Raw genomic sequence first — 72,089 nt, 5'->3', positions numbered from 1 at the left:
TTTTTACAAATCTACTCAAATTTGAGGCTGTGCGGATGACATCATAAGTATAGCCAGAAACATTCATGCGCCTAGCATCATCTGCTATGATGGCAGCACGAAGAAAAAACCAAATAAATGGCAGGTGCCGCACGCAACGCTACACATAACTTATAAATCAGCCGGTATAGCTTTGAAATCGTCAATGAATAGAACAGTGCAAAAGATCTTCGAAACAAATCCAGAAGGCGATAAAAGAGGTAGTCGGCCGGGAAAAAAATGGAGAGATGACAAAGAAGAAGAAATACGAACTATGGGCATATCTGATGTCAAGGGAAAAGCTGAAGACCGAGTGACCCGGAAACAAATTTTAAAACAAGCAATGGTTCACCACGAACTGTGATGTTATGGTGATGATGACTGCTCACCAGTAGCCGGATTTGAAATCCTCCTAAATAATAGAAAATTATTTTTTGTAATAACAAAGAGATATCTCCGAGTGTATTTTCCCATGCTGGTCTCTCCATTTGTCGAGACTCATCAAGGCACACGTCACAATTTGGAGGAGGCGCCAAGCAAAGGGTGTAAGCGCCAATTATGAATATTTGTATGATATAAAGGGACGTTATTTCAGGGAGTTATTTTCTTGTACATCGATATGTAGTTGGAATTTTACTGCAGAAATATTTAAAAAATATAATTGATGACTAAACTTGGCTGAGATTTGTGAAGATCATTGAATGATTTCATTGCGCTGATTGAGATGGCGCACCCTGTATAATTTATGTTGTTAATTAGTGGTGCGAGTAAGTTTTCGGATTACAAGAGTCTATTTAAGGAGTATCGGTGATCTACAATAGAATTTTCAAAAAATCTATTTTTGTTGTTTTGATATTTCGAAATTATAGACTTTTAGGAATATACTGCCAGATTTTTGGAAGGATATTCCCAGTATTTTTGATTCCACAGCCATTTTAGCAGGTAGAGTCAAATTCGTCACGTGGCGGCAACAATGGTCGCATTTAAATGGTCAAAACTTTAAACTCAATTATCTCAAGGCTAATTTTTTCGGCCTGGTGTTAAAAAAAACAACTATTCAACCGAATCTTCTGAAATTTTAATTTGTTGTTCACAACATCAGTGGCTCTCTCCGGTACTAGAATCATATTATTTAAAAAAAAAAAATGTATTATCTGAAAAAACCTCCGATTTTTAGAGTGTCAAATTCAAAACCTCGCCGCTTTGTAAATTTTTTTTTATTCTATAGTCATGCTGATTAATAATTTTTCTGGTTTTAGTGTTTCAAATAAATAGAAGAGTCAAAATGGACAACGCCGTTCAGGTCCAATTTTTCGAGGGGGTCAACCATTTTTAAAATTATTAAAATTAAAAAATCTTTTTTTTTCATATTATATTAAATTTTTTGTTTGTACGTAAAAAAAGATACATAAAAATCCTGAAAAATTTAAATATCATTTTTAATTTTTTATTGTAAAAAAATTCCTCTAGGCCACCGGGACCTCTTAATTGAAGATGCTTTTGAGGAATAAACTTTTAAATTCTGATTTTTCTGAATAAATTCCGGGAACCTTTTGATCAGCATATTTGGTATTGAATGTAATTTAATTTACGTGCAAAAAAGTATATCTACTGCACATGACGGCTAAATTTCTACTCTCCGCCCATGTTGCCAGTCGCCACAGTTGTTCAGTATCGCCTCCTATTTACTGCATTACATAACACGTAAATATTTTACTGCACTGAATGGTTGGATGAGCTTATTTTGCTTGCTGATGAAGCAGCTTGGACCCCCACCTATGTAAATAACAAAATTGTTCTGTTTTTTTTTTTTTAAGTTTATATAAAATTTTAGATTAGGTTTTGATTGGATTAAAAGAAAAATTAGTGTTATTTTCCATTAAAAATTAGTTTCGAGCTCTCTAAAAACATTGCAATTACTTAGAACCAATAGCGAATACTTTGTTCTTGTTTTTGTTCATCAATTTTTTTGTAAATTTATAAATTAATTTCATCGGAATTTTTTATGCTATTAAAGAACTGAAAAAAATGCAACCAGCTGAGTATCAAATCGCTTGTCTTTAATTTTGTTTAATTCAACTTAATTGTGTTTTTAAATTATTAGCGAATTTATTTCGTGATTGTCAATTTACTCGCAAAAAGTCAGTCAAAATTTGCAAAACTCAAAGTTCACTTGGCGTTCATCAACTGGGGCTGCAACGGCAATGTATTGAAGTCAGACAAAAGCCATGTGGATATGTATGTATGTATGTGTTCATGTGTGTAATCCAGTAAACAACAATGTATTCAATTCAAGCAGAAGAAAAAATAAAGAAAGCAGCACAAATGTATTAATAAAGTCATGTGGCGGACAACAACAATGCCAACCACAGCGGCAGTACAAATCAATCAATCACTGAAAATTAAACGTATGACTAAAAGTTGACTCTGCCACTGACATCAGGGCAATCAAACGGGTAAATGAAATGGGGCATCAAAGGTTGTCCTGTATACATGCGAGTATGTATGTGTGCCCAGCCAGCAAATATTGACAAGGAATCTGTCAAAACGATGCTTATTTTTTCAGATGGTCATTTTTTTACTATTTTTAGAGCACTAAACGAATATTTGGTTTGGTGAGTCGCACTTGTTTTTGTGCAAACGCTGGTCAGTGGTCTTGCTTGGAATTTTTTTTAGATTTGTCAGCTCTGAGTGCCTTTATTATATGGACAGAAATAAATTCTAATGAAAATCAAAATAATTCACACAAGCATCGAATGTTTATGGAGGAGCTGGGAAACGAGCGGGTACATCCATGAATAGCAAATAGTAATCGCCTTTCACGCGCACCAACACCAGCTGTGTTTGTGTAAAGCATTAGAAAGCCTGAAGTGTCATCTCTGAATCTTCTTCACCGTTGCCTAAAGCAAGAAAGCTTTTGATCGCAAACGGTACAGTATCTGCTGAACAGGAAGCGATGCAAAACTTTGAGTTATTGCCTTATCTGGAAACTCCGGTTTGCACACAACATAGCCAAACTATAACGGAAAAAACTACTGGCAGTCAAAAGAATTTAAATAAAATTCTATAAAACCACATTTCGGTTTAAAGATTACACATTAATATCTCTTCTTGTTAACTTTTTATTGGGTAGTCGAAAAAGTCTTTTCGTATTTCTAATCAAACTTCAACTTATTTTTTTTATATTTATAATGAACTTTATTAAACCAAATATGTACCATTTTGGTCGACCACCTTTTGCCATTTTTCTTCTAGAGACATTATTCCATCAGTGTAAAACTTTTGTGGTTTCTCGGCGAAAAACTGCGACAAGTAATTTTCACAGGCTTCTCTTGAAGCCAACTTTACTCCATTAAGGGAGTTCTGCATTGACCCGAAAGAAATGGTAGTCCGACGGTGCAAGGTCAGGGCTATATGGTGGATGCATCAAAGCTTCCCAGCCAAGCTCTCTCAGTTTTTGCCGAGTAATCAAAGATGTGTGTGGCCTAGCGTTGTCCTGATGGAAGACGACGCCCTTTCTGCTGATCAGTTCTGGCCGTTTTTTTTTCGATTGCTTGCTTCAACCTCATCAGTTGTTGACAGTAAAGTGTACAATCAATCGTTCGAGCAGGCTGGAGCAGCTCTTAGTGGATTATTCCTTTCCAATCCCACCAAACACACATCATAACCTTTCGAGGCGTCAATCCTGGCTTTGCGACCATTTGTTGAGTTTCACCACCCTTGCACCATGATCTTTTTCGCACATTATTGTCGTATTTGATCCACTTTTCATCTCCTGTTACCATTCGTTTCAGAAATGGTTCGATTTCATTTCGTTTCAGCAAAGAATCGCAGATGTTAATTCGGTCCATTAAATTTTTCACAGACAATTCATGTGGTACCCAAACATCGAGCTTCTTTTTGTACCAGCCTTTTTTAAATGGTTCAAAACCGTTTGATGATGAATGTTTAGTGCCTTGGCGATGTCGTGGCAGCTTATGTGATGGTCCTGGTCAATCTTTTCCATAATTTCATCGACTTTTTCAAAGATAGGTCAACCGGAGCGAGGTGCATTTTTCACATCGAAATTTCCAGAACGGAAGCGAGCGAACCATTGTTGTGCTACACGAACTGGTACAGCATCATCTCCGTAAACTTCACAAATTTCATTGGTGGCTTGCGTGGCATTCTTCCCTTTTTATACAAAAATTTTTAAATATAGCGAATTTCTTCATTATTTTCACTCATTTTTGAGCAGCTATAACTTTTTTTCAACTTCCGAATTTAATTTTTTTTTGGTTAAATGAAGCTTAAAATGTCACCTTTCTAACACCATATAGAGCACTGGAGATAGATGACTCCAACGACATCTATTGACAAAATACGAAAAGACTTTTTCGACTACCAATATTTATTTAAAATTAAAAAAAAATGTGGAATTTGGAAAAAGGGTAAGGTGAGTACCAATGGGTAATTCTATGACTCGAAAGGTTTTTTGAAGCGTCTGTGTGTCAATTGTTATTGCAAGTGAATTCCCACAATAAAGGCCGTCTAGCGCATGTAAATACACTTGAGATAGCGTCAGAGTATATTCATATATGAAATACACGCATATGTGTGAGTGGTGCCGCAGGGAGAACGCTTCCGCATTGTATCATATTTTACCTCTTGAATTTTGTGTAATTAAAATGACAAATAAATCAGACACACAGACAAAGCCATGCATGAAAATTCAGCAAAGGATTTGAGAATGCAAGGCACACACACTCATTTATAAAATATATTGCCCACACTTACATACATACGTGAGCCCAAATTCGAGGGTTTCACCCACACCTCGTCATTTGCAGGCATACCACGTCGGATTTCCTTAATTACCACAATTAGGTAAGAAAGGTATGTGCAGAAGAGGAAGAGAAGAGATTACGTAGAAATACCACACACACACACACAAATGGTTGACATAAATTATGCAGACATATGTGGAATCTCCAAAGCCTTTTCTAATTGTCAAAAATGTGTGGTTAAGCCCCTCAAGAGTCAGGCGGGGAAAAGCGCCATCCACCGCCACTTTCCCCACTTTCCCCAACACACTTTATTATTGCAGACAAATATTTCCGTAACCAATTTATCAACGCAACGCATAGTAAGAGTGGAAAAGATACTTGCTTTGAGAGAATAGCCAAGAGAGAGAGAGAGTTGGCTATCACTACACGTCACGGTGCGGGTCTTCACAGGGTCAACACACATACAAATGCATGCATGTATTAATTGCTTTAGCGTAACGACGCATTGCCTGACTGTGGCAAAGTGGTCATTAAATGCAAAGCGATAAAAAAGTAGAAAAAACAGAAGAAAATATTTAAGTCTCTATGCAACTTTGTGGCACTTGCATTTGCACAACTTGCGGCATAATGTGGCAAGCAACAATTAAAGTCATCAGCGTAGTGAGGCGGGCGAATTTATAAGATGCCATGGAACTTTTTTGTAGAGACAGCAGGAATGCGTAGGAAGAAATTTACCAACACAGTAAATGCGGTGCGCTCTCAAGCGGAACTGACCGACAATTACAGACATTAAGTACGAGATGAGTAGATTGCATCTGTAAAACGTGGCCGGTGAGTAGGAATCCAGGAGTAGGGTAGATAAATTAATGTCAGCTCCGTCTTAAGGTTCAACAAGTGCGCAAGAACAATAGAAAAGTTAGGTTAGAAATGTGGTTGGACAACTGATGTTGCGGCACCTAATACTAGATGGCTTGGGCAAGGTGTGGGTGAGTAGGAAGTCGCTATAAAATATTAGAGAAATGAAGTGGGAGATAGAAATGAAAAATACATAGAAATGCGTGCCGCATGGTTGGCGCTAAGCCCTTTTATTGAATGCAATTTATTTGGTTTACAATTAAATTAAAATTTTAACTGCCATAAATTAATTACAGCGTACAATGGAAAATGCTTTTGAACACAGATATTTAGAAGTAATTGGCTTTGGAATAATTTATTTACTTTTAGAAAATGTGTATTATGCAATTTTTCGAAATTTAGCTTTCGCTTAGACTAAATTTTCAGGTATAAAGAACTCAAAGAAACATTTAAATGTGTAGTGCGTCGATTTCCTTTCTTGAGAAGTGTTCAATTTGATTTTATTTGAGGCCATCGCTTCATTTGATATGGTGTTTTTTGGGTGTTTCTTTAAAAACGCGTAAAACGGAAACGAAAAAATATTTTTTATTTTTGTTTTCAGCATTTTAGTTTTTAATCGATTGTTAAAAAATAAAAATTTTTTTTGGCCACACGAGGTTCGTTCAAAAAGTGGTCCGCCGTCAAATTATGTTCATAGTTTAGTTGAATAAGATATAAAATTATATAAATTTTCCATTCCATTCCTTTTAAATGTTCTGCTGTTTTTGTATTTTTACTTTTGCCTTTTATTTTTCTGACTGGCCACGAAGAGCGTACAAGAGAGCCCCGTTGCCCTTTACGCTGCCAGTTAGGGTTGTATTTAGAGTGGTGAGTAGTGAATACTTAATCAACATTTGTATCAATCAAGTTACGACTGATGTCCTCAACAAAAGTATTCGACTGTGAAAGGCAAACAGTTTTGAAAAGAAGGGCTTTAATGGGAGCGTCCACCAATTTTGAAAACCAATACAGTTGCGCATATACATATTAAAAAAAAATTATGACAATCGTCCATTTTTTCGGGCTCACAAGGTATATAACGCCTTAACTAACTTGGAGAAAATCGAGTTTGTTTGGAACGTGAGCAGAACATTCGAAGGAGAGTTCTTCCGTTTTGGTGAGTTCGTTGCAAAAAGTTCTGTAGGACAGAAAAGTAACTTAGCATTCGCTTAGCTGCCTGTTATTGAACAGCTACTACTACCTGCCCTAGCTTAAAAGCTTACTTCGGAGAATTATTTTGGTATTAAAAATCTTCGCCCTTCGCGAGTTCTAGAAGCAGGCAAAATCATAACTCTTTTATTTATTACTCGACTCCAAATTATTGATATATCCGTCACAAAATTACTAAATACCTTTCTCAGATCCTCTTACGCTAGAATACCTCCTTAATCTACTTAGTTCAAGTGACTAAATTCTTGAGCCTTGAAAAGTCTTGATATTTTTCCGCAAATAGGGGAACCTAAGCCTAAGCTATAAGCCGACTCCGAACGGCAAGTGGTTATTTATGAGGAGCTTTTTCATGGCAGAAATACATACACTCGGAGGTTTGCCATTGTCTGCCGAGAGTCGACCGTATTTCTTCCACTGAGAGTGTTGTTTTGTTTCAAAATCTCTGCTTCAGTCACATACCAAAGCGTTATATGTTACCACGCTTACTTCTTTCTATTTGCCGTTTTAGCTCAGACTTCACCCACTCAAATTACTTTACAATTCTCTTGTACGATCACAGCTAGAATATGTTGCTTCCAACTGGAGACCACTCTGCTAATGGCTTAAAAGGCTTGAGAGAGTTAAAAAAGTGTGTACGCTTTGTTCTCCCATTTAATTTTCCCTTACATTTGTAGATGTCTACTGATCAACTTAAAATCTTAGGAGGGCTTTTCTATCGCTTACATTCATGTTTAATATCATAAGTGAGCGCATTCATTTTAACATCGCTGTTAGAAGCCTTCGAAGCCAGATTTTTTTTTGTAGCACGAGTAAAACCAACTTCTGCTGTTAACTCTCCCTTATTAAGAGTTATATTAATTTAACTCTCTCTCCTATTCTTCACTTTCTGTTAACAAAATAGAATTTTACGTTGTAATTGAATGAAGTGTCAAAGGCGTAAATATTTTTACGGTCATTATGGACTATCACTACTAATTAACCCGTCCGATTCCAACATTTCCAAAATCTATAAATTTCTGATGAATTGCGATCTTCTACGACGTATATAAACCAGCAATTCTTTGCTGTGTTTCTTTTTGTTTATTTAACAATTTTATTGTTATCTAAGCTTTTAAGTAATAATATAAAGAGAATTATTTGTGTAGTCATCAATAATTACATCTAAGAGTCTGCGTTACTAGTTTATAAGCAAATAAATAGTCTCTACTTATACAAATTTTCACGCTGAATTCTACTTTATACAGCCATTTTCCTTAACTCCGTTTATTTAGTTTTCTCTTCGTTTTTTTTCGGATTTTGACGAAATACTACAGCATTTCTTCCAATTAAGTGAAGTACTCTGCCCACTTGTGTGTTAGCGCCTGCTTTTTGTGTGAATTGAACGCAACTGGAGAGCAACTACTCGCCAGGTCTGTATAAAAAAATATTCCTGTTGTTGTTGCATTTCATCGTCTCCTCGGCTAACAGTTATTTCTAAGCTTATGTAAGCTGTCGAAGTACTTTTTCTTGGTCGAAGAAAGCGGATTTCGCTTTAACAAAACTAATTTAAGCGGTATTGAAAATTCTGTTGCGCTGCAAAGTATGCAACGGAAAATCGTCAAAAGCGTAAAAGCGAAAAGGAACTTCAAATAAAATACAGCACCGCTTAAAGAAGGATTGCGTCACACAGTAAAACTGAATTTTTTGCATAAAGTTTTTTGTTGTTGTCACGCGTGAATTTTTTTATTCTGTGCGCCTTTATGGTTCAAAGTAACCAGAAAAGGATGTGTAAGTGAGGCATGAAAAGAATGAGCATTTGCATGCATATAACTGGAAATTCAAATAAAGCAATAAAAATCGTCTAGGTTTTGGTTTGCTCCAGTAGTTGCGTTTGTGTGAGCACCACTGCATTGCTTTTAGAAATATTTTCACAGCACAAAACTATGAGAATTCACATACCAGTACACGCAAGCTGCATATAAAATGTGTGAATGTTAGCGTAATGTTGCTCATATGCCACAGCTAGAATGGCATTTCCGCATCTTCAGCAATCCTTATGCATTTTCTAAAATGCCATGCCTTTCTACTCCTTTTTCTTCACCATGCGGGCCCAATCTTGCGAGACGAATTTTATTCATGGCATCGCACATTACGAGTATCCCTTGAATGCTCCACCACTCCACTGCTTGCCACTCATATTTGCATAGCCCATTGCGCCAGTGTGTGTGCGCATAGGTATGCGTGTGCGTGAATCGAATTTGCCGCCAGCCTAAATTTGCAAAAAACGGCTAGCAATCAACCCTTTTCCAGCATTTTCTTGCTTTTTCAAGCCAAATATTCTTGTGAGTATCCAATTTTATCTCGTTTCCAATTTCATTGCTTTGTTATGTCAGACGAGTTAGTGTAATACGAAAAAAAATTATATGTAGGGCGGTGCAACGTTTTGCCATCCAATTTATGGGTACTTTCTTCACTGTACTCGCCACAGTTTGTGGGTAATAAATCGATGTAATTTTTTTGGAAAAATTTGCATAAATAATTTTCTTATTTACATTATCTTAAGTGTTCTAGTTATGCAGCCTGTTTTTATTGCTAAGTTAGTGTTTTTTAGATGCAAATCTGTCTAGACTCAATTGAAGAGAGCGTCTTATTTCCCATAAGTTCGTAGTCTGGGAGGTATATAATTTGCTAAGTCTGGGGTGTTTTGTATTAAATAAATTACAGAATTTCAGATGATATAAAGACTTTTCTCGATACATTCGAATGCCAAATGATCTAAGACCGCGCAATGAGTCCCAAATGAGCCCGATATAAAGCGTTTTTCAATAGGTTGCTTTAACTTTTTTCCGATAGGGAGGGCGAACGACGCAATATTTTTTATTTTTCGCTTGTCATTTGTAAACTTCATTAGTATACATTTCATCATGGAACGCTACACACTTGAACAACGCTTGCAAATCATTGAATTTTATTATAAAAATGCGTGTTCTGTTAAGAAAGTTCAAAGTCGAAAAATTATCTTCAGTGATGAAGCTCACTTTTGGCTCAATGGCTTTGTCAACAAGCAAAATATGCGTTACAGGGCAGAAAGCAATCCACACGTGATTCATGAGGCACCGTAGCATCCCGCAAAAATCACTGTTTGGTGCGGTTTACATGCCGGCGGCGTAATTGGCCCATATTTTTTCGTTGACGAGAAAGATCGCCACGTTACTGTGAATGGAAATCGATACCGCGACATGATAAACGATTAATTTTTGGCCGCAATTGAATGGTATGGACTTAGACGACATGTGGTTTCAACAGGACGGGGCCACAAGCCACACAGCACACGCTACAATTGATTTGTTGAAGAGTAAGTTCGATGAGCGTATTATTTCCAGAAATGGACCGGTCGAATGGCCGCCGTGCTCGTGTGATTTGACGCCTCTAGACTATTTTCTTTGGGGTTATGTGAAGTCATTGGTCTACAGTAACAAGCCGGCAACGGAGCAGGAATTTCGGCCGATTTATGCAAGAGAGTGGTCGAAAATTGGGTTCAACGATTGGACTTCGTAAAACGTGCACGCGGTGGTCATGCAAAAGAAATCGAATTTCATACTTAAATGTATATGTTCAAACTCGATAATAAAAAAAAATTAGTTACAAAAGTCAAACCATTTGTGCTTTATTCAAAAAAAAAGTTGAAGCGCTCTTACTGAAAAACGCTTTAATTGATGCATATGAAAGTTTGTCACTCGTTATTGTGACTGAAAACCTAATGTAGCTGTTTTGCCGATTGCGGAGGCTTCGTATTCCTTTTTTTCCGGCTCGTTTCGAATATTACAGCCATTATGGGGTACTTTCAATTCTGTTAAGAAGTGGAAAATATCTTCGCTAAAAGCTTAATTTGTAAAAAACTTGTGGACTTAAGGCCAGGATAACGCCTCATTTCACAAACCTATCGCTGTGACCAAATTTCTGACCGAAAGCTCAAACAAAGCTATCGAACCGCCTCATTCACCTGGCACAGCTCCGGCAGAGATTTTTCCTTTTCCAGAACTAAAATTATACTTCCGACGCCTGTTTTCAATCGACAAAAGGCTTAAAACAGAATTTGCAGCGGGGATTGAATTCGATTTTGAAGAACACCTTTAATATTTGAATGACTCGTTGACGTAAATGTATTATTATAATATTAGAAGGCAACACATTTGATATTGAGGACCGTTTTCTAAACCTATAGGGGGCTTAGTTTGGTTTTTTCGTGCCCAGACCTTGGTTTATTGGCTTCGACTGCGAGCTATAATTGTAGGCTTCTAAAGAATTTGAGCACTTTTTGCTCAGTCTTTTTGCTCCAAAGTACCAATGGATGCAGAGTCACACCACCTGGATGAGTGGAGAATTTGAACTGGTGTCTCTTCGTTCAGCTCGCAAAAACGACAGACTCTTGATTCTGCTAAACTTAGTTCCCTGAAATGTTCGCGAAGGCTTCAGTGTCTCGTATAGTATTCAGTAAGAGTTCGTAAGGTCTCTCCATCCAGATTTACGAACCCAATTAGCCCACTTTACACTCCTATAGAAGAAAGGACAGACAGCTTTGCCTGCTTCAGCGAGGTACGAATTTCGTGTTCTGCCAGTTATTGACGATTTGCTTTAAGTGGGACTTAGTAGAGTTCTGATATGCGGTTCTGGTCTATTATTTTAATGCCTAATTTTGCCTGTTCGTTACTGTCACGACCTTCATGCTTGGCTACGTCGTCCAGCAAGATGGTGCTTGTTGTTCCCAGCGTACTGAGCTCAGTGAAGCATTCCTCAACGTGTTTAGACGTTACTGTGTAAGAATACAGGGCACATAGAGGTGCCTGGCTGTCTGACAAAATACAGATGCATTCAGAAGTGGCGCCTCTACGTAGGCATTCTCTGCCGTAAATTTCAAATCCAGATCTCTGCTTGAAAGACTGTGGCGTAACCGCATATCGGTGTCGATCTTTTGAAGGTCGACCCAAATATACCCGCACCAGTTCTACTATCCTTGAGATGAGACTTACCAGATTTAAAAGTCAGTTTGAGTGCATGTATTGCCTGTCTTCTAAAGCGCCCGATCAAAAAAAGATACATCGAAATTTGTATAAATCCTAAGCGCAAGAGTGTGGCATACCGCATTCATTGCGACTTCCATATGCTCTGTGAAATTGCCGATTCTTTAGTCAGAAATATTGTGTAGTCTTGGTGCTGCTAGAGTAACTTCGATCTATATCCTTATAAGAAAGGAGTGCACTAAAGACATCCGTGTGCCAGGGCTCCAGTTATTGGTCACTATTTACTGGATACCAGGATACAAAGGAATAGAAGGAAATGAGAGAGGCGATGAGTTTGCTAAGTCAGGTATTCGCTTGCCGATATAGAGCACGTCAGACATACATATATTCGTCACTCTTGTTTCTGAAAAAATGAACAACAGGAACAAATGACGAAAAATTAGGAATAGGCGCTGGAAACACAGTCGATATGGGAACACTCAACCTCGTACAAAACTGTCAAAATTATGCTAAGGACTTGGACAGAGTTAAGAAAACTACAAACTCTTATTTTATCACTGCCTAGAAAAGACTGTAAAATATTGGTTGGAGCACTGACGGGCCAGTGTCTTACCCCACATCACGTAGCCAAAATGAGATTAGTCCAACGAAGCGATCGTTAGGGCTACCTTGGGGCATCTACTTTGTCACTGCCCCGCACTTTGTAGGACTCGACAAATGTGCCTAGCATCAACATTTTTTTTCCTTGAAGGATATTGCTGTGAAAAGGCTGAACGGCTTGTTAAAACTCGTGAAGACGTGCATTAAGAATTACATAAAATAATACCTTCGACACCAAATACCTAGTTTCGACAACCCAATGGACCCTAGAGGTCTAACTGAGATCAGCCAGCACTACCTACCTATCTACATGAGGACTCCAAGAGTTTAGTCGGCTTCCAAGAAGTCCTGATCTTGATTTTGCAATGCCAAGTCTCTGTTTGAGTCACTCACTGAGCCTTAAAAGTAGAGATTTGCTGAGCCTCCAGTACAACCATAGCTCCTGAAATGGCAGGCAAACTCGCTAAATGGAAACACCATCCAATAAACAAACTTTCTACATTCCATTTCCTACTCCTAAAATTTGCATATTTAGTTAAATTTTTACTAATATTCAGTCAGCTTTACGTACCTCATAATTCAGCCATCCATCTGGCTAATATGTACAACCAGCTAATGACATTTGTGATTCATAAATTATACCATTTACTTAGTTGTAAAAATCATACCGATCTCTTAATGCCGTTCCATGTATGCAGGCTACCTGTTGGTAGAGGTAGAGCGAGGCTAATCTTGCCGGTGCAAAGGCAACACAGCGCTGTGGGCAAGTCGTAAATCAAAATGAAAAAAAGAGAAAAATTAAATACACCTGAATTTTATTGCTACATATACATTTAGTTTGGGTATTAAATTTTCCGCTTGCTGAAAATTGTTCACTGATGCAAAGAAACTATACCGGATTAAAGAAGTAATATTGAGTGTTCATGTGCTTTAACACACTCTAACACAGCCACAATACTTACATACGTACGTATCTACATAAGAGTTATATTGTACTTCGCATGGACTATATTCGAGGTAGCAAATTCATGACGATTTATGTTGTTCACGCCCAGAGCATGTATGATTATACTATAAATTGTTTTTGCTTTGGTATGTTATTATGTATGCAAGCATGTGTGTGCATCGTGCAACAAAAACACTGCCCGAACTACGGACTAGTAAACTTATAATTTTATAGCAATTAGGCAGCATTCGCTGTAGCGAAATTTACCCAGTGAGCGGAAGTTGTGAACTTTTTGAGGTGGACGGTGGAGCATCAACTGGTTGGCACAACAACTCACTGCAGCTATGCGTTACTGTACTCGTACTTTATTTGTTTATTTATTTTAATAATCTGCAGTGCAAATTACCTTACAGACTAAATCAAAATGAAAGGAGAGTAAGCAAAATTTGGCAAACGTTGATGAGGTTGGTGGGTTGGAGCACTGCCCGAGTACTGCCCGGAGCAGTAAGGAGCACTCACTGACCTAAATGTTCTAGCTGCTATTTAGAGAGAAAAAGCTAAATAGTCTTCTTCCCTGATAGGTCCACACAGTTTAGGCAATGGGAATTAAATGATAGATAGGTAGGTAGGTATAGTGGTTGTCATTTGACACACCTAGGCTTGCTGTAGGCCCATTGTGATACCACCAGGGCTGTCCCCTCTCTTCACTCTACATTGTCCTCATTGAACCAACCTGTGGCTTTAATACGAGTATAGCTAACAAGACGCGTTGGGTACGTAATGCTGTATGATACAATATTCTGTTTACAAAATGCTGTATACGAAATTCTGTATTTCAAAATTCTGTAAAAAATATTCTGTATTGCCGAAATGCTGTATTGACGAAATTCTGTATTGATGAAATTTTTGTATTGACAAAATTCTGTATTGACGAAATTCTGTAAGTAAATGATAAGAAATTCAAAAAATTTTATAAAAAAAGTGCGCACTTTTTTTCTTCAGTTTCGATAGAATCCACCGTATCTTTGCGTAGAACTCCTTTTCGCGTGGGCGGCCTTCGGCCCTGCTTCAAAAAAATAACCCTCATCAGTCCGACTCCGGCTACGCAATCCACCGTATCTTTGCGTAGAACTCCTTTTCGCGTGGGCGGCCTTCGGCCCTGCTTCAAAAAAATAACCCTCATCAGTCCGACTCCGGCTACGCAATCCACCGTATCTTTGCGTAGAACTTCTTTTCGCGTGGGCGGCCTTCGGCCGCGCTTCAAAAAAATAACCCTCATCAGTCCAACTCCGGCTACGCAATCCACCGTATTTTTGCGTAGAACTTCTTTTCACGTAGGCGGCCTTCGGCCCTGCTTCAAAAAAATAACCCTCATCAGTCCGACTCCGGCTACGCAATCCACCGTATTTTTGCGTAGAACTCGTTTTCGCGTGGGCGGCCTTCGGCCGCGCTTCAAAAAAATAACCCTCATCAGTCCAACTCCGGCTACGCAATCCACCGTATTTTTGCGCAGAACTCCTTTTTTCGTTGACTTTTGTCAACACAAAATTTTTTCAATACAGAATTTTGTTAATACAGAATTTCGTCAGTACAGAATTTCGTCAATACACAATTTTGTCAATACAGAATTTTTTTAAGACAGTACAGAATTTTGTTTTTACAGAATTTTGTAAATACAGAATTCTGTAAATACAAAATTTTGTCACTGCAGAATTTTGTTACGTTAATTTACAATATTTCGTACGAAAAGAATTTTGATATACAGCATTTTGTAGGGATCCCTAACAAGACTTGTTATTTTTATATTGGCTACTTCTGTCAAGTTATTCAGGGAACTTTTTCCTAAAATATTGAACCTTCTTCTATCCAGAGCCATGCACCCGCATAGAAAGTGTTCTATAGTCTCTTCTTTTTCAATGTCGTTACAGCTTCTGAAGTCGTTATAGGGGGCTCCCAGTCTACTGGCAAGCCTGCCAATCAGATAATGCCCTGTTAGGACCCCGAGAAGGTTTTTCATATTTTTTCTGTTTAGTTCCAACAGTCGGTTTGTGCGGCCTATATTCCATTACGGCCACGTCATTCTATTAGTTGCACAGGTCAGGGACTGAGACCATAGCCTGTTGGCAGCACTGATAGTGTGTTTAAGCTATCTATAAGCATTTTACAATTTGCTAAAGGTATAGGTATGTTCGCTTTGTCTGGTTGCATCGGTAATGTGGTACCCAATCTCGCTAGTTCATCTGCTTTGCAGTTCCTTCTATGCCTCTATGACCCGGCACCCAGAGGAGGTTTATTACAAGGTACTGTGATAGTTCTGCCAGTCTGTCAATTAAATTGTAAATCCAGCTTTTCTGCTTGAATGACGATCGTCCAATGATCGGTAAGCACAGCTACAATTTTGGAAATTGAATGGCGTCGAGTCAACAGAACTATCTGTGTTCTGCGTTTATTGTATTGGGGCCATATGATTTTCGAAATAGCACACGAAGATTTGGCGCTTTATCTGTTCTGCGCTTTTCTCAGAAATAAGTCGTGCAATTCCCCTATAGCAACCATCAAGGGTATGCGGATGTCTGGGTAGGAGATCTCTGAGACCAATTAAGTCAATTCCTTCCTGAGTCCTGGAACCCAGATCATGAAATGTTACCTGCACACTCAAGATATTCGATCTCCGCCTTACAAGAGTTGACTAATTTTGAGGGGCGAGAGGAATCCGATAAGAAAATTCTTTTATTCGACAACCAACCATGGTAGGACAATGAGAGCAAGGAACCAACAGACGCGTCTGTCTGTATTTGATTTGCATTCTTGGCACAGTTTCGCAAAGAAGGGGGGCAACTAGCCAAGTTTCTTGATATCAGACCAACCAGGGAAATGTAGCCAAACGAGAGAAAGAATAAATTTGGGGCATTTTCTGCACTTACACAACCACTTCACGAATATTTATTTGAGCATCAAAAACAATACGAAAATTGATAAATTATCTTCAAAATGTCTACTTTTTGCTAACTGGGTAGTTGGAGATTAAAATGCAAGTATGTAAGTGTGTTTGCACGCCCAGCGATGTATTCTAATCCGCTGAGCCACCAAAGGTATGCGAATATAAGTCAGTGCTGAAGTTGAAGGTTGGCTTAATTACAGTTGTGCTCCAGCGATCCGAGGTAATCGCCGTTACTAGTTAACTCGAAGTACTCATGTGAACATCTCGCTGGCAGACCAAATATAGAGCTAGAGAGTTTTGAGTTAAGCCTTCATCCAGATACTTAAAATTTTGACTTTTATGTATGAACTTTTTTGCGCTAATTACCATACACTTATGTTTGTATGTATATGTGCAGCACATGAACATGAATATGCACGTATGCATGTCCCACAATTCATGAATGACTGGTGACGGCACCAGGTCAATAGCTTAGAGAGCTCAACTGGTCGCGCGGATTACAAGACAATCGGGCTTCGGCATTTCTGTATCGCATAGCGTGACAAAAAGCGCACACAGATACAGATACATTTATATTCTGTGTTATAGTCCGTAAATCAAGTAGACTAAAGATTATCACTCAGATAAGCTGCTGCCTACTCTAAACTCGAACTGGCAAGCAACTATAGCAAATTTTGATGAGGCGCCTGCTGCGTAATCTCTAGCTAAGCTAAAGTAAGTTAATTAAACAGAAAAAGTTTGCATGCAATGAGAAACAGGACTCAGTATGCACTACGTATATGCATACCTACATATGTGTGTGTGTGTGTGTAATAAAAGCGTTTCGCCATCACTTTTGTCAGCACATCGTTACTGTGCATGATTTTATGAATGATTCGCGGTTGCCAACTTTTGTCCTGTCTTGGCATTTTGCTATTTTATTCTTGAGATTTGAGTTCGAGTTCAAGTTTAAGGTTTCATGTTTGGCAAGTCTTTGCCTTTTTATCATTTCTTTGCTTCCTTTTGGATGGACACAGACACGTCGGAATGCCGGTGGGGGTAGTGCCGTCGTGCCGCAGGCTCTTCTCAGGTTCAAACGAGTGCACACAAACGTGCACACTTGCATAAGTGTTAGTGTTTTTGAGTATATGCAAGCGTGTCGCTCGTAATCGTGATTGTGAAACCGGTTCCAAATTCTTGACTTGACTTTTGAGCCTCAATGTGGCAACTTTGCTGCTGCGGCGGTGGCAGCGGCTTCATGTTCATCAGCATCTTCTCGTTCTTCCTGCTGTTCGATCTGTTGCTTGCGTTGCGACTCTTTTTTCACTTCGAACGTCGTTGCCCTTTGATACTCGCATGGCGGAGAAGTTTAATAAGTATTACTTGTTTCTTGATGTTGTTGTTGCTGTTACTTGTGTTGTTTTGTTGGTATTTCGGTGTTTCTTCCCTAGCAGCGCTAGCACTTGTAGCTTTTGTTGTTTGTTTTTTACTTTTTTTATTTTTACTTTTTTTATTTTTAGTTGTTTCTTTGTTTACCTTTACTGTATTGGCAGACTCGATATGTCGGTACTTTTTCAAGTTGTTTAAATATTTTCGTATGCTGTCATATGTAGGTATGTAATGCCGAGGAAAGTAGAGTTTCAACACATACTAAAATTAACAACAATAACAAAGACGCGCTGCGCCGTGCAAAATAAATCAAAAACGTATTAAAGGAAGCAAAAAGTGTTGCAATGCCAGTGAGCGAAAAGGCCATAAGTTTGAATGCGCGACACAGTGACTGTGTCGCTGCCGATAAGTTGGCTGTGAGACGGTGATCGAGGCGACGGCGACGATTGCAGAGGATGAATTTTGCACATAAAGTCGTATGCACATGAACGCAACACGCAGGCGCACACATTTGTGAGACAGAACGCAGCCAATACCCAAATCTGCGAATGCCCAGCATCCAGTAACTGGTGGAATAGACGTAGATACTTATGTATGTGCAAGCAACTTCGGGGGAGTCAGTGCGGGGATGTGCGCACTGAGAGGTTCAAGCAACGTTGCATACGGGCAACGTTGAAGGCCAGTCAGCCAGTCAGCCAGCGAACCGAACAACCGACCAGGCAGACCTGCTGTTGTACTCTGCAGTCACTCAGTCAGTCAGTCAGCCAGCAAGCCAGCCAGCCAATAAAAGCCAGTCGAGCAGGCAGTTCAGTGGTTCAGCAGCCAGGCAGTCCACTTGGCGGCATCGGCGGCATCTCCTCTGATGTGTACGCGTTGGTTGGCACATTGAAGTGAGCACTGACAAAGGTATTGCGGAGCAGAGCAGAAGGTAGGGCATTGGGCATCTTGTGAGTGGGATTGTTCTGCGGCTGCAATTTCGTTGTTTTACGTAACCAATATGGAATGAAATTTTGAGGGCATACATACATGAAATTGGGTCTGCAATGCATTCGTACATGCATTCATATGAAATGAAGTTTTTATAATATGTGCGTGTGAGTGTTTGCATTTATTGTTTGAAACAATGGCAGCAAAAGTATGCGTGCAAATAAATAAAAGACAAGCTAAATTGAAAGGAAATGCAGTCAAATGTGAAGAAAAATGATTAACAAGTAGTAAAAATTTAAATGAGAATAAATCTTTTAGATAAAAAAAACAATCAGAGAAAAATGTTTGGCAATTTATTTGAATATGGAAGTATAACGGCTTGAAATTTTGAAAAATGTTGCAAAAAGTAACGAAATAATTATGCAAGTGGCGCAAAATTAATCATCCAATTTTATTGTTGAATAACTTTTACTAATATAAATAAAAAAAAAGGTCTTGGGTAATGCAAATCTTTATGTTGACCTTCACGCGCTCCATTGTTTGTGTGTTTGTATGCTGCAGTTGACCAGTTCACAAATGTCAAATATGCTTGACGTGCGACGCCATTTGCAAAAATGATAAATCCTACGATAGGGCGGCTAATTGTGCGTCATCTTGTATGTATTGGTTTTACTTCGTTTTACGTTGGCTTATTTTTTTTTATCCGATAGGTCTATGCGATCTTCTTGTCGGAGAGCCAATTTGGGACTGTGATATTTTGGGTTGGGTTGCGTTATCGAGAGATGATTAACGATTTTTTATGGCCGGAATTGGATGTTATTGATCTGGACAACGTTTATTTTCAACAAGACGGCGCTACGTGCCACACAAGTAACAAAACCGTTGATATTTTACGGGAAAAGTTTCCGGATCGTGTTATCTCTCGAAGAGGTGATCACAATTGGCCACCGAGATCTTGTGATTTAACACCTTGTGACTTTTTTCTTTGAGGCTACGTGGAAAAGAAGATCTACGCCAACAACCCAGGTTCGATTCAAGACCCCAAAGATGGAATTCGTGAGGCTTTCAACGACATAGGGCAGCCACTTTGCAATTCGATTATGGAAAATTTCCTGAAAAATATATTGTCCAGAAAGCGGTGTCGTGGTGTTTATTTGCCTGTTGTTATTTTCCACTATTAACGGCATACCTTCCTCTTTATAATGAAATAAACATCCGATTATTTATATAAAAAAATAACATTTTTCTTTGAATATCAAAATAACACCTCTTATTGGAAATTCCTTTACACAAATCTTTTTTTCTGTTATTTTTTAACCTAACATAACTTTTAATATTTATTTTACAGATGCAACCTTGTTTGACACATTCCTCTCAGAGCTTTTCTGAAATTACTCACGAAATTCCACTTCCAATTTGAGTAGTCCTGCTGGCTCTCATTCTTCTGTGCAAAGGTTAAAAAATGTCAGTGCCGAAATAATGATTTTTCAAGCGGTTTAATTATAATGCATACATATGGACATAATTATGGGAAAAAGGAAAAGAACCATTACAGCATCAGAAGCTATTGCGAATTTTTCGTATCTACTCATCAGACTTCCGCACTGCACCTTAGCAGAGACTTTCTCCATACAACAGTACTGCCCCGAAAACTGAGCAAAGAATGACCAGTTATTGTTGTTGTTGCCTTTGTAGTTTAATTTTAAACCAACTTCAAAAAATGTAATAATTTTTTTTATACATTTTTATTTTGTGTGGTGTATACTCGAGTATTGCACTTTAATGGGGTCAGCTGCCTGAAGCAAAATAGTCACAGGAAGATCAGTAAAGGGTAAAGGTTGTTGAGCTAAGCCATACAAATATAGAAAGTCAAAGGATAAAATAGAATCCAGTAAATCCTTTCTGGTTATCATCGACCTTCCTGCGGGACCTTTGCATTAACTTTGTTGCTATTACCAGTTGTTCGTATAAAAAAAATCTATCAGGATGCTATATTATGGGACAAAATATGTGGCAATAAACTTATTAACTCTTTTTTCTGAATGTGACAAATTTTCTAGGTAAATTGTGTCACAAGAGCGGAACGTTGCTGGAAAAAAGACAGTTACGGAGTCTATTAAGGGAGAACACCACTGTGATTTTTCAAAAAAAATCAATTTTTTTTTGCATTTTCTTAAAGTAGATATATTCAAAAATATGTAAAAAATTTTAACTTAAAATCTTGAAAATTGACGAAGTTATACCCAATACAATAAGTGCAGGTAGTGAGTTAATGAAAACTTTAAGCGCGTTTTTCTCAAAACGACTTTTCTGATCACGGTGGCCTCGATTTCTCGAAGACTTATGAACCGATTTTATTTATTTTTTTAATTTTGTACTTGTATTTGCTACAATCGTATATAGCCGTTTTTAAAAATCCCAAAAATTTATATTTTCTCAAGCACTTGCACCATTTTCTCAAAACAAAAAAAAAAAATAATAATAAGAAACCGCCACGTACGAGGATAGCCATTGATGTATAGATTACGAATTTTTTTGTTTTCAGATGATTTTTCACTGGTGTATCGTGGGGACGTCATTGCATTAATATTAATAACAATTGTAATTTTTAATATTTTTTAATAAAAATTTGTGCCAGTATAGATGAATATATGTTAAATAAATTATAATTTGTCCGATCCTCAAATAATCATCCCTACTTATAAAAAAAAATTGATGAAAATCACATAATTTTGTGTTCCCCCTTAAGAAGGAATTAGACAATAGGTATGCGATGTTCGTGTAAGAGTTTATAGGGTAGTAACAACTTTTTGGTAATACTATGGGTGTAATCATTTCATCACCTTCTTCTCAGGTGCTCCGATCTCTCCGGACAAAGGTTTAAAAATCTGGGCTCTCACTTCTTCGCCACACCTACGAATATTGGGGATTTAAATATCATACATCTGGTGAAATTTATCAGTGGATTGAGGCGGTTAATAGGAACGTACACCCCCACCCTCCTTCTTTTTTTTACCTGTCTAGTTCCTTCCCTTCTCTTCTTTCCTCCCCTTCCCCTGTAGGGTATCACAAGGGACACATTTTGAGTATTTGCACAAATGGGCCCCTTGCATGGGCAACCATTTATCCTATCCTATGGGTGTAATCGGATTATGTGGGGTCATTTCTCGATCTCTCAGTTGAAAATAAACCAAGCTTCCTCTTTAAAGTTTTAAAAATACTCGAATAGCCTTTCTTCTTCTTACATTGAGAGCTTTGCGTTACAAAAACCGGGAAACATTCTTTCCCATAAATAAAGAAAATCGAGCGGCTAACGTAAAGCGCAAACGGAGCCATTTGTTTAAAAAAATTTCCTCCTTAAAAGGCCATGAATATATTCTCACACTTGAACGTTTGGCTTCAGCAGATTGCATGTGCCACACTGCGTGCAATTTATCGAATGACCTGTCCAGCAATAGGTCTCTTCACTTGCCGCCAAAATAATGCGATTTTTTGCTTTAGAATAACTTTTATGTGGATCTTTAAAGTCGTTGGTCTACGCCAACATTTGCAACATTCAGGACCTAATACGACTAGCAAAAGTTTAAAGACTTTGGTGCTCCAAAGATATTGGCCTCTGATGGCTGGCTGTATGACCAAAATCATTTTTCTACACTATTTTCATGAAACAGTCCGCAGACAAAAAAATGTAGTTTTATTAGCATTTTTGATTTTTATTTCACTTCATAAACCACCAGCCTCTAATAACCAGCGTAGGAATTTCCATTTTGAACGACGCAAACATTTTTTCACTAACATATTCAACTTTTTAGTGAACACCAATTCGTAAGCCTCTGTGGTATCAACTTATTGAAGAGAAATATAATACAAAAGTTACAAAGGAAATTTGACACTTCATCTTTTTTATATATAAATGCAATATATTCGCACTTTAAACCTCTTTATTCCAATATCAATTTTTTTTGTGTGCCGCAGTATTAAAAATCAAATAAATAAAGAGATTTAACGTGCACGTGTACGTGTGTATGTGTGTATGTATGTACATCGACAAATTGACAAAGAAACGCCTACAATGCACTAATGCGAACATCGAAACAGGTATTTTATACGGCAATACAAAGCCGCCTGTGTTCTGCGATTTTTTACACACTCGTATCTACCCATACACATACCTAAGTATTCTTTTTTTTTTTGAGGTAGCAGAGCCGCACAATGTGCCACAAATTTATTGCTGGCACTCACTTTTCATTATTAATTTTTTGTAAAATTATGCTAATCCCTTGAAATATGATTATGGCACTCAAATGATGGCCACTTGCGCAAACAAATACGCATTCACTATAACCCATTGATTACCCAACAGGAAAGTCGTCTAAGTGCTCGTTTTATTTGGCTACTACCGGATTGATGCGTCCCTAGTAATTGACAACTTGAAATAGTGTCTTCTTTATAACCAAACGATATCTTAGCTAGTAAGTGTCCATTGTGCCCCAACGCAGCCATTTTTCGATAGCTCGATTTTACAATTTTCAGTTGCGAACTAATTTGCCTGCATCCATGTTTTGAAAGTGCCGCTTTACTATTAAATCTCACCAAGCATGTCTATGAAAAACAAAATAAATAGCTTCTAAAAATATAAATTTTGGAAGAGTTGCTTGTCTGGCAACCTATGACAATTTTTTACTTAGTTATGTCGTATGTATAGACGCGCCTCTTTCTTTATTTTTTTTATTATTTATGTCGAACAACCTTCCAGAGGAGATTAGCTTCAAAATTTAAAAAACTCTGCGGGGATAGGATCATTCTCTGCATAGTTATTAGCTTACATACCTACATATTTCAGAACTTGGTTTTATAAGATGTGGAGCTAATGGCTCATATTGAGCTGAAATAGGAAGCCCTTTTAGGAATATGACTTATTTTTGTATTAATAAAATGAAATTTATCTGCTAACAACCAACAAGAGTTTACATTGGCCCCGTAATTAGTTAATTCCAGAGATTGAGATAGCTCTAAAAAAGATGGAGTATTGGTGCGAATTGCGTGGTCTTTCGGTGAGTCCTACAAAAAGTATCTCAGTGCTTTTCACTAGGAAACGCAATATGGAAGGCCTGTTACTACTCACATTGAAAGGAGTAACACTGCAACTGTCTGCTGAGGTTAAAAACTTAGGAGTAATCCTATATAGTAAGTGGATCTGGATGGTACTTAGACGAAGACACTAAGTACTGCTATGCCACAGGACAGATGGCCACGGTATTCCTTACGGAAGTCTCTGTCATCTTGAATGTGGCGTACTGGCTAATTGAGAAAAAGTGGCGCGGTAACAGTATTGGAATTTGTAGTTACAGTCAAGCTGCACTGAAAGCCCTTCCTAACCTAAGACAAAACTGAACAGTGTTGCAAAACACAACAAAGTTAGTCTTATTTCCGTGCCTGGACATTGTGGTATCACAGGGAACGAGTTAGCTGACAAATTGGCAAATGAAGGCTCTGCAAGTATGCCACTAGGCTCTGAACCCTTTCTAGATGTCAATTCCGCATCGATTCAACTATGGATTGACGACTGATTGAGGTCTACCCACAGAGGTCGTTGGTCTGAGTTGAACTCGTGCAGAGTAGTCAAGTGCTCTGTGAAAAAACCAAACAGGAAAGTGGCGACCATTCTCCTAAAACTCAACAGAAAGGACCTGAGAGTACTGGTGGGTACAATCACAGGCCATAACGCCAGTGGTCAGCATATGGCTACCATGGGGGTCGTCGACAGCCCGATATGCTTATCCTGTCTTGAGAATGACGACACTGCAGAGCATTTTCTCTGTAGCTGCCCTGCATTTTCCAGAATCAGACTTAGGACATTGGGGTGCGATATACTGAGTATGGATAAGGTTCATACTCTTGCTCTTCCGGATCTCTTAAAATTCATCAATAAATCCAAGACGTTTGTGGAAGGACGACCTCAAACTAATTTGTCCGTTTTGCCATCCATTTTTTTATCTTTCATATCTCTATTCTTTCTACTGATATCTATTCGGGTGGAGTACAATGGGCTACTGACTGAGTGCTTGGACTTGTCAAGCCCCCCACAACTCTAATCTAATCTTATCTAAAGTGGCGATTCATGTGGAATCCAACTGGCGCTTTCGCGCCATTTTGTTGCCAAATCCTCGCTAACAGTTTGCTTCTCAAAGGCAATTTTTAATAACTTTTTGTGTTTCGGTGAGTGTTTTGATATTTCTTATATTTGCTAATTTAAAACCCTTCGGAAATGTTGGTACAAATTTTCAAACTCTGGTTAATTCTGCAAAATAAAGATTTCACTCTTTTTTCATCTTACAGGAGAATGATTAAACAGACAAAAAGCAATTTTCGAAGCAAAACTAAACATTTAAGGGATTAATCTAATATATAAAAATGGGGTCTCCATTTATAGTAGTTGTTGCCTTTGACACTTTCACACTGTGAAGACAGATTACGGTAATTGCAACATGAAAAGTGACGTAGAACGCAATTACCCTAATAAGAGATATAATAAGTATAAGGTGGTAATATAAATCAGCCAAAATTGTTTTTGAATACCTTTTTACTAAATAAAAAAAAATATTTTGAGTGACGGAAATCTTTATTTTGCATTTCATTTGAAATTTATTGCTGCCGTTACTCGCGTGTTAAATTTACCAAAAAAAAAAAAATGAATTTTAAATTCAATAAAAGTTAAAAAAAAAAATAAAATTTACGCGCTCCACCTCTTCCGTCTGTACACTGCAGCTGTATAATTTACAAAAATTATAAATCTTCCGATAGGGTGACTAATTTTGCGCCACATGGCATACACTAGTTTTGAACCAGAAATTTATTTCTCTAGTTCAGGTTTTCCCTACAGGGTACGCATTTTTTGGGTACATAGTAAATCTATGTTACATCGCATCTGCGTAGGAGCTGGCAATGAAACCCTCTCCACTCCACTAGCAGAAATCGTCTAGCTCTCAACTGGCACATTGATTTTTTTGTTGGTTTTGTTTAACTCGTGTTATTTGCCGTTATTGGGTGCCCTACAGGTGCCACTGCATGTTGTTGTTGTTGTTTTGTTCATCATTGTAATCTGCTGCTGCTGCTATTTTTCTTGGTGTTGTTGTTTGTGTGACAATATATTTTTATTAAAATTTTTCATTAATGAATACCGCCTGAGTCTGTTACCGCCGTCGCCGTTACCGCAGTCGCAGTCGCAGCGCAGCCACCCCGGGCACATTGATGGAGCTCCATTTGTCTTCGCAGCGCCTCAATTCCAAATAAATATTTTTTCTTATTTTTTAATTAATGAAGAAAAAGCTTAAAAGCCGCTAATGAAGTGCTGGCGACTTGTTGTTGTTGCTGCTGTGTCGGCCTATTCGAGTGTATGAGAACGTGCTCGTGTATGTATGTGGCCTGTAGTCGGCGCTTTAAAAACCACTGCCCACTCAATTGCACGCGCGCTGAGGTAAAAAAGCCAAATTTAACATTTATTTATGCAAATTTTATTGAATTTAAAATCGAATTTGTTTGGGTTGATTTAACACGCGATTAACGGTAGCAATAAATATCCAATGAAACGCAGAAGCAAAGAATAAATAAAAATGCCTACTTAAAATCATTATTTCGTTTATTTGAAAACAAAAAAATATTACGAAACACCACTCACCTTTTACATAAACGTCTATACATACATACATACACACTATTTTTTTTCAAAGAGTTGCTAATTGTAACTGCAAATGAAAATGCAAAATTTTCCGCCACTTGCTCATTATTACTATTTGTTCTTCTTCCTCTTTTGTCCTTGTTTGTCTTCGTTTTTGCTATTGTTGGAGTGCTTATTTTGTAGTTTTGCCAGTTTACTAATTTCAACCAACTACAAATTGCAACTTTCTGCGATTCCACTTAGTGTTCACACCCGGCACCTCTTCGGCGCTGGCTTTGTTCGCTAAGTGGAAAACATAAAATTTTAATTAATGAAATTTCACAAGATTCTCACTACTACGAGTGCATAACAAGCCGGTGGAAAAATGTTAGTAGTGGCAGGCTACTAAAAACGTGTGTGCGTGTATGTAGGTAAAAGAGAAGGAAGAATTTTTGACCTCTATGCCGAATATGCCCGAATGCCGAACGTGGGCAGTGGTTTCCTGATACACGCACATAAAATATCAAAAAGTTTTATCTTACAGTGGTCGTCCTCGGGAAGGCGCTCGTACACCGCACTGCATATTTTCAAAAAACAAAACAAGTTCTCTTTCACAAAGTGATCCAGAAATTCTACAGCAAACTCAGAAGTCACCGATCATTGCAAAAAACAAAAACATTCCAAAAAACCTAGAGCCAGATAAAGAGTTTCGAAATGCTTTTATTGCAAACGTTTTGACTATAGAATCGAAAGGTTGATTTATGTATGTAGGTAAGGAGGTAAAATGGTTGAAGTACCAGTCTGGCACTCCCCAAGTAATATAGTACTAAAGCGCTGTTTAATACCATTTTTAAACCTTCAAATGGCAGATATCTACAACCAACCAGACCTGTTGATGTAACGGAGAAGGTTGATGGAATTTTATAGTTTGGCGTACTGTCACACGCTGTTGAAGAAACGAGGAGCCAGTAACCTTAATCGTCTATCAGCCAAGCCCCTACATTTACGGAGAAAGTGCTCCACAGTCTCCTTTTCTAAAAGCTCTAAACAGTTTCTGCAATGGGGTTTAAAGAATAAACTTAGCTTTTTTGCGTTTGCGCTGATCGGCCAATCACTGGTAAGCACATCTACGAGTTTGGAAAGTGAATGACTCCACTTTAACAGCAATCCGGGGGGTGCTAATGCCTGAGTAGGAGATCTCTGAGACCAATTCATTCGATCCCTTCCTGACAACTCATCAGCAATTTCATTTTCCTCTATATTCCTATGTCCTGAAAGCCAGCACAGAGAAACGTTACCTGCACATGCAAGAGATTTGATCTCCTCCTTACAGGAGTTGACTAGTTTGGATCAGCTCCATGGGGTCGTCAATGTCTTGATCACAGCTTAATTATTTGAAAAAATGTTAATATTTCCCTGAATCTCCTATTCCCTTGGCATTTTGCTTGCCTGCAGGATCGCAAAGGCTTCTGCCTGAAAAACACTAGCTGTATTTGACAGTTTAAAGGGAATAGATAAATTGGCTGATTTAGAAAACGCCTCTGCTCGGACTCCCGATTCCATTTTGGAGCCGTCAGTGAAGACAGAGGTACCTCTCCTTGTACAGATTTTCCCCTCGTTGCAATCCTGCCTAACAGGAAAGGTTGTCCTGGCACGATCCTCAAGCTCCAGTTTGCCGATGGAGAGTTCTGTACGAAGATCAGTGAAATGCGGAGTTAACTGCCGAAAAATGCTACTATATTCCTTGAGAGATTGCCTCCAGAAGCCAACCTTCTTCAACTTGTATTACTCTTTGAGCAGCGATCGAAAGAACATGTAATATGAAATAAATAAAACTGTAAAAATATGTAAAGAACTGCACAAAATTAAATAATTTATTTTTTTATTAGGAGCGAAAGCGAATTTAAGAGTTCAGCTCAGAGCGAAATAAGATATCGAAGCGGAGCTAGCGCAGAGCGATGGAAATCTTTGCTCCGAAGCCCTGCCTGATAATATCGATTCTGCATGTATAACAATCAGTCAAATTTCAGCTGTAAGAAGAAGAGAGCCAGAGAATCCGAATATGCTCACCTCTCTCTCACTCCTACTCCTACTCTCACTTTGCCAATCAGTTGTTAAAACAGCAACACCTTGCATAGATTCGCCTTGAACTGTGTTGAATAGCTTTTGTGTTGGTAATTTACTCTCGCTGTTCCCTCTTAAAGTGGTTTCGAGATATATCAGCTCAAATCCAGAATATTTTCATACAGTTATGATGCTATTTACAAATCTTTTTGGATGACCCTTTAGTTTCTAATTCATTCAATAGGAAAAGAGGGAATAAAACGGTTTTCATCATAAATACCCACTTTTCAAGAATGATAGAAAGAAGATTGCGCCCATCAGAGCGTACGTGACGTCACGCTTGCTGAGTTGTGCAGTATTGCCAACCATTTGCTCTTCGCAATAAATTTAGTGCTTTTTTATACCGAAAATGCGAAAATTTTGAAGTTTCGTGTTTGTTTCTTTTTTTAATTTAAAGCTACCGAAACTTTTAGTTAAAAAACAAACTTTATTATTATTAAACAAAAAAAGGTCACTCTGAGAAGATTTTAGTGCTAATGAAATTTTTTTCCTCCTATAAAATTTGATAATTTGAAAGTGCAAATTTATTTTTTGGCTCCATTTAAGGTTATACAAGAATATTAAATCTTCTTCTCTCAACTCTTCTTAAGATTGAAAACCTTCTTACACGTTTTAAAAAGCGTTTGAACTTACTGAATGTGAATTAAAACCATAGAAGTGTTATCGTTTCTTCCAGACATAGGACATTACGAGTTGTATTCATTGTAAAAATAAGCCACAAAATACCAAAAAATACTAATGAAACCATACTGACATTTTTACAAAAAGAGTACCTTATCTAGTTACATAACTTCAAATATAGCAAAAAAGTCGTTCCCTTAACAAAAGAGTCTCGCTTAACAAAAAAAACTCATAAATTAAATTGTACATAAGCATAACACATTTATTTAAAAAAAACGCACATTCTACAGACAATTTGTCACGCATACAAAGTTCTTTAAGTAACAAAATAAAAATTTCGTGTTTTATTTTCTTTAAATGGGCATTTAGTGCGTTTTTATATCCAAAGCTAGGCAACTCTGCAGTAGCGAGAGAGAGCTTTGACTGCCGAAAGCAGAAGACCACCAACAACACCGGCAATCACGGGCAATGCCACCAGATGTTAAAAAAAAGTAAAGCTAAATAAAACTGAGTGAATTATTTAAATAATTATTAAAAAATGTAATATATATTTTACAAAATTATAAACATGACATTTTAATTAGAACAGCTAGAAAAATGTCATGAAGAAAGAACTAAAACTCCGAGACAAAAAATAATAAAAATAACAAAAAAAAATGCTAAGTCAAGTTACGAAAATGGTAATCTGGCCATACTGGAGCTAAAATCACGTAACTAGTTGTCAAATTCGCTGAGCGCAAAGTAACGGGACCACGATAGGCGCCATCTCATTATTCTTTCCATCATGCCCACTTTTAGCCGATTTTACTGAAAAGCTCTTCCATTCTCCAAATCCTAGTAAATAAGAGTACAGATGAGTAGGAAAATGAGATTTACTCTTTGTCAGAAGTTACAACTTTTACTCAGAAGAATTTTTGCTGGTGGCTTCTTGTAAATGGTAAAATTATGAGCTGTTAAGAGTTTGACACAAAAAATTGAAAGTTTAAATTGAAAAATGCAGGAGGCACATGAACCATTTTTTATCAATCTTCCGTCATTTAGAAAAATTTAAGAAATTTAATAAATTTAGAAAATATTTAAAACGCTCTTTCGTGAGCTAAAATCGAAATTTCAGAGCGATTCAAAAATTTCACAATTTTTACTAACCTTTTCCTTCGTCGGACCAATCGAGGCTCGCAAATGCGACTCATTTCCGTGGTAAATAAAGCAGAACTAGAATTCGTATTGCCACATATTCCCACTAAGCAAGTTTTGCCAATTCAATCAACCACCCCTCGTTATTCTTGCATCTACTGCTTGAACATTTGCAATGCCGAGAAGTGTTTTACCGCCAGCTCGATTTGTGCTGCAGCTGATTTGCGACAACAATTTGTTGCATTTGTTGCAACAGAGGCAAATGCTAATTCTTGTACAACTATTCTCAGCGGAAATTACTTGAAATTAGTAGCAGCGCCAGGTTGTTGTTGCTGGTGCAAAAGTTTCAAGGCTCCGGAGCCGGCAAACAACGGCGGCGGCGAAGAGAAAAAAAATTAATTGAGATTTGTTGGTGTTATTGCTGCTTTTTGGATTGGTTTGGTGAAAATGCATTCCCAACAAAACAACAAGAACACGTAACGAAAGCAACATGAGAAATTGTTTAAAGCTTCACTTTTTTGTTAATTGTTTTGCCACATTTCTCGCACAACCAATGTTAGTTATTTAGTTTGCGCGCCAACAACAACACCGAGGCACTATAACATCTCATGCGACCATAGTTGAATGTGGAGGGCAGGGTGGTCACATTTACACATTTTCTGCTGTTCTTTTAACAGTTATATGCTGATATTTATGCGTTGCCTGTGTGTGTGTTAGTGCGCGCGCTCATTTAAAATATTCAAATTTAATTTAAAAGCTTCGCTGGGCGCTTAGCAACGTCACCAAGCGCCACGTCGTCTTCGACTCCAACTCGGTAGCCCTAAGCATTTCTGCGCTGCTCTTGCCACACTGTGCCGTGCCGCATGTACCTTGAGCCTGTGTTCAGCACAGCAAGTTTAGTTAAATTGGCAACTGTTGTTTTAGTTTTCAACGGTGACACCACCGAGGCTGTTCTCGCCATGGTCGCTCGCTTATTTAAGCTGCTACTGCCACAAGCATTTACCTATTTACCCCGACTTGTCTGCCAACAACAATAATATAGCCACCACCTACTTTCCGGCAACATCGACAATAGCGCTGACGTCTTTGCCGCCACTCAGACTGCGGAGCTCTTTTTGTTATTTGCATCCCAAATTGAAATGGTTGGTACGAGAATTGGGTTGATGTCGCTGGGGTCTTAAGTCAAGCGGGTGATGGGTTGGTTAGTTGGTTGCTCGTATTCTGTTGGTTGTTGGTTTATGTTACTTTGACGGGGGTTCCACTGCTGAAATTGTGGATTTATGTTGATGTTTTGTGGTTTTGTTGTTGGTTTGGCTTTTTGTTTCTGTTTCGTCTGCTCTGGGCGGTTTTAAGTGGCAAAACTAATATTTGACAATAAGTTTTGCAGTTTTTAATGACATTTCCTAAAATTGATTTTGATTACGTTTCGTGTTTAGGATAAGTTTTCGCTGCCGGTGTGAGTGGCACCATGTAAAGAGGGCTATTCGGGAAAAGTATCCGTAAAATTATTTTTATTAGTCATACTGAGCTGAAGACATGAGATTACACATACACTCTCTTTACCAAAAAAAAAAACCGAATTTTTATACATATATACAAAATATTTATAAATAAAAAGGACTTATGGCGCCAAATGGGATAGAGAGAACTTTGTACCAGATTCATAAAACAATCTCTTATTGAAATTCGAAATCTTTTATCAAAATTTCACACTTTTTAATTAGAATTATTGTAAAAAAAGGTGGTTACGCGGTTTCATAACCCATTAAATTTTAGCATAATAAATGCAAGCTTGAAGTGACTCAAAGTTCTCATTAAATTTTGATAAGTTTTTCCTTAGGCGGTGCTTCGCATATTTTCCATTTAATGAATGCGCGAAATTTTGGTTTTATGGTACACAGCTAAGGAGGTAACTTCCAACGCATTAACTCAATAAAAAGAGGGCGCCATCAAAAACCTTTTTATGACACCAGCCTTGTTTATTTTGGACTTCACCTTGTATAGTATAGAAAAATGCGCAACAGTGGCAACGAACGAAAACAAATTGTGAAAAAAATAGTGCGAGCCACTTCAAACTTGCACTTTATAATACCAAAATTAAATTGGTCGCACAGCTGCATACGCGAGATTTTTCTAAAGATTCTAATTAAAAATTTTTAATTTTTGTTGAAATTTTTGAATAAAGAAATAGGAAAATAAATAGCTCGCATCAGGTCGCGGTGCCACTATTACGAGCTCTGTGTTTACATTTCTGTTCAGTAAGGTTTGGCAAGCCTTCATGAATTATGGAAATTTACTTTGAATAAAAATAAATTTCATAAAATTATTGCTATATTCGAACAACCATTGACGCCATACGGCCAGATTTATTGGAAATAGTGCAAATGGACCGTGCCGGTCGTAGCTGCGGCGGACATATGTCGGCTATCGTCAAAAAATGAATTTCAAGAAATTATCTAATATAATAAAAAAATTATAATTTATTCCAACAATATTTCTGTTTTATGTTATCATTTCAAGTTCTCAAGCTCTTAAAAAGCACCCGATATGTACATAAGTAAATAAAGGGTTTTCCAATAGGAGGTGCTATTGGATGTCTTTTCCCGTAAAAGATCAATGGTTTAGTTGCTTGTGTGGCACGTAGCGCCGTCTTGTTGAAAATAAACTTTGCCCACATCATTACCATCCAATTCCGCCCATAAAAAATTGTTAATTATCTCTCTATAGCGCAATCCATTCACCGTAACTGTTGCTCCAGCTTCATTTTCGAAAAAGTAAGGTCCAATGACTCCAAACAGTCACACGTTAAGGATAGAGAGGCTTTTCAACAATAACTCTTGGATTTTCTTTGCCCCAGATTCGACAAGTTTGCTTGTTGACGAAGTCACCGAGGTGAAAATGGGCCTCATCACTCAAGATGATTTTTCGATGGAATTCCGGATTATTTTCATGCATTTCAAGGACCCAATCAGCAAAGACACGACGTAGTTGCTGATCGGTCGGCTTGAGTTCTTGTGTTAACTGGACTTTATAAGCCTTAAGACTCAAATCTTTATGGAAAATACGATGTAATGACGTTTGGGGAAATGCCTATTTCCAAAGAACGACGAGAAATGGAAAAACCTGGGTTTTCTTCAACACTTTCGGCTACAACAGCAATATTTTCAGCTGTTCTTGAGCGACGCGCACGGGTTTTATTCTTCACATCACTAACTTGTCCCAACAGCTCAAATTTTTCGGTATTGCGATCCGACAAGGTGCTTCACGATGACCCAAAAATGTTCGAGTTTTACCAACCGTCCCTCCTGCCAAATGTTCACCATTTTTATAGTGAATTTTAAAAATTTCAATATCGTTCCATTTTTATTAATGGCCTAGTTTCTACTTGTCAAATATCAAAAAATGACAACTTCAAAAGTGACGTCTACCGAAATAGCGGGCTATTGAAAACAACACCTGGAAGCCCCTGTATTTTGAAAAAAAGTGTGACTGCTCATTTACGAAATTATAAATTAAATTAAATATGCATCATCTAAATCAATTGAATTGAAGTTCCAAAACGATCTCTTAAACCCACTTCCATATTCTTCATGCTCGCAATTAATAACAACACCAATAACAGAGAGCATCGCCTCATGTGCCATTGCGTTTGGAGAAGTTTAATTAAAAAATTGTGATTGATTGCTTTGTGCGTTGCATTCAAACTTTGAGATCTTCATACGCGCATACAAAAATAACATACAGACAGACGCACATACATACATAATTAACAGCTCACGTCGCTTAATTCATAATTTGAAACAAACAAATTGTAAAATCTTAATTTGTGCACTCATTACTTCTGGCTGCCAAATGGGGTACCGCAAAGTGCTTGCGTGGGCCAAAGATGCGTACTTGTTGTAGACAGGCATTGAATGATATTAACACACACACATACATATAAGTATGCGCGTGATTCCATGCATTAGAGTGCAAAGTTTAGCAGTACTTGCACTTGAAAATTCATAAAGCTCTGCCTAATATTTGTCGCTGCTGTTGTTGTTGCTTTGCGCTTTTTTAATGTTTGATTAAGCGATTTCATTCTATTTGCTCTGCGGAGAGGAGCGCGAAGTTAAGCGCCAATCTACAACGGCTGTTTATTTGCTTGGGCTTAGTGAAGATGTGTGGGTGTGTGTGTGTGTGTGAGAGAGGAGCAATCGATTATCTACTATGCAGCTGGAATGAAGCGGTTTGTTTGTGGACGATTATTTGTATTTGCATCTGTCACAGTGTTTATTGTATTTGCGAAAGCTTTACATTGGGGAACTTTGTACTACTTTGAATTTGTATACAAACATACGCACATATGTACATATGCACATACATATGCGTATATTCATACAGATTTGTGTATGAAATAGTACTTGCACGCCTCCCACGCTACCCCCACCAATGCGGTGTAAACAGATTTTCATTTGACATTCCCATGAGCATAAAAATACACGTACACACACGTACACATATGTACATACATACATACACACATATGTTTACTGCGATCATTATTTATTTTCGGGATCACTCGCAGTCACTTAAGAGTTTATTTGTGCTTTATTTTGTTTTTTTTTTTAATTTTGAATTTGTTTTGCGAAAATCTGACGATTTGACAAAAGCTTTGTTGTCGAGTCTCAGGGTAGTGGAAAATGTTTATATTTAGTGCGCGATTTGCTTATACAAAATTATTTAAAAATAAATTTCATATTTAGAACTGACAATAAATAAAGAAACACACATACATGTATATGTATATCTATGTATGTATGCACATCTGATCGCTTTGTTTGCATTTCAGAAAAAAAAATAGTAATATTCTGTGGGCTTTCGGCAGAAATATTCGCTTTGTTTGTTTCGTCCCGCTTAACTGCCTTTAATGACGTAGCAAAGCAGCTCATCACAATAGGAAAGTTGTTCAAATTTGTGGTACCGTCGCTGGTCCGCTGGTAATAAAAATATATTAAATTAAGAATATTTGTATCGATATTTTTTCATATACAGTGAGAGTCACTGGAAACCGTACAGTGCATTTTCAAAATTTACTTCTTTCGTTAGTTTATTTCAAAAAATATAAAAATATAAAAAGAAATCAAATTATAAGAATTAAAAAAAAAAACTTTAAAAAAGTAAAGACGAAAAGTCGAACAATTTTAGAGCGATTTTTAGAATATATTTTCAGGCTTGCTGTGGTGGTGGTAGGTGGCGCAAAATTAATCATCCAGTTTTGTTTCTGAATAACTTTTTTACTAAATAAAAAAATAATTTGGAGTGATGGAAATCTTTATTTTTCTCTTTACGCGCTGCATTGCTTGTCTGCCTGCGTATTGTAACTGTCTACTATCAAAAGTTCTTTTTCTTTTCTTTTTTCTTTTTCTTTTTCTTTCTTTTGTCCGAGTTTAACGTGCACCAGTCACTTCTTTGTTCTGCCTTCCTTTCCTTTGCTATCACAGGCTGGCACCGCTTCAAATATTTTGAGAGTCGGAGCGTTTGTGTCCATTCGGACGACATGACCCAGCCAACGAAGCTGCTGTCTAGTTCACAGGTGTGAAATATGATTGAGCTACGACGCCATTTACAAAATTAATAAAACTGCCGATGGGATGATTAATTTTGCGCCACCTTGTAGTTTTTCCATGAGGAGCTGCTTGCCTCCCATCATACGCGCCCTCAGGTGGCGGATCGGGGAATCCTCGGCATTATGGTAGTAGCCCGGTGTGACGGGTTCAAAAAACCGAATTTTGTTTTTTTACATTTTTCGGAAGAAAAACAACTTAAAAATATATTATAAAAATTTCAAACAGACATTTTAATTATTTTTTAAGTTATAGCTAAAATAAGAGAGCGCGCAGTAGTGTGTATGAAAACGTGTGACACGCCAGCAGCAGCTGTTGTCGAAATTTTAAACGCGTTTTTCTCAAAACCATGCTTTCGAAATTTCGGGGAATCACTGACTCAAAACTATTCAACTGATTTGGCTAAAAATTTAACCCGTTGTTCTAGACACACATATCTAGATTCCGGATCTTTAAAACATTTAATTTTTTAATAATAAACTATTTAATTTAAACAATTTATGAAGAAAAGAAATTAGATTTTGAGAACTTTTTTCACAAGTCCGCCATTTTGTATTTGTTTTTTAATTTTTATGTATATTTTTAGGTCCCGAACCTATAAAAAGTCCACAGAATTATAATATCTTTGAATTTTTTATTTCAGATGACTTTGGAAGGCTGTGTATTTCCCCGAACCAACTCATCTTTTTTTAAGGAATCCTTTTTGACGTCAAAAATTTTAAGCAAATTAATATAAAATTAACTTTAAAAAAATTTTTTGATATACTTCAAAACACCAATAAAAACATGTAAAAACTTTAAAACAATCGCATTTTATTTTCTTTTTAAAAAAGATTCATGAAAAAACTACGAAATTTCGGTCGTTATACCGAACTACGACCTTATGCAGCGTAGGTCGGAAATAAAATACCACGCACAGACCAAAACAAACAAATCACCTGCTTGGAGGTGCTAATAGAAAAAGCCAGCCTGGCCAGACCCGGGTGCCCAACGGAGGGTTAATATACGTATGTATGTGTGTATGTATGTGGCCATTGCTATCAAAGCGCTCACAATTACTTTAAAAAGCTTTGTGTTGAATTTTGATGAAATCACGTAGAAACTCATTCGCAATTAATTTTGTGCCCTCGAAGATGGTTGTCAGCTATGCCAGCTTCGTAAGCGCCAAATGAATTCTAAGAGCTACTATAAACGGTTTCCTTACTTTGTTTGCTTCTGTAATTCAACTTAATACGGCCAACCAATCAGCTGAACTGCATCTTAACACGTAAACAGATTTATTGAAAATCAACTCTATCAGTCGGCCAAGATCTACCAAATAGATGTCGAAAAAACGAAACAAAAAAAAAAACGCACAGAAAAAACAAGTCTCCACGCCGGCTACCCTTCATCTGAGCACCTTTTCTTAAAAAAAAAAACTTACACACACACACATACATGCATGTGAGAACATATGAGTTAGTACTTACATGCTTAGAAATGATGTTTCGTATGAGTATTTAAATGTATCTTTAAATATTTTTATTTTAGAAATACCATAGACGAGCGGAAATGCTTGAATCATGAACTCATTTATAACAAATTCCTTGTTCATACCTTAATCATGCTTAAACACTCATACATATGCGTATTTGGTTCTTTTGGTACGCACTATTGGTATCTACTGTGGCCATGTGTGCTTGTGTGTTCACAGTGGATGTGGACAAGTACCTCGCACTCGCTGGCAAGAGGCACATTTCGGTGGAAAACTTCAACATGTCCGAGTAAACAAAACAAAGAAATTTGTCGTCAAGTATGTTCGAGGGGCATAAGAAATGTGTAAATGAAAATTCACATAACACGACACTAACAACAATTTCTTGGGCAGCACACGCACAGGCGCCCCTAGCACCGACTGCAACAACAATATGTAGTGCACTTAGGACAGAGCAAGATATGAGATCAGGTCGAGTTGGAAAATACGTGTCCATATCCATGAAAACCAACAAAAATAAAACAAGAAGGAAAAAACTAAATTTACAAAACAGAAAAAAATTCATAAGCAACAAAGTAAGAAGCCAAGAATTCGAAAATTCAACAAGAATTCAGAATCAAAAGCAATCAAGCAGCGTAAAGGCATACATTCATGCAAACATAACAACAAATAACAAAAGGCAGCAACTTCGAGGCAGGGGCTTGGCATCCACAGGCTGTCCATGGAAAACCTTCAAATGTTATGAATGATGGCGTATAGGCCAAGTATGAGCTATTCCTGTAGTTTGGTATTACCAACTTGAAGGTAAAAGTGGCAATGAATTTTCAGCCTACGCAAGTACATTCCACAGCGCACATATACACACACACATACATACATAAAACCACACGAAGAAACCTTCATTTGCAGTGCATTGTTAAGTGGGTTTATTTTCATTGTTTTTCTAAAGCGAAAATATGGATTTTGTGCTGAAAGTAAGCAACAAGACCCGCACCGCAATTCATACGAGTACGGGAAATATACCAAGTCATCACCAGAATGAGCGGCAGAGGAGGGGAGGACGCAACAACCTGCGGCAGGTATGATACACTTAGTGCGCTCGTATCTCACATTTTTTTGCCGTTGTACACGCATACATATGTACGCATACATATGTACGCATGTGGATATTTCAGGCTTTGGCCGCTTATATTATACAATACCTCAGCCACACACACATACACACATTTTGTACGTTCACATGAAGACTTCTATGGATTTTTTGCTGTTGCGCTTACCTTTTGCCTGGTCATGCTGTTGCGGTCATCGCCGTGCTGCTGTTATTTTGTGTACATTTAATATACCAAATAATGGTTACACACATACACACACATGCAAACACAAGCGCATGTACATATTTTTTAGGAAATATATTCCTTCACATTTCACACGATTATTATGGGATCACATCAGTTGGCTTTGCCTGCCTATCTGCCATACCCGCCGCTCTGACTCATGTTATGCCATACATTCGTATAAGTAAAGGTGTACCTGTAAAGGTGTGATCAATACACACACGCATGCGAATAAGAGCTATAAAAGTTCACTGCGCTCAACCTCTCGTAGATGAAGAGATGAATGCAGCTGAGCCAATTCTATTCAACTATTGACGAAAACGCATTGGGCTGGTGCAATTGTTAGTGCTCGTACATACACACGTGTTGTTGGTGCGATTCTAAGCCGCTTGCGGGTGTGAGAAAATCATTTGTTGGCTAAACTGTTTTTGGCGTGAAAATGCGATTGAGAATTTAATTGGGTTCAGAATGGAAAGGCAGTTTGCTCTGTTATTTAATAAAAAATAATTACAAAAAAAAAAAATACAAATTCTTTTGATTTTTTTTAGCAAAGATTTTCTGGTACGAGATGTTTCAAACATTGTTTGGGGAAGAAGAAATCCATTATTTTTTCGTAAATAGTTTATAACTAATTTATGTTCGAGCTTTAGTTTCTGGGCTGAAATTGCTAGGCAAACATGGCCAAGGCTAAATTTACGTCTGTCCAAGAGTATTATAAAACTGAGTAGACTTCAAATCAGGACCTTAGTTGGGGCCCTCACAGGACATTCTCTCATAGGAAATCATGCAAGGAGATTAGGCGTTTAGACGCATGATTTCTGTCGTAGCTGCAGAAATGAGGAGGAGTTGGAAACAATTCAACACCTTTTTTGCACATGCCCGGCTCTAGCCAGAAGCAGGAACCGATTTTTAAAATCCTACTTCTTAACGAATATAGGTAATCTATACTCTTTAGGTATCAACAACCTTTTACGCTTTGTCAAAAGCTCAGGATGGTTCAATATGGAGAGGGAAATGTAGCCCAGCGCCCGCGGCTCATAACAGACCCATTTCGTGGTCTAAGTGGCATCGTTGTCTCTATGTGTGATGCGGCTGCCAAACCTAACCTAACCTTAGCTTCTGGGCGATGCTACGACTACTAACACGCCAGCCCACTTCGATTATTTCTATGATTTTATCGACATTATCGACTTTTTCTTTAACATCAAAAATGCCTGAATGGAATCGACGAAACCAAATTCCACGTAATCAGCTGTTACAGTATCGGCGCCATAAACATAATTCACGATTTCAGTGGCCTGCCTTGCATTTTCGCCTTTATCAAAGAAAGACTGTAAAATGCACCGAATTTTCTCTTGTTTGACTTCCATTGTTCACACCTTGAAACTCACAATTGAATGGAATGAACAAAAATCAGCAAAAGTGTGAAATGTCATCTTGAAAACGGGCATAAACTTAAATTTCTCGATCGATACTTTACGAGATATCGATCACTACAGCCATCTACCGAGAAAGTAATGGATTTCCTTTTTCCGAATTCCAAATTTTTTTTTCATAAAAAAGTTTTCTGTTCTGAGATATTTAAGATGCTTAACACTTTACAAACTGGCGAATTTTACTACACGATGCATATTTTTAGGTTAGGTTGGCTGAACCACAATAAACTCGCTTCGTGTACGAGCAGAATAAGCGCTAAATCGTAATAATGATGTACTATTTCGTCGTGGTATCAGCAAAATGCTATACAGTAGCTCCAGCACTACGGGGGGGTAAGCGAAAGAAAAACACTATTTTTGGGATTTTTTTCTTAAATATGGATTGAGCAAATTTATTAAAACCTAAACCTTTTGTACATTATTAAGCATACTTTTAGCTATATTCTGTAATTTTTTCATGCAGAAATACTTAAAAATAAGCCGGTGACAGACCATGTCCGGGAACGTCTTGAAAAAAAAAACCATTTTGCAGTGGTCACTGTATCTCGGTCGGAAATTATCTGAAACCAAAACCAATTCAAATTTAGTCAAAGTATCATTAAATCTTCTCCTCAACGTTGCCCGCTTATTTTTTTCTTCAATTAAAAATTTTGGCGGCGGTCTAAAGTGAAAACTTCTATTTTCAACGAAAATTTCCGCCATTTTGTTGGCGGGAAACCCCCTTCATGTCAAAAAAAATATAAACTAAACGTTTGGGGGATTCATTTTATATAAAGAAAATGTGCGCCAAGGTTGGAATGAATCGCTCAAGTAGTTTTTAAATAGCAGTGATCACCGACTTTCAAAAAGTAGTTTTGAGAAAAAACGCGTTTAAAAGTTTGAGAGCTAAAAAAGTGAAGAAATTTTTTTTTTTACCTACACAGAATCATCGATTCCGGCTCCATAAAGTAGACTTCCTGCGGCAGCTTCGATGTCTTCAGCCTCTTTTTTCTCCAGTCTTCGTTTGATCCTGGCTTCTTTGCTCTGCTGAACAGCTTGGATCTCAGCCCTGTCAATGCGACAGCTGCCCTCCAATCTAGCACCTGTCAGATCTAAGACGCGAGACTCAATAACTCCAAAACTTTTGCTTAGATCGGCTTAAAGTTTTGGGAATATATTCTTGAAATGTTAAACAATAAGATAAGACAAAAACCAAAATCGATTTTTTGAAAGAGCAAACCCTTAAAGTTTCAGCGTACAATATTTAGGAACTGAATTGAGTATTTAGCGTTCTGCCATTACTACCTGCTTCTTTGATTTTTATTTTTATGTTTCTTAATAAGTTCCATTGCAATTCAGTTTATAAACAATTTCACATTATCAAAAGTCTTCAATTCCCTATAATACTTTAATTTTTAATTAACAATTACTTTTACAGCAGCATTAAAAACGTTTCTATTTTAAAAGCTGCAATGAACACAATTCTTTATGTTTCGACTAATCCCATTGGTACACTTTTGTTGTTGCAAAGCCTCAAGTTTGTTGTTGCTTAAAATTCGATATTTTATTGTTGCTCTAAAAGAGTATTGTTTATCCGCTGTCAGTGCTGTTGTTTTTGTTTACTTAACTTGTAAAGAGCTTTCAGAGCGCACGCACATTCTCTTAAAGTTGGTGGGTGTTTCGCTGTGCAGCCATCAAATCCAGCAGAATGAATTAGCTAAGCAATTACTTTGAGCATTTTAGTGAGGACTCGCCCTAGAACTTTTTTCGGAAAACTCTTCTGCTGCAATTGAAGCAGTTTGTACGAGGGGGGGGTCTGAAAGTATTTTGCACTACTTGGCCGCACTTTTTATATGTCGATCATATCGACTAATTCTCAAGGTTGGAAACGCTGAATAAATAAGTCATTTGGTAAGTAAATATCACAAAGGGAAAATTGAGTGTCGAATAGTGGTTAGGTTACTCACTAAGCAGCTGTTTCATTGGAAAACTGTTTAGGACAAATAATATTTTACAAGTTGCATAGTCTATTCGAGCAAGTTGAAGAGTTAATGCAAGCGGATCAGCGTGCAGGCCGCCCAATTAAGGTGATGTTACCAGGCCTTATTGAAAAAATTGAAAAATTTGTTTAAAAAAAAGAATTTTGAAAAAGAAATAAATCACAGAAATGGTTGAGGTTTCATCAATGACTGTTTTGAATGCCTTCTTTGATTAGCTTCTAATACCAAAGGCTTACGGGATTGCTCAGACCGCTTCAGTGTAGAAAGTCGGAATGAGTTTATGAGTCGGTTTGTTACTGGAGACAAACGTAAATCTCAATTAAAGCAGTAGTCCGAGCAGTGCTAGAAAAATGATGGATCCAGCACCACTTAAGAATTTTCAGGTGTCACAAATAGCTGGAAAGAAGATGACTACGTCTTTTTGGAATACAGAGCGACTTTATCGGTCGATTATAAAAAAGGAAAATTAGAGGAGGTGTGGTTCTTCTGCACGTATAATTATCAACTTGGTGCTTTATGCAGCAGATTTAGTGCTTTTTGAAAATTAAAACGTCAAAAAAGAAAAATGGTTTAGTGCCTAATGAACTTTGTAGTAATTATTTCTGAACTCAAATGCAAGCTACTTGCATTTCTCTTAGATATGTAGTATCACACATAAAATAATTTGAAATGTTTAACGTTGTCTCAGAATATAACAAATTTAACTACCCTAAATTGGGTTCAACTTAAAGCATATACAAAAGGCTCAGCTGAGATAAATTAATTAGCAAATTTTACAAATTATGCAACTCTGCTCTTGTCACTGGCCGTAAGCGTATAAATAAACATATGTTATGTCAGTTACTTCATCCGTTCGCCGTTCGCCAACGCATAGCGAATCGAAGACGCCTTATGTTTTATGAAGAAATGGGATCTGCGGCCAAAGATGATGGCATGGCCTTTGAAGGCGATAATAGTGCCAATGATCACCTTTTTGGTATAGTAGCTAAAAGTAGACCAAATTAAGACTCAGATGCCACTTAACTAGGTACATATGTATATATGATAGAATAGCCTGTCTGAGCGTAACGGGAGAAATGGAAACTTGCCCCACCTGATGGTCTATGACAAGATGGAAAGAAAATTAGAATTGGCGTGGTGACAATATCAACTTCCTTTTGACAGCCAAGCAGCTCTAAAATAGCCATATAGCTTCTCATTCCATTATCGAAACTCTAGCATAAAGAAACTTTGTTACTTTGATGTGGGTATCGTGACATGAGGGGCACGAAGGGAATGAAATTGCGGACGAATTAACCAAAAAGGGTACAAACACAACCTCTCATAGGCCTTGAACCTTGCTGCGTGCTAAATAACAGCTTCAAAAGTGCTTTTATATGTGAGCGGGAACAAACGAGGCTTAATCGTGTACTGGAGAGCCCAAACGGGCATCGAAAAAACTCATTGATCCAGAACGTATAAAGGTAGAGGTAATCCAGAAAATATGTACATACAATTTTGCACTGAACTATTAACAGGACATCCTAAACTTAAATACCAAATGAAAAAAAATTGGTGTGGTAGAAAATGATTCTTGTAGACTCTGTAAAGTGGTACAAGAAACAACAGAACGTGTTTTATGCGACTAAGCGGAGTTATAGATCCAAACCTCCTGGTAGGAATGAAGCCTACAGTAGCTTTAGAATTTATTAATAGCCTAAAACTGTTTGAGTGTTTCTTTTCATTCTTTTGTTAAATGTAAACTGTAAGAAAAAAAAGTAATTGTTCATTCAAAAAAATTTTGTGATTTTAGTTTTATAGAATGCTTTTGCCAAGTTTTGGTACTTTTTGAAATTTAAAAGTCGGCAACACTATTTGCACAACATTGCGCGCTTTCACAAGAGTAAAACTGTAATGGCTGTTATCCACAAGTGGGGCTTCGAACATTTAACTATGCCTAGTGAGGTCCAAACCGAACTTTTTCATATTAGTATGATATTTCTTTCCAAAAATTAAGAAAAAAAAATTAGCACATTCACTCATGATGGTGAAGTGAAGTCGGCTATTTGAAGTCCTAAAAATAAATGTTTGTTGTAGACATAAAAAAATAAACCTTATTAAAGCACTGAGGAGCACAGCAACCTTAAAGGAGAATATGCATACGTACATACATATGTGTGTTTTATTTAACTTGACACCCCTGCCACTTTATTCCGTGAACTTTTTGGTCGACCCTGGTAAAAGCAAAGTCATACCTGTGACTTCGGTATGCCACCACAGGACGATGTGTCAACAAATAAATGAAAATAGTCAAGCCAGCTCCCAGTGGTCTTAACTTAGTCGCATGTCTTTTACCATGAGTGTATATATGTATGTGTGTGTGTACGCGAATATGGGCACATGCATACTCTGCACTCAGGTGAGAGCCTGCATCCATCCCGTTGTAAACGCAACAGCAGCCGCAGCCGCAGACGCGCCATCACCGCCAGAGCAGTTAGAAGAGCGAGCAACGTTCTTTCACTTCTCTCTCTCGATTTGTTACCATTTTTGCCTTCCTTCTTATTTTGTGTATATTTGCGCAGCGCGTTTACGATAAATATTTGTTTATGTTCCCAGGCGCTATGTAAATGTATTAGGCAAGAAACAGCGCAGGAGTGTCGAGCGCAGGCAGCGAGGAAAGCGGAAAGCAGACTCGTAAATAAGAAAATGCCACTAAAGCGCAACAAATCGTTGGCGAGCAAAGCCAAATGCAATGTATAAATATGCATGCATATGTTAATAGGTAAATATGTGCACTTGCAGCCATCGCTGTTTAGGGGCTATGCACACATTTCGGTACCTATGTTCGAGTATGTATGTATGTGTGTTCGAGTATTTGGTAAGGTTTTTGAACCAATTTTTCGTCATTCATTTATTTCCCTATTTATTTTTTCTGATCTTTTCAGCACATACATACATATTTCATAATACCCGTACTTATGTATGTATGTAGCATGTATGTATCCACATTTACTCCAATATGCAGCTAAGAGTTAAGAATGATACAGACTTTGTGAAAGAAAAGTAAACTGAAATGAAGAGCGTTAAATTGTTGTATAAACATTTCGAAAGGCATGAGCTCAGGTGCAGCATAATCAAAGAGATAAAGGCAACAACAAGAATAACAACAGCGTAGAGTGCCAGGAGGCGCTGGTGGTCTGGCCGTTTTTGAATGACACCTGAATATGCATACATTCGCTTGTGTACATATGTATGTATGCATGTGTGCATGTATGTGTGTATTTGTGTATGTATGCATGTGTGTGCACATATTCTATCCATTTTTTGATGTTTACATGCACATCAAACTATCTGTTTATTGCCGTAGATAAATTTTAAGTACCGACAACAAATACAAATAAAGAGCAGGGAGCAGACTCCACGCTGTTTGCTGTAGGAAATGTAAAGTTGCCTGAAATGCTGGGTCCGTATAAAAGAACTTTAAAATGAATGTATATTTTATTTATTTTTGTTTTTTTTTTTGTAAAAGACCATATCTGCTTTCGTATGAAGAAATATTTGGCTACTTTGTTTGCAATGCTTTTCTTAGTGCCTTAGTTAGCGCAGTTGCTTAATGACAGCACGCACACGTAACATACATTCTTGTTGATTTTTCCTCATACTACAATCTGCATACCAACACGTTTTCGTTAGCAGCACCCACAATTTTAGTTCTCCGCCATATATTCGCTCCGAGCAACTAAACGAAACTCCGACTTTATAACCTTCTGGGCAAATGCCAGGACTCAGAGCGCAAAAAGAGAACTTTTTTCTTTGAAAACAAAAGCCAAAATGTCACGTCCACCGATTGGGTTATCTGCCCTTCGGCTAATATCTCAAAAGCTGTCAGCTGCTTTTGGCATTTTGTAGCGTGCGCTACATTGTTGGCTTTTTGTGCTTCATATGCCACTGCTAAATACTACTACTACACTATACAGTGGTGATAACCACTGTTGCTTAGGGCCCAGAGATAAACAATAAATGCGAATAATTAAAAAAAAAATACCACTAATTCACCTGCAGAACATCGAATTTTTGCTGTTTGCCGCAAGAAACTCACTTTGATGTATCGAAGCCGCAAGCAAACTGCAGATATGTTAACCAAATACAAATACAGGGACACACACACCAATGCAGATAATGTTTTTGATAAGATTATGTGCATGTTCCCTGTGAGAAAAAGCTGATAAAGTGAAATGAAGTTTCGATTCTAAACTAGTGGTCTTGTGAACTGATTAGGGCTTCTGAGATGGAGAGATTCTTTAATTCATTAATTCAAAATTATTGGGTATTATGTTGCTTCTTATAGCCACGCGCACTTGTGTCCAAGCGTATTTAAAAAAAAAAAATATTTTCAAAAAATAAAAAAGTTCTGTTTGGAACAAATTACTAATGGAACAAAAAGAGAAATACGACGCACGAAAACTGTGGAAGATAGACGGTGCCACGCCCACTTTTGGGTAAATGTGTGCTTGTCGATCACAACTTAAAACAACTCGCCCAAATTTATTAGTTGCACACGTGTTAGACCCCAGCTAAATTAGTTCCGGCTTAAATATTATTGAGATCGGATAAAACCCACACTGACTTTTTATATATTAAGACTAAATTTCAGTCCGATAAGCTGATGTTACAGGTCATAATTCTTATTGTCTATGAATTTGCTTAATTCCAAAGATTAACAGCTTTGAAATCCAAAGAAGAGTCTCTCTTGCGAACTAGTACTACTTAATAATAAGCGGCAATTGGGTAATACAATCCCCTCTCGACGAACAAATTAAGACTCAATAAGACTCTCATCATGCCGGTCCAATTGCATGGCGTAGAAGCTTGAACGATGACATTATCTGATGAGGCCTCCCTTCGAGTGTTTGAGAGAAAGATTCTGCGTAAGATTTTTGGAGCTCCGTATGTTAGCGACGGAGAGTATCACAGGCGATGGAACACTGAGCTATGTAAGCTTTACGATGACATGAACATAGCGCGGCAAATGAAGATCCAGCGGCTTTGTTGGCTGGGTCACGTCGTCCGAAGGGATACAAACGCTCCGCCTCTGAAAGTATTTGATGCGGTACCAACTGGTGATGTCAGAGGAAGAGTAAGGATTCTTTTGCTTTGGAAAAATGAAGTCGAGAAGGACTTGGTTTCACTTGGTGTGTCCAACTTGTGGAGGTTAGCACGAGAAAGAAACGACTACTGCGCTTTGTTAAACTCGGCCGAAATCGGTTAAGCAGTTATCGCGCCAATCAAGAAGAAGAAGAAATGTGCGCGGAAGTATAAAGTTCAGTGCGTACCAAATTAGGCATTCCTTATTTGTTATGATTTGGCTTTCTTTGAAAAGCAGAGATTGCACAGAATATCTAGATAAGCAGAGGAGGACGAATCTAAGTCTTTCTTTTTGATTGCTCGATCACTGCAGCATTTTTCTGATTGATGTGTCAGCTATGATGCAGACGAATCTGTAGGCAGAGTATTCTTGATATTTAGTAGCAGCCGAGTTGCTACTGGGCTCTCTGGGCTCAGCTGCGATGAATTCCAAACTTTTTTTGTGCTCTGTAGTAGATGGCTAGGCAAAACAGGCTTCACGTAACTAGGGTCCCAGGCCGTATGAACATAGAGGCAAACGACCATGGCAAATGAGCTTGAAAGGAATAACATCTTCAAGGGAGAGTGGTGGGATATGGCTTTCAAGCTTTAAAGACAGATAATAGAAAAAAGATAATAAATTAATTACCTTTTTGGATGCCAAAAGGTTTTAAATTCAAGAGAAGCTCACCAGTTTGGTACCAATGAATTTCCCTGCAGGGTTATTAGGCGCATCCACATTTACCTGAGCATTAAACAGCATTGAATTTTTGAGGTGATATCGAGTTGAAATGTTTAAATGCGTACCAAATAAACAACAAAAATCCTCATGGCACATATTTATAGTAAATAAGTGAAGTAAACGCACCTGCGTCATCGAGTTTCGTATTGAATTACGAAAGTTGTGGGCGGAAACTGGTTTGGAAATGCTTCACTTTTGGGAAAACTGTTTAATGACTTTTTCAAAAGAGTGATTTAAAGACCGCCGTAGCTGAATGGATTGGTGCGTAACTACGATTCAGGAGTGCGTAGCTTCGAATCCCTTTGTCAAATAATCAAATAACAAAAACACGTTTCTCTAATAGCGGTCGCCTCTCCGCAGAAAATGGCAAACCTCCGAATGTATTTCTGCCATAAAAAAGCACCTCATGAAAAACCTCTGCCGTTCGGCTTAAAAGTTGCAGATTTCCCTATTTCTGGAACAACATCAAGACGCACACAACAAATAGGAGGAGGAGCTCGGCCAACACCTAACAGAAGTGTGCGCGCCAGTTCTTGATTGATGGAATTTTCTGTGTTGTAATGAACTACGCACTTAAATTTAAAAATTCTTTGATTTTACTACCAATTTTGAAACATCACAAAAAAATAAAAAATAAAAAACGCCTGCTCTTTTCTAGCTCATAGCCTCTAGCACTTTAACCTCCATTGAACGCATTTTTTGGTAATGTTTACTTTTTAATCAGCCCCAAAATCTCGTATTTTTCATTATTGCCCAACTGGATGGATGCGTTAATTGTCCATTTGGCATCGCAATGACCAGATACAAATATTTTGTACTTCAATGTATGCGTAAGTTATTTACATGAGGTCATTCATTTTCTTGGACTTTAATGTATCTATAAACATACATACACACATACCCACACACATATAGTATACACATATATCCGTAAGTAAGCAAACTGATGTCATCTCAGTCCAAGCTTTGGCCCTTCTCACTTCTTCGTTCTTATAATACTCTTTGACGCTTATGACTTCTGTCCTTCTTTGTCTTTCCATCTGCTCCATTCATTTTAATTAAAATAATTACAATTTTTATACATTAACAATTTAATTAACATTATTCTCAGGCAGAATTGCACGCCAACCAACGTGGCAACCAGTCACACGCTGCGTGCCGCCACTACACATTAACTTTTACAGATGCAGATACGAGGCAACGCCAGTGGATTTTATCCACGTAAGTATCTTCATTTACAATGCGGATGACTACATATGTTTGAATGTATGTGTGTGTGTGCTTGTTTTTCTCAGGTTGTCAGTAGTTTCTCATGTACAGATTAACCAGCCACTCGTCTCGGCCCAAATGACACCAACGACAGACAGAAACCAGAAAAGCATTGAGGGACAAAAGCTTACACCAAAAAATAATGTAACAAAATATTTTTAGCGCCAGAGCTTAAAAAGTTTTTTTTTGTCATTCTTAAATGAGTTTCTATATGTTTCCAATCTCGGCTTGACCATCCGGGCCCTGCTCGTAAATGGTGCGAAATTGTGTACGTGCCTAAATCCCATACTTTTTGATACTCATCTGTGTCACATCTACTATAAGAGTACATATTAGCTCATAGATAAATAAATGTATGGCTTCGGGAGTGTTAATTTGAATATTTTGAGACGAAATGTAATCGTCAAAAATGAGGCGCATTCGAAGTGCTCGCCCCGGCAGCCAGTTTGCACATTTGATTCACGAGGATATCCGAAATTCCATTTGCCAGTTTGAATGAAAGTTCAGTTAAAGTTCATGTGAAAGCTCTACTGATCTTCTTGTATGAAAAGTTACCAAACGAAAGTTGTTATTTCTTTACCGGCATTTTTCTGTTCAGCTGTCGGAAAGCCGAATTAATAGGCAAACGAGAGAGTAATTTTGGCGGACTTGAAGCGATAGTTGAGAGGAGAGTGGCAAAACAGAGAGTGTGCTCGAAAGCAAACGTGGCGTGCCCTGGAATTTTTTTGAGTACTTAGAAAGTTTTACGTAAGCCGGCGAAATCTCTGTCTCTATTCTTTCCTATCTCTTTCTCTGATACTTTTCTCCTTCCCTCCTTGACTATCTACCGTCTTTCCAGAGCTCTAAATACAATGGGCTTTTTATCCTGAGTGTTTTAGGAGCAACCAAATCTCTTGGTGCTCCTTAGCTCGAACTATTCAAATTTCAATTTTGAAGCAGGCGACATAGCGCTTTTGTCCGTTAGAAGTTCGGAACTGTAAACAAATTTGGACCAGCTCGGTGCTGCCGCAAGTGAATTTGGCATTCAAATAAACATTAGCAAGACGGAATTCATTTCAAATTGTACGCAAAACGAGGCCCCCCGGTGTACCGTGTGTCGGAAGATGGAATTTTGTTACCTCAGGAGCAAAATAACAGCAGCAGGTAGAACGATGGAAGACATCGCACACTGTTCCAACAAAGCCCGTGCAGCGTTTTCCCAGTTGTAGAACTACATATGGGCTTAAAATTTCACATGAGTCAAAACTAAGCTACGAATTTTTATTTCCAACGTGAAGCTTCCTTGTATAAATGCGATCCAACGAAACTTTCTTCAAAGAGAGTTGGGCGCATTGAAAACTGTGAGTTATACCAGTTTTATGAGGCATAACGAGAGTAGCTAGCGGCGAATCATGCTCGATAACTTTGTTGTTGCTTTCACATGCATATTTTTCATGAAGCGTGCAGAGCCCAGAGATAGCGAGCAGGGAAGCGACGAATAGAAGACGCCAATTTTTCAACGAAATTAAAATTATGAGATCTTCGGAAGTACTTTCAATTTCACATTGCCTGCTGAGTGGTGACGGTTTTAGACAAAACCTTTTGTACCTTTTGTTGTTTAATGCCGACTGTGGGTTTCGGGCACGCATCTGACCGAATGGTAGTCACGCATGTACACGACTTTGGCTATGGCGCCCGCCACACTTATGCTTCGTGCCATTTAAATTCTTCGTGTTTCGCCACACATAAATACATTATTTCTGGACTTCATTTATTCAAATCTTTCTGAGACCTCAAAGCAAGTACAATACAAGTACAAAACACAAAGCAAATTGAAGGTTTCCCCCACAATGGACACCTGCAATATTTGAATATCCGAGAGTTACTTAGCTGGAATTCCGCAGAACTCAGCAGCGTTTAATACCTTTCCATTCACAACTTTTCTAAATTTGCTTACTAAATTTCTTTCATTTTTGTATTTTATTTCACATTTGACACTTAACCTGTTTTTCGCGTAATTTTCTCTTTGACCAAAGCGGGAAACAATGTTGGCCCAACAGCGGAACTGATTCAGGTAAGTGTAGTCGAATCGTTTTGCCGGTAATTATTCTTTGAGGAATTTGTCGGAAAACGATTGTTGTTATTGCTGTCTTACTACACGCACATATATTACATACATACATACATACATACATATGTAAATATGAATTGAGCCGGGCAACACTGCTAATGGAAGGCATGCAGATGGCTTGTGTGCTTGTGTGCTTGTGTGTGTGTGTGTGTGTGCGTCACTCTCTCACTAATACCCAAACTGCCTTTCTTCAGTAAAGAAAATAAATAAATATATAAAATATAAAACACATTCCGCTATTGTTTGTCTCGGTACTCGCCGACTCCAGCATTCAACCAACCAAGTAGCTGTACTTCCATGTGAACCCGTAGCCATCGCTGCGAAATGGCTCTCTGTGCACCTCTCTTCTAAGTCTCTGAGGTGTTCTGCTGCCGATGTACTTCTATCTTGTGTTGTTATCGGATAGTTAAGCACAGTCAACAACTTTTCAACTTAAGCTGCTTATGCCACACAAGCACACAAGTACACAAGCACAAAAACATGTAGTAAGTGCACATTTTGTTGGCAGCCGAAAAAACTTAACTCAAGCAAATTCTTTGCCGCTCCTCTGGATCAGGGCGATACTTAATTTTATAGTGTTGACAAGTGTACTGAACGGTTTGATCCTCTTCGGCCGAGAATTCTCCAGCAGCTTTGTTGGCTCGTTTAAGTGTGTGTTTATGGATATGTTTGTGTGTTTGTTTTTGGCCGATTTTCGTTAGTTGAAAGCACTTCGCTTTGCTGGATTGCACTTAAGTAAAATTGTTAATAATATTTGCTTCCTAAGTGGGACGTTGAAGTTTTATTGTTTCTGTCTTATGTCGTTCAACACAATAAAAAGCAATAAAGCAGGCAGTTAGAACAACGGCTGTAATGATTACTTTGGCATTTGTTTGGTGTTTGGTGAATCAATAAAAAAAAATTACAAAAAGTTTTAATGTTTTTAGCTTAAGTCAAAGTTTGGCTAATCTTTGGAATACCGTCGAAATGAAGTAATCTTTGTGACTGATAATGAAGTTAACCTAATTATAAATTTATCTACGCTTAATGGCAGGTCTAACGCATTTAACTGTGGATGATTAAGTTACTAAATTTAGGCGAGAAAAGGAAGAAGTAGAAGAAGAAGAAGAAGAAAAAGGAAATTTAAAAAACAATTTATTTATTTTTTCAAGCATATTTTCTTATTTAATACCACCTCCAAAGTATAAGGAAAACCAATTGCTAGAAGCAGTGCTAGAAATCTTCTCCTCTCAGTTTCTTCGGAACGTGTACTGCTTTGAGCTTCTCTCGCATTTTGCTTGTTTTAAACCATGTTACACCTTAGGAAATAAAAGTGTCCGGATGGCACAAGATCCCTCGAAAAAGCGGATTTTCTAACACTAGGATGCTGAGCTTTGCTGGAAGCCGGATGATTTATAACAAACTGGTGAACCTATGACTAGTTCCTAGAGAATTTGGTCAGACTTTCCACTATTTTCCATTTCAAAATTGACTACTAGAATCACCTTCAGGCAACCAGATTATTAAGTTCTTGCGTGTAGTGATACATTTAGACGTGGAAAGACCATGCGGGGATGAATTATCTTCTGCGTATTTTTGATCATCTACCCAAAAACATTTATTGGCATTGTCTTTTTTCAATAACTTATGATATTATAACTGCTTCAAAATCTCATAGTTACTTGAGTACGGAAGCGAGGGGTACTGCGTTCAAAAGTGAAGGCTTAGCGCTAACCAGCTGACGTTCGCCGATGTTTGGCGCCTATATTACCTTCTGTGTCGCTATTTAATAGCCACATCTCGTATGTTTAGGTACGAGTATATATAAATATATATATATGACGTATGACGTAACACGCTCCCTATAAACAAGTGCCATACTGTTTCTAAATAAATTGAGCAGAATCCTTCGCTTCGGGTACGATGGAATTATTGAAAAAAAAAGCTGTTAAAAAAGTTAAAATATATTTCTTATTTAGTCTTTTCAGCGTGACATACAGGAAGTAGATGCGGTACGAGCTGTGGATCTATAACATCGCATGATAAAAGTTGCAGTTGTCCTTCGGCAGGGAATGCTAAAAAGCGTATAGCAAAACATTCTGCTGCTCCCAAACTACATGAGATTGCGGTACTTATGGAACAGCTGAGGGCATAAAATAAAGAGGAGCAGAGGAGCAGTTAATATGTGCCAGTATATGCATATATTTTTATTTAATAATCTATAAATGCAGTATTTCTTACAGACTATGAATAACAGATTCATACTAAATAATGCAATAAAAAATGAATGAAAGAAAACGTAACATTTCGTATAATTTTCATTGAAAGAATTATGGAGAATACTTTGAATTTAGTTAAATAATTCATTTAGTAATAATTTAAAGTAGAACTTAGTGGGAGAAAAATCTAGACCAATATGATTTTAAAGCGAAATAAATTCTCTTTTTGGCAGCATAATTCGTTCTAATCATCCCTAATCACCACTTCATAAGCTTCGCTGAGGAATATTGAAATTAATTTTCTCGAGAAGCGATGGGGAGCCAACATGCAAAGCTCATAAATTACTTTACTCCTTTTTTACGAAAATATTTGTAGGCGTCTGCTTCAAATGGCTATTGCAACAAAACCATGTGACAGATCAGCCACAAAATTAGGGAGCGTTCGTTTGAAGGATCTAAATGCTAGAATTAAGCGACAACACCACCTTATAAGGGCTCATTGACACACTCGCACTTGCTCTTCACATGCACGCAAAAATTATATTATATTTAAAAAAATTATATAATCATTCCGCAACGGCGAATTCGACAAATAGTTAAAGGCGGAAAACTTTTCTCAGAGTCTCTCTACTTCAATCTGTTTCGGGTTCGCCGTACAGGTACAGCTACATTCATTCAATGCTCACACTCTGCCACCTGCACTACACCTCTGTCTTCCTCTGCCTGCCTCTGCCTTACCTATTCAATTTTCCAGACACCGTCGCTCACCTAATTCTTCTTCGCTTCGCATCGCTTCTAATGCGCTCCTCCGACAGCCTTGAATGAGTGAGTACTTAAAATCAATAGTTGTTCGATTGTTTTGAACGCAGGTAAGCTGATTTCAGTATTTGTGCGAACTCTATTGTTATGATTGGCCTATAGAGAATGGCTAGTGGCGCAGAGGTAGTGTCAAAAATGTTTCTAATCCATTAGACTGATGCTTCTTTTGGTTGTTGTTCATTTTTTTTTTTGTATTCCATTATTTTCTGCCACAACTTTATCTGCTGCGTGTTGCGCGGGTTAATTGCGCGTGAATTGCTGTTAAAGAAGTCGATATCTGACACTCAAGGCCGCCCTAAAAATCTATCAATTATAATTTGCTTGGTAGTTAATTACGTGATACACATACGTGCATATTTTTAGATATGAAGCAATTGAAATGATGCTATGAAATAATTAAGTAGATTCAGTTTGGATTCGGTGTTGTACAAATTTAGGTTTTACTTCTTTATATACAAATAATTGGCGCTTACAGTTTTATTTTTTGTTGGGTTGGTCGGGCTTCTCTTCATATTTGTGGTGAGCGTCTTGATGTTGTGCCACAAATGGAGCGGCCTACAGTTTTATGCCGTCTCCGTACGGTAGATGACTTTTTATGAGGCGCTTTTTCATAACTTCAACTCGTTACTTCTGATGCTCATACTCTTAGTTATACCAGTGCTATGAAGTATAGCCATACTCACTAGCGGCGAATCCTGTTCGATAACTTTGTTGTTGCTTTCACAAGCAAATTTTTCGTCAAGCGAGCAGAGAAGTGGCGAAGCGAAGACGCCTAATAGTAGATGAAATTGACTTGAATTCGCTTCAGTTTTCTCATTTTAAGCGAAAACTAAAAGTTTTTTTTTTTTTTTACTGTGAAAAACATTCCTGTGCACATTTCATTTATAAATGGTTAACAAAATAAATGAAGCCAGAAAATGTTCGAAATTGTCCTCATGTATTTCTATAATCCCCCAAATTTCTTTCGGAATGGTGTCTTTTTCGGACATTTGCTAATTTCAGCTACGCTGCAGCGAAATGTTTTCTTTGCTTTTGTTGTTTGACGTCTTGTTTGGCAAGCCAACATCGTTGTGTCTGAGTTCGTCTCGCGTCTCTGACCCTTGGGGACAAGCTGGCGGGCAAGCAAGGCAGGCAATTTTACTGGCAGTTAATCGTGGCCGATGCGATTTAGGTGTACAAGCACAAAATTGTTCATTAATCTCGAATATTTGACAGCTCAAGCCAGATAAATGAAACATAACACCGACATGGGCGCACACTAGTGGTTGCGTGTGTGTGCGCGTGTTGCAGGTAAGAGTGCATAGAAATATACACATACACACATACGAACGAGCTAAATAACTGTATTGTTATATACTTATTGTTGTGGATATGAATATTTGTGCATAGGTATCGCACAAATCTTTAGTCTAATATACCCACTAAGTGAATCAGCGCCGTCCAACCGCTCAGCTAATTCACGAGCCGTTAGTAAACCCAATTGACGATTAGGCTAGAGTTTGGATGGGAGCTGACTGCTGAATTTCTTAAGTCCCCAAAATGTGTTCTGAACGGTACCTGATGTGAGAAATAATATCCATAATTTAACTACCGAAAAGGTTGTGGGTAATTTAGTTAATGTTTCAGGTTCTCAAAATTCAATAGGTACATTTTTGATCTTTTTCTTCTGAAACTGCTTAGCAACGCCGACTCAATTGAACAGTCCGACTGACGACAGTTAGAAGTACGAAGTGAATCTAAGTCCTTCTTTTAGTCTTTTGTTTAAACAGTCTAAGTCATCGTCTTCTGCTGTGTCACCGCGAGTAGATGCATTCTGCATTGAACACCTTTCGGGGTGGAAAGTTTGCATACTTCCATCTGCGCGGCTGTCAACGCTGGCTGAATATTTCGCTGCTACGGTTATATCAATACTCGCAGACGCGAGCACACAAAGTTCCTTAAATTTTCCCTATAATCTTTCTCTCGAACTCTTCAGTGGTTTTCTCAATGGATGCTGTTGTAGCCTCAGTTTCTGCGTCACATAATAGAATGAACAGATTCAACTCCTTAGTTCTAATACTACTTAGTTCAAAGCAGTACCTATTGGCAAAATAGATTCTCCATAGTTTTTAAATAGTATTTGTGCTGTTTCTAAGTGAACGAAGACGATACTATGATTGTCACTATTGTAGTGAGATCTGGCATGCGAGTGCTCTGCGTGTTTGAGCACCAAAGGAGCTTCTTCGACTTGTGCTCGCTCTCCTATCAGACACATATGCCTTGCTTCTTTAAAATTTTTGCAGAAGTTGGTACAAACTGGGCGTTCGCTAACGTCGATTTCTTCAGCAAAGATGGTTCCTTAATTGACCACACTGGAATTATTTCATTCCACGTTAGCTTAGAGAAACCACTTGAGAGAGAGTTGTTGGGTCTGAAGGCTCATTTTGCTTCAAATTTCTAAGAAGATTAATTCTGCGATAGTTTGGTCCAAACGGATTGTAGGACGATCATCCTTTCCATAGACGGAGCACAGCATACTTAATTTCTAGATGGTAAGCATGCATTCGTCCGACTATAAACTGCCAATGAGTTGGTGCATGAACTTCACCAGCTGCTTACAGTGAAAGCTCTCAAAAGCGGGCACTACTGGTCGCTTAGTTTTTGTCTGTTTTTGAGAAATGTCCGCTCATAGGAGTGCCATAAAAAGTAATATTAAAATTCAATTTCAATAAATGGGTATTTGTTAATGCAAATGAAATGCTGTTTCGCTTGAAGTATCAAACCCCATTAAGCCCAGCAGATTCCGTAAATTCTTAGTGACTTCTATTGCTTTAGTCTTAAGTAAGGGATCATGTCAGGTGTTTTTTTCAGAACTTGAGAACTTAAAAGGATAATACAAAACAGAAATATTGATGGAATGTCATTTTTTTACTACAATCTGTTAGATAATTTCATGGGATTTATTTTTTTATTATGAGATACGGCATATGTCCGCCGCGGCTACGAGTTATATGATGAGGCCAATTTTTTACTACTTTTTTCAATCTAAGTGAGCCCAATACGCAAAACTGCGACTCGAACGACGGTCGTTTGGCTTCAATTCTTGCATGACCTGTATTTTATAGACTTTTAAGCCAAGATTCTTACGAAAAATTTTCCACGTAATTGAAGGAATCGACATTTCGGCATCTCCTTCCTCACTTCGCTCTATGAACTTCGTAAACAGATTTATTTATTTATGTTTTTTTTTTTTTTCAAAGTAAATTTCCATATTTTAAAAGCGTTTTTCTGGCGCTAAACGATTCGTGATGACTTGCCAAACCTTACTGAACAGAAATGCCAACACAATTTGCCATTCTCAGCTGTCAAACCATAGTTATCGATGTCGAAAGTTCTCAAGCAGCTAAAAAAAACATTTGACACATTTGGATTGTTTGGTGCCTTGCATTAGAAAGCCACTCCGAAGATAACTTAACTACTTGACGTCATGAGCTGTTTTACAAATACAAGCAGTGTGAAGCTGGTAACACTTCATACCGTCCACCCTGTATTTTCAGACCATCACTTTGGACGAATTTTTTGGTTAGGCTCTAATTAACTCCACTTTGCCTTTTAAACTTTTCTTGGTTTCTTAGAATCAACGCTAATTGCATTTAGCGTTCTGCTAAAGTTCGTGGAGAAAGTTGCAAGAGTCAGCTTTTATCTAGATTGTTCTTGTAAAATATTTTTACTATGCCGGCATAAGGGAGCATTTAAAAAAAAATGAGTTAATTCACAAATAACAAAAAGAGTTCGTCGAACTGCCCAAAAACATCTAAACCAGAAATAGGAAGGAAGATCAGTAAGATTTGTGATAAAAAGAAAGTCAAAATTATCCGCTTGTTAAAGTTTCAAGTGCGTTTTCAAGTTTCATGGAAGATTTTTCGTGTGTCCGCATCCGCTTTGAGAAACTCCGCGCACGAGAGATTATTTTCTAAGTAGGAAAAAAAAAATTGCTCGCTTATTAAAACGTCTATATTTGAGAGCTTTCACTGTATTTGTAAACAAGCGCTAACAGCTTTGTTATTTTTAATCCGCATTACTTCAGCATAGTTGGGTAATGGGACATTAAGCTGCATCTTCCATGATTGAGCGATCGAGTTTTGTATATTTTCCGTTCGCTTTGTCAAGTTTTCCATTTATTGGTAGACTACATTTCTACACACCCCTTGATCAAAAAGTTCCCGGACCAATCACTAGGTGATGCCTTAAATCAACTGATTTGATTCTGTTTTTGTTTTTATTTGGCTGCCACGACTGCGTTTAACATTGCTACCAAGACCGCCATCGCTTGACATTTGTTGAAGGTACGCGTCTTGAGTAAAGGATTTGTGGAAAAAGAACTCGCGAACTCGCACAGTGCCCTCATTATCTCTGAATTTTTGACCAAGAACAAAACAAAGATCATTCAAAAGACGATTTCGTCTGATTTGGCTCCTTGCGATTTTTTTCTGTTCAATTGAGTCGAAAAATCACTACGAGATCTCGTTTTAACAGCTGAAGGGAAGTAAATGGGAATATCGATGACGGATCTGATGGATATACCGATAATAGAGTTCCAGAAATGTTCCGAGAGTTGGATCAAACGCTGACATAAATGCGTTCCACTTGCTACGGAGTACTTTGAAAGCGATAAAGTCTTCAAAAGTGATGAAATGAACTTGTATTTTGAATTTTCTGAATATATTCCGAGGACTTGTTGAACAAGGTATGTATGCTTTGGCGCTTGTTGGATATGCAAATTTGCTGCTCGATATGCCAACTAAGTCATTTTTGCGGTTTTGCGCATTTCATTTTTAGTTGCGGTTTTCAACAGCATTCGATGGAAAAATTTCTCCATATGTATGTGCGTATACATATCTAAAGATTCGCATACATACACATACATTCATACGCGCTTAGAAACGTTATGAATTAATGACCTCAAATTTGCTTATTCGACTCACTTTTTGGCACACATTGACCAACTTCTTTTGCAAAATCTGTTGAATGATTTTCGCCCGTCACAATTCATCATCCACCAAAAACCATCAGTGACTTTGCAATTCGCACTCCAAAACGATAACGTACATATGTATGCACTCGTGTGTCTGTGTTAAAAATTGTGTTAATAACCAAAAGTGTACTGAGTCGTTATCTGCATTTTTCAGCTCAGTTGCTCGCGACTTTTACTGACATCCGCGCGTCCAGGTAAAAGCTTTGGCAATGACGCTTTTGAGGTGATTCAAACGAACAGCTATTGTTTGCTCATTTCTCCCTTACTGCAGTCGTCTAGGCAAAAAGTATTCCATTCTTCCTCTAATTCTTGCCGAAGATGTTCTACCGCAATTCAATTATTTTGAATGTTCGCTGTAAATCATTAATTAAATGCATTTAAGGATTTTAGTCATGCCGTATTATAATTTATGCATTATGTGTCAGAGTGTCACAAAGTTACTTTGCCGCATTTGAGTTGTTTTCCCACATTTTATCAGGCAAATTCGCACTCTCATGTTTTATTTCCATTATTTGGTTTTTATTGTACATTTTTGTATTTTTATTTTAATTTTTTCTTTTTCTTGTTTTTCTTTTGTTGCTTTATTAAATTTGTGCTTTGGCAGTTGTTTACTAATTTGCGCTCACTCTCCCTTTCTTCCTCTCTCACTTTGTCTGTCATGCTATGTGACATATCGCACACGTTCTCCACGTACTCTGTCTTTAGTGATGGCGTCGATTGCAGCATTTTCGAGACAATGCACGCTGTGCAATTCGTGAATTATTCAATAGATTCATGGAAAATTAGATGGAACAGCACTTATGGAAGAATCACGCGTCATTAAAAATTTATCAGCTACTAAGCTGTCTGATTTCTTATGCATCAGTGTGCGTTAATTCTGCTGTTTGTAGGGACTGGGCAGGGGATGTGGCAAGTAGATAGGTCCAAGACTGATGGAATTCAAAATTGCGTCATTCCGAGGCCATGACGTCAGCACGGAAACAAAACAAACGAAAAGAAGAGGAAGAATAAAAGTTAATGCACCTGGAAGCGTCGGCCGCCATAGCCGAATGGGTTGGTGTGCAACTACCATAAAGGAGGGCGGTGGTTCAAATTTCCGTGCATGAAAATCAAATAATAGAAGCAGTCTTTTCTAATAGCAGTCGCCGTTCGCCAGGCAATGGCAGTGTATTCCTGCCATGAAAAAGCTCCTGATAAAAACCAGTTGCCATTTGGAGTCAACTTAAAACTGTGCGTCCCTCCATTTTGTGGAACAACGTCAAGACGCACACCACAAACAGGAGGAGGAGCTTGGCCAAACACGTAACAGAAGTGTACACTACAATTATTTATTTTGTTTTATTTTTTAATGGAAAGCGTGTGGAGTTGCCGGTACCCCGACGCACGCGTCCCCAGTCGCGCATTTGGGAAAACCTCGTAGATATTCAGGGTAACAAATAAAATACCAACAGCGGACCTAATCAGGCTCGGCAGCATCTGATTCAGAACGAACGGCTGCAAATAGCGTCCGTCTTGTACTAAACTGCTAATTCACAAAATGCTCCTCACCCAGCTGGATCTAAGATGGTAGTCACCCAGTGTGGACTTTGAACTAACAAGGTATTGTACCCGAAATAACTTGTTACTGAAACTGCAAAAGAAGATAAGAGACGAAACCGAATTCTCCCAACGACTTTTGGTATGAAATCAAGAACGCGAATAGGGATGGTAGTACTATGCGCCATTGAAATATGTATGAGGGATTGTCTCCGTAGAAAAAATGAGAAAATTCTACATTTACGAGGGTCGTTTGAAAAGTCCGTACAAAGTTAGAGAGATGACAACTCACCTTGACCTTACAGGGTCATTGCGATCCACTGTGTTACGTGGGAGCCTCATTTTTTCTTCGTGGAACCATTTTGTGGCTCTTATGAAGCGCGGAATCAGCCCCATCACTACACCAGATACTTCCGTAAGCGAATTGGAAAAATATTTACCTAGAAAACCTGCTATGATTTTAGCTAAGCCTGTATACTTGCAAAGGAAGTGCTCAAGCGATTCTTCCTCTTCCTCATCTCAACAATTTTGACAATATTCATGTAAAGAAAGCCTCAAAGAATGCCTGTTAAGTTACTAGTATCCCTTGGAAGAACACTCACCAACTTTCAGCCAGATCGGCTTACTTCTTTGTGTTTGGAATTCGTTTGAGTCGAGGAAGTCAAGTGATTTTCCTTTTTCATCACGACAACGCACCAGCCCACGTCTCAGCAGTTGTGGTCGCAAAATTAATGGAAATAGTGTCCCAACTTGTTTCTCATAACCCTATTCTCGAAGGTGCAGGAAACATTACCCTTATCTGGATTCCTGGCCATAGGAATATAGAGGGAAATGAACCGGTTAGAACCGGTTTCTCTGTCCCCCTCTAAGACATCAGTGTCCCTTTGTCCGTTGTTAAAGGGAAACTACACAATTTTTTTCTAAGAAAAGCGCAAGACAGATGGAGGTCTGTCTCATCGTGTGCTATTTCGAAAACACTATGGCCTCAACACGATAGAAACAGAACGCTTAAGGGGATGGGAATCCCTCGCCATTCAATTACCAAACTCATTGCGGTGTTCACTGGTCACTGGCTGCCGGGGAAATAGCTGGCGGGGGAAACAAATTGATTCAAACGAGAAGGTAATTGCAGATATAAATGGCTATTTTTCAGACTTGAACAAATTCTCCGGAAGGGATTAACAAACTAGAAGTGGACGTTGGATGAAGTGTATAAGTTTGAAAAGGCACTATGCAAAAAAAATAAAAAAAGGTTTACCCCGAACAATTAAGTAGTTTTTATTTGTGTACAGTTTTCCAAGAATTCTCGTATATCTTGGTGGCTAGCAAGCGAAACCATTCGTACTTTCACAATTTAATTGAAATCCAAAATATTCCACTCTCGCATACAAAGGCTTGTTTATTTTCGTCACCACTTCTATCGGTTTGGGCATAACACCACCTTTATATTCTCTACATCCCAAGATAGATCTATATGCACATACACACCTACATCTACGCGATGTTGCGAATTCAGAAGTTGGCGCCTTCAGAAAACCAAAAGAAAATTCCCATTAAAACCCCACATCACCGAACGCAAAACAGAGCGAAATTCCCTCATTCGGCACCACTGCCTCTGAATAACTATGTGAGATAATCCATCAATTTACACCTTAGTTAGTTTGTGTCAAAACTCAAGAAACACCAACAATTTTTCACATGCAAGAAAGCGCAATTTTATCCAATTTAAATTAAAACAAAAAAGTGCTTTTCAATTGGCACTCTCAACTTTGTAAAACCACAATCAATAGCCACCAGGCATTGCTCTCCTGCCTGCTCACAATACAAGCGCTCATTAGAAGAAAACTTTCGAAACCAATTTCTCCAGTTCACTGCGCTTTCCCCTCTCTGTGCCGGGTGTAACACTTGTCGTGTTTTCATTGAAGTTTGTTGTTTTTACTGAAGTGTTTGTCAGTGATTTACTCATCTATAATTGACCTGACCTTCTAACTGCATGGAATTGTACAAGCTTCTAACGACAGCAACAGTTTCACATGCACACATACATACATACTCTCACATGCACTTCTGTAACAACAGCATCACCACTAACAATTGACACCAACGGCAAATTTTATCGAAGTTGAACAACTTTTACCTAACGTTTAAATTTTTCTTTTATTTGCTGGGTTTTCTTTGTCACCCCCACCCATTGACTCCCTCTTTGTTCGACTCCACAGCTACTTATTTGACAGAATGCCTATTTTTTCTATCCTTCGTGAAACTTTTAAGGGCGAGAAACTTCAGGAACAACAGAATACAAATGCAATTGGTTTGAATCCACCCTGTGTTGGTTGCTCTTGGCATTGTCCAAAACGGCAAATGGTATAATGTGCACTGGGCAATGGAAAATAAAAAACAACAAAATTATAGATAAGTAAACAAGTGAAAGGCAAAGTGGCAACATAAATTTCGTCTAGCATATTGACGTTCACTTTCAAACGGCTAACGCAAAAGTCGGTGGGAAGGTCATGAGTGAAAAGCAGACGCTATGTGCGAGGGCTTGTATACCCTACTATGCGTGCTACAAGCACTCGCTTCTTAATTTCACGACAATGTCAACATTTTCAAGTTGTGGAATTAAATTAAATAACATTTAAGAAAGCGTCAAGAATACTCGTATTCGGCAGTTTCCCGTATTTGAAGTTTTCATGTAAATTAAGGGTGTGGAAGTTAATTTTGTCAGAAAGTTTCTTAAAAGTTTTTTATAAAAATAATTTAAAAATTATGTAAAAAAGTAATTTAATCCTTAATTGAATAAAAACCCTTAATACTAGAGGTTACAGTAGCCGCATTCCGCATCGTTAAATTCGCTAACGAATATATTTCCAAACTAAACTCTGGGTGGGACGACGTTTTATTTGTTGATGATAACAAATATAATGTTTTTGGATCTGATGGGCGCATAAAAGTGTGGCGAAAACCAAATGTGGAAGTTCTAAGGTTAGAGCTTGAGACCTACAGTTACACACGGCAGTGGTAATGTTATGGTGTGGGAGCACGCGTAATTGGGTAAATGATTTTCATTGAGGCCACTTTGAAAAAGGAGTCTTGTCTGGTTATTGTGAGAGATAATTTAGAAGCTAGCGCAGAAAGGCTGAGTATTTTGCGGAAATTTAAATTGTTTTAAATAATGGCCCTTATTGTGGCGTATTGTGTGAAAGGCTGAAGCCCACCGTCAACCAACTGATTGGACCTTATCAGTGTGGCTTCAGACCTACGCCAAATCTTGGAAAAGACCCATGAAAGGAGAATCGACACACACCATCTTTTCGTCGACTTCAAACCTGCATTCGACAGTACGGAAAGGAGTTACCTGTATGCCGCTATGTCTGAATTTGGTATCCCCGCAAAACTAATACGGCTATGTAAGATGACGTTGCTCAACACCAGCAGCGCCGTCAGAATTGGGAAGGACCTCTCCGAGCCGTTTGATACCAAACGAGGTTTCAGACAGGGTGACTCGCTGCCGTGTGACTTCTTTAACCTGATGTTGGAGAGCCGCAGAACTTAATCGCTCAGGCACAATTTTTTATAAGAGCGTACAATTGCTGGCGTATGCCGATGATATTGACATCATCGGCCTTAACAACCGCGCTGTTAGTTCTGCCTTCTCCAAACTGGATAAAGAGGCAAAGCGAATGGGTTTGGTGGTGAACGAGGACAAAACGAAGTACCTCCTGTCTTCAAACAAACAGTCGGCGCACTCGCATATCGGCACGTACGTCACTGTTGACAGTTATAATTTTGAGGTTGTAAAAGACTTCGTTTATTTAGGAATCAGCATTAACACCGATAACAATGTCAGCCTTGAAATCCAACGTAGAATCTCTCTTGCCAACAAGTGCTACTTTGGACTAAGTAGGCAATTGAGCAGTAAAGTCCTCTCTCGACGAACAAAGCTAACACTCTACAAGACTCTCATCATGCCCGTTTTAACGTATGGCGCAGAAGCTTGGACGATGACAACATCCGATGAAGCGACGCTTGGAGTGTTCGAGAGAAAGATTCTGCGTAAGATTTTTGGACCTTTGCACGTTGGCAACGGCGAATATCGTAGACGATGGAACAATGAGCTGTATGAGCTTTACGACGACATAGACATAGCGCAGCGAATAAAGATCCAGCGGCTTCGTTGGCTGGGTCATGTCGTCCGAATGGATTCAAACGCTCCGGCTTTGAAAGTATTCGATGCGGTACCAGCTGGTGGTAGCAGAGGAAGAGGAAGGCCTCCTATGCGTTGGAAAGATCAGGTGGAGAAGGACTTGGCTTCACTTGGTGTGTCCAATTGGCGCCGGTTAGCACGAGAAAGAAACGACTGGCGCGCTTTGTTAATCTCGGCCAAAATCGCGTAATCGGCTATCGCGCCAATTAAGAAGAAGAGAAGAAGAAGAATGGCCCTTATGCTTCGGGTCTTCGGATATAGCGATTATTTCAAGAATTACTTCTTTCTATCTACCGCGAAATGATATATCCCCTGCCCCATTTCCGGACATCAACCCCATAGAGAATTTATGCTATGATTTAGATCGCCGTATCCGTGAGCATCTGTATCGTAAAATTACTATAACAAAAATTTTGAACAAAAGTATACTTGAACACATATCTGAGCATCCAGAAGATTTAATAAAAAAAAATCAAGTAGGCTTTCCACCAGGTAGAACCGGCAAAAGTAACGTGAAAACATTTCTTGATATTTAATGAGATGTCAGAGTTACTGTACCATTGGACGAGCGCAATGAAATTCGATTGCAACATAAGAACAACATCTGTATCTCTAATCACAGAAAATATTTTGAAATCATCAGCGCGTGGAAGGAAAGAAGCTACTCGACGAGAGTTATAAGAGGGTGCAGGTTAAGACAAATTCAACGTCCGCAAAACGAATTTAAGGAACACTTTCTGAAGGCGCTCAATGCGATTAACAGAGTTACTGTGATATGGAGTCCAAACGAACGTCCCATATTTCAAATTGAAGCGTACGAAAGGCGTATACAGAGTCATTCATTGTTTGTCCGCCCAAATGAAGTGTTCGCTCGAACGACGTTAATATGTACTGATACCTAAGACTTCGTATAGGAAAAAATGCTCGCCTAATAGAGGCGTCTTTTAGGAGAGGTTACACTGCAGTAGTTTAAGGGTACATGGACCAGAAAGTTGTGCATAGGTTAGCTTAATAAAAAGCGAAAGTTGAATAAGATTTCCTAGCAATGCGGTCAATATGGCTTTTAAATGTACATTTAGTTGAAAAAATAGTACCTAGATATGTTCATCAGTTGGTAATATTGCAAGAGTTGGAAATATTGCAATGAGCCACGAACACATTACGAATTTTCGCAAAAGTGATTTGCAGCATTTCTTGATATTCAAAGGAAGAGGGTTTTTCGTGCACCAAAGTTGCAGATGCAGATGTCAAGATCATCTTGAAGTTTAAGTATATCACTGAAACGTTTTTTGTAATAAAAGATTTTTAAATCAGCTGCATAGAACAAATAATTAGTGAGACAATGCATTTCAAATTCCTTGAAAAACTGCTGGAGAATCCGCTACTAAATGACTTATACTAAGAAGCTTCAAAAAATATGTATGCTAAAGACCTAAACTTTAGCTCAGAAAGAGATATTTTTAAGTTAAGTTTGTTAAAAAAAATGTAATTAATATTTAGACTTTAAGAGTAATCGGTAGACAATAAAGAAGTAAAGAAATTTATAAAAACATATTCAAGAAATTCAATTTTACGTACAGGGTGTTTCAAAAAAATATACTATATATATTTAAGATATTACATTTTGTATAAAAAATCTTTTTTTAATAAAAGCAAGAAACGAGCATGTAAATTTTTCAAGTGCTTTTATAGCTTTTACCCTTCTTTCAATGCGAATACAACTCCGAACGTAGAAGGTATAACAGTTAATGGCAAACTGAAATTGTATGGAAATCTTTCGCCATGAACTCAAAGCCAACTATCAAAAATTGCCAAAAGGAACGTTTCGCTTGTTTCTGCTTTGTTTTGTTTTCCCCTTTTTTTCAATTAAGAACTCTTGCTGTAGCTGCACCCATCAGCGCAATTCCTTCGTTACACCCTGGTGTCAACGGTGCGCAACCGACACCCGCACTTCCCAAACTCCATTGCGCGCTTTTTAGGCGAACTCACAAAGCTGCCTTTGCGATTTGCCACAGCAACGAGTTTACGTCTTTTGCCCAACGCTTTGAAGTGCATGCGTTGAAGCGGAACCAGTTTTGCGATTTATAAAAGATTTTTATATTTTTTATTTTTCCTGCTTCCCTTATTTTAGCTTCTTTCCATTTATTGCTTTGCTTCCTTTGTGATTTCTACGTAAATACAATTGCAACTTTGCAATTAATTCAAAAATATTTTTTTTATTTATTTTGGTTTGCAAACCCACTCATTATTTACTCAGCGGTTAGGCTAAATCGCTAGTTTTCATACAACCAAACACACGTGACCAAATGGGCACTTAATCTCTCGACAAACACCAAGACTGCTCAACTTTCAGAGTGAAAACTTTTTATTGACATTAAATTAAATAGCCGTTAACGGTACACCCACATGGTTAACCAACCATTGCCCCACCCGCCGCAGCATTCCATTAGCTACACTTTTCACTCCATCGCCAACCAGTTAGTCAGTTGGCCAGCTAACTTAGCTTAGTGGGAAAGCACTTAGCATCATTTTCGATTTTCTTATTTCAACAACTTTTTGGAACTTACCTTTTTCCTCAAAGTTGCCATTCAGCTTGATGTCGATAGATTCGAAGTATTCCCTGGCGTAGTGGCATTGTTCGTGTGTGCTTGCAACTTTGCTGCTCGAATCGCGTTGCAAGCGGCGTCGATGATGTGCGTGCTGTTGTTCATGATGTGCGTGGAGATGACGGCCGTCGAGATTTTTTGCACTGGCTGATGGCAATGCCAAGCAACTGCTGGCCACCACAAGAGCAATGCAAACTTGCATTAGCAGGCGTAGATAAAACGGCAACAACGATTGTCGTGGTGGCTTTGTGGCAACAGCCGTTGGCGCTGTTGCAGCATTCCGATTGCCAACTTTGGTCGAGTTGTTGGCCATTATGTATTGCGTGCTATACGCGCGTTCGTACGTCTGCGCGCGTGTGTTTGGTAACAAAATAAAAAGTCGGCGAGTAACGCAAAATGGAGAATGAATTGAGGGGTTGTTACTTCTGTGTTGTAGTTGTTGTTGTTTTGCTTAATTAAGTTTTAACTGATATTTGTCGGCTAAAAAGCGATTTACGCAATATTCTTAATTTTGAGCTGCTGCTTTTATTCGTTGTTTTCGCTGTTGTTACTGAATGTCGGCGAACGCCTTTGATATTCAACTATGCAAATAATTAAAAAAATCACTGCCTGTAAATGGTTCGAACTCAAAAATAAGATAAAACTGAAAAAAAGAAAAAATAACCGGTCTGAGAATTTCGTTTGCCAATTAACGGAATATATTTAATTTTCCTTCAACTGTACTTTTTTTGTTTGTAAAGAAGCACTTTTGCCGCTGCGGCTCGTTGCACTACTCGATCAGCTGACTGCTCACAAGAGCAACCTTAGCTGAACATGAAAAACCACGTGTTGCAGGTGGCGCGTACCTGGCTAACAATAAACGACACACGAATTTTCGTGTCACAACTTGCCACATGCGACCGTGCACTGCATTCAAGTACGTAGGTAGATGCGCACAAATGTTGGGTTAGTCAAAACCTTGTAAATGCTATTGTTTGTTGTTGCTTTTGACATACAACTGCTGACACAAATTGTTTTTCTCCCTTTTCGTTGCCAAACGCACTTAGACTTAGCAGTGGATTTTTCTTTTGTGTTTGCAGTTTTGTCAATTCACTTGCGCTGCGTTTATTCTAGCAGCTCTGCACTCTACTTCCGCGTATTTTTCAGCACAGCAGCTGGCGTTCAGCCACTTGCCGGCTATTTCAAGCGCTGACAACAATTGTGTGCTTCGCAGTGTCTATAGATAGCTGCGCTTCACCGCCTTTCAGTGCGCACACATACACACGATGTACGCTTGTGTGTGTCGCTGAGATGAGTATTGCGCCAAATCGAGTTGCCGCGGCCACCTTTTGAATGCCCCTGCCTGCGCTATTAGTTAGCAGCAATTTAGTCAGCTTTATTGATTTTATTGCTTGGCCTTAAATTTGCTGCTTTACGCAGCGGCGCATCTGCCAGTCGGTCATGTGTTCATCAGTACAGATTTTTCGCGCTGGCGCCGGTGCGGGCAGTCCATTCAACCGACCAACTAACCGTACAACGGAGCAACGTTTTGTTTGCGGCGTACTAATCGTGCACGGCCAATTGATCAACCAATGACTAACACCCCTCTCGGCTTCCTGCTTCTATAAACGCCAGATTTTGCTATCTTTTACGCGCGCATACAACCACACACTCGCTTCTATTTACTTACGTGCGTCTAATCCAATTTGAGAAACGCGTCCAACGACCGCACGAAGCACACGAATATAACGCGTCGAGGCGATATCTCAGCGACTGACAAACCGAGCCAAATGTACGAAAAATAAAAAATAAACGGCAAAAATGTAAAAAGACTTTCGTTCGTTCGTTTGACTATCGGCCGGGATAGTGCGCGAGGCGATGCGGCTATGCAGAGAAAAAGCCGCTCAAGCGAATAAAAGGCAAACAAACGACGTTTTGTTTTATTTCACTTGTTCGTAGCGTTGTTGGATGTGAGCTGTTGGCTTTTTTGCTGTTGTTTTTATTGTGGTTTACACGTTTCGTCGGGCGTGCTGGTGCTGAGCGATATGTATGTGTGTATGTGTGTACATATGTAGTTGTTGACGTGTGTGAGTTGGCGAATTTAATGTGCGAAAAAGTACATTAAAAGAAACGTTTGCGGAATCTAAACAAAGTATTTGATTTTGTCACGCTTCTATTTTTTCGTTGAACTTTACTTTACGAAACTTTAAGACGAATGCCAATGAGTTCGTTTTTTCGTAAGCCTCTCGCCTAGCAGCTGATTTCTTTGCCTTTGTGATTCACTCGCCCACGTTCATTGACTCACTAACGCACTGCCCTTTTGACATCTGCCCAAGAGCAATAGGCATTCGTTGAGCATCCAGCTTCCAACGAAACTAAAGCACCATTAGCGCTTGTTCCCACACTGGCTGCGCTTAAGGTTGACGTCGTCGTTGGCGCTGATGTTTTTGTTGTGGCAGCGCTAATCATTAATCACTCACCATGCGATCTTTTGCTTAGTTCTAAATATTAATCTTTTGCGTTGCGTATGGCTTCTTCTTCTCGATTGCAATAGTAACAATAAAAACGCCTAACAGAATTGTGACATAATCGCGGCACTGTGGCGAAACAAAAAGCACTTAACAACTCACTAAGAACCCGTTAAATGTCAATGTGCTATCGGCACCGACACTGACACTGCAGCACTTTCCGAAGCACAATAATAAAATAAAAAAAAAAACTGGCACCGCAGAAACCCTGCGTTAGGTGGAATTAAATAATTTCCGTTTTCTTTCAAATTCCGAATTGCGGCGCACCGTTTCGCGAACTTATTTATCTTTCAGATACGCTACTAAACACTATTTAATTTCAAGCAATCAATTTTGCTATTACATATTTCAGATTTTCGCTCGACGTCAGACACTCGACGCTCGTTAGTCTGAGTGCTCTTGCTTTGCGCTATTGTATTGTTGTTATATTGCTTTTTTCGCTTATATTTTATGCATCGATTCTGCTACTTTTTCATTTACATACTTATTTGCATTATTTTTTTCTTTTGATTTTACAATTTGTTTAATTTTAAACTTTGCTCGTTTTGCGAACACTCACTCGGATCTGCGTTTGCTGCCTATCTCACTGTGTTAATTATATGTTGTTGTTTTTCTATTTCTTAATCGGATTGCTCGCGTTCAAGCAGCACTGCTATAAATACACGTCCAAACGATTCGACAACTCGTTTACGTTTAGTATTTGAAAAGCGACAAATGTTCGTTGCAGATGGCATCCAACATCCGGCAGTTCGGATCGAACATGTTCGTTGTTTATGTTCGCTTTGGTTGCGGTTGTGTGTTTGAGGCGGAGAAGAATGCCGGTAAATGGGTAGAGCTTTGAAGAGCAACACAGTAGTGGCGATAGGAAAAGGAGAAGGGAAAACATGTATTAATAAAATTTACAGTGAACTCGCTGAACCATGAACTAATTTATACATTTTGAAAAAAAAAAAAAATACTGGAAGAAAAAATATATATGTTTGAAAAATGTTTTAAAAATAAACAAAATTCAAAACCTTAAGTTCAATAAACTTTCATTTGATTTGCAGAATAAAAGAAAAAAAATTATTACCGAAAGTAAATTTTTGTGAAAATCTATAAGTTTGACTGCCAATTTGCAAACGTTGTCTTCAAATTCTAGAAGCGCTCAACTGCCATATATAAACATTTTAGACGTTAATTAAATTAGATTATATATTTTTTTTTTAGATTTTTTACCAACCGTTATTTAAATTAGATGAGACATTTTTTTTTAGATTTTTGACCAACCGTAACTTTTCCTTCACGATTTTAATACAAAAAATGTATTTGGAACCCGAAGCACACGTAAATATTGCCTCATTCCCATGGTAGCCGGTTCTACGTTGCCGGAATGACTCGTGTTTTTCCCGACCAAGGGCTGCCGCCCCAGTAAACTAGCCCTGTCTAGTAAACAGTCTAGTCTATCATAAATATTGCATATATTTTGTTTGAAAAATAATGTCTTTTCTACATAAAAGCCTAGCACAATTTTCGTGTCAAATTCTAAAAAAGCAGACCCGGAAAGTTTGTGTCAAAATTTCTCAATAAAATTGCATGCCAAATGGAAAGATAAGAGACTGTGTGAGACTTGTCTGTGAGATAAAAAACGGGCTTTTGGACCAATATTGGTTTAAAACTAAGAGAGTTCGTATTTGGGAAAACGAATTTTTGCTTTTGTCTTTTTCATATTGATAAATTCTTGTTATGTACACATCGCAAAGCGAAAAATACTCTTCGAAAATATGAACACTGAATTAAAAAAGTTAGGCTACCTCAAAGAATTATTCATTTAGGACTTTTGTAGGTGGAGCCTTAGAAAGCTGCGTGCACTTTTTGCCGTACCACCAAAACTCCGCAACTTTTTTACTGACTATGATCTTTGAACTATAATGTGGGGTTTCCCAAACATCTAAAAATACAAATTGAAAACTGTATTCAACTGTACCTACAACCTACAACTCAGAA

General features: G+C 38.2%; 1 protein-coding gene across 1 annotated transcript; it reads right to left on the bottom strand.

The window, feature by feature from the left end:
- Nucleotides 1–17,530: 17,530 nt before the first annotated feature.
- LOC129240498 (uncharacterized) lies at nucleotides 17,531–70,777 on the bottom strand. The gene is made up of 4 exons (XM_054876335.1): nucleotides 69,266–70,777; nucleotides 67,558–68,177; nucleotides 59,899–59,993; nucleotides 17,531–17,665 (listed from the first exon to the last, which is right to left on the bottom strand). Exons 2-4 carry the CDS (start codon nucleotides 67,907–67,909, stop codon nucleotides 17,531–17,533), a joined length of 582 nt encoding a protein of 193 aa, XP_054732310.1. The 5' UTR covers nucleotides 67,910–68,177; nucleotides 69,266–70,777.
- Nucleotides 70,778–72,089: the final 1,312 nt, after the last annotated feature.

This window comes from Anastrepha obliqua, chromosome 3, assembly GCF_027943255.1.
Source record: "Anastrepha obliqua isolate idAnaObli1 chromosome 3, idAnaObli1_1.0, whole genome shotgun sequence".
Lineage (NCBI taxonomy): Eukaryota > Metazoa > Arthropoda > Insecta > Diptera > Tephritidae > Anastrepha > Anastrepha obliqua.
This window is presented reverse-complemented; position numbering and strand designations above follow the sequence as displayed.

What these genes read in the sequence shown, in the direction of transcription:
- LOC129240498 (XM_054876335.1), bottom strand. Translation starts at nt 67,909, where the DNA reads ATGGCCAACAACTCGACCAAAGTTGGCAATCGGAATGCTGCAACAGCG. An exon ending in TGGCAACTTTGAGGAAAAAG is followed by an intron (nt 59,994 to 67,557) that starts GTAAGTTCCAAA and finishes CGAATTGCACAG; the next exon opens with CGTGCATTGTCTCGAAAATG. An exon ending in CACATAGCATGACAGACAAA is followed by an intron (nt 17,666 to 59,898) that starts GTGAGAGAGGAA and finishes CCGCCATGCGAG; the next exon opens with TATCAAAGGGCAACGACGTT.